This window comes from Clarias gariepinus, chromosome 13 (assembly GCF_024256425.1).
Source record: "Clarias gariepinus isolate MV-2021 ecotype Netherlands chromosome 13, CGAR_prim_01v2, whole genome shotgun sequence".
Classification (NCBI taxonomy): Eukaryota; Metazoa; Chordata; class Actinopteri; order Siluriformes; family Clariidae; genus Clarias; species Clarias gariepinus.
This window is the reverse complement of record NC_071112.1, coordinates 20,076,751-20,132,074: the sequence shown is the minus strand read 5'-3', so window position 1 is coordinate 20,132,074 and position 55,324 is coordinate 20,076,751. Positions and strand designations below refer to the sequence as shown.

At 37.1% G+C, this 55,324-nt stretch overlaps 2 protein-coding genes across 2 annotated transcripts; both read right to left on the bottom strand.

Annotated features, from left to right (window-relative positions):
- Positions 1-8,214: 8,214 nt before the first annotated feature.
- Positions 8,215-12,610, bottom strand: crip1 (cysteine-rich protein 1). The gene is made up of 5 exons (XM_053510509.1): positions 12,437-12,610; positions 9,520-9,614; positions 9,266-9,323; positions 8,756-8,821; positions 8,215-8,597 (listed from the first exon to the last, which is right to left on the bottom strand). The coding sequence occupies exons 1-4, from the start codon at positions 12,474-12,476 to the stop codon at positions 8,781-8,783; spliced, it is 234 nt and encodes a 77-aa protein (XP_053366484.1). The 5' UTR covers positions 12,477-12,610; the 3' UTR covers positions 8,215-8,597; positions 8,756-8,780.
- A 25,455-nt stretch (positions 12,611-38,065) lies between these two features.
- Positions 38,066-54,809, bottom strand: crip2 (cysteine-rich protein 2). The gene is made up of 8 exons (XM_053509936.1): positions 54,674-54,809; positions 45,926-46,020; positions 42,835-42,892; positions 40,822-40,956; positions 40,542-40,610; positions 40,362-40,456; positions 39,565-39,622; positions 38,066-39,261 (listed from the first exon to the last, which is right to left on the bottom strand). The coding sequence occupies exons 1-8, from the start codon at positions 54,714-54,716 to the stop codon at positions 39,194-39,196; spliced, it is 621 nt and encodes a 206-aa protein (XP_053365911.1). The 5' UTR covers positions 54,717-54,809; the 3' UTR covers positions 38,066-39,193.
- Positions 54,810-55,324: the final 515 nt, after the last annotated feature.

Here is a 55,324-nt window from a genome sequence, read left to right as displayed (position 1 = left end):
CAATTTCAGTAAAAGTTGAAAAAAGTTATGTAAGTGTTATGTAAGTGTTATACAAGCCCATTTAAAGTGTTGACAACGCTGCATACTGTACTTGCTACATACTGTGTCTCTTTTTCAGTATATATATATACATATATATATAATATATATATATATATATATATAAAATGGCATTACCTACCCTCAATTAAGGGGTGTATAGCCATATACTATTATATAATACAGTACAGTATGTATTAAGAATTATTCAATATTTTGAATGAACTGTGTTTTTGGTAGCATTTCTTGATTTTACTAATTGCTTTGCCAAAGAAGCAACCAACATGTTATAGCATGTCGGCTATCTGTCTAATAAACTCATGTTCATTTCCTGTTGTTTCCGGTAAAATTGGTGTGCTTTTTCATTTTTACCTGAACGACTTTCACACTTTAAGTCAAAAGTTATATTCTTCAAAATTATTGCTCGTCCTGATGTCATTGACATTCTTGTAGTACCTGCTTCGTTCTAGTAAGTCGTAAACACACATGAGCAGAGTGATATACAGACAGTAACACATTCCAGCTTCAGGGCACAGGGGCAAGGTACAGGATGTAAAAGGGTGCCAACCCATTGTAGGGTAAAGTATATTTATATCAATAAAAGAAAAGTTTTGTCTGTACATTGGTCAGATCTCGCTCTTTCAGTAATATTTTTACATTTCATACATTGGACCAGAAACCAGTCTCAGAAAAAATTTCTGTCTGTCTGTCTGTCTGTCTGTATGTCCTTTAAAAAAGGAATTTAACCATTCAAATATGTTGTATAGACAATGTTGTAACAACAATATTGTGACTGTATATATTTATGAAATGTTTTTTAACCTTCCACGCCAAAGTTGATAATGATCTTTAATTTTTAATATGCCTATTATCACAAGGAACAAACCTAAATACAGTCAAATACAAAATGCTAACAGTGTTCCATAAGTAAATCATCCAACCAACCAACTGGCAAAGTTTCATTAAATCTTGTCCAGCCACTTTTTGCTTGATGCTGTGACAAAATTGGCTGGACAAGATTTAATGAAACTTTGCCAGTCTGGTATTTGCCTCAAATTAACGCCTCCAACGCCTCTTGGATGCCTTAGGTAATAATTAGGGTCGTTCGATTTCCTTGGGTGCAATCCCTAAAGTGGCGTAACTGGCTACATTGTTAAAATCAGGGAGATCAGCAGAGTTTGTGCACCACGCCACATTTAGATATGACATTTGCTTCTTTTGATGAATATAATTTTTGTTTACTGGGTTGAATCTCTTTAGGTATTTACAAGGCCATCACTTTGCACGAATGCATTTTCTTTTCTTCCCACAGTTACCAGAAGCTTTTTTTCTCGATGAACTTTTCTCCCAGTCAAATGTCCTTATGTAAGCCTGTTGCTTATAATTGCTATAAACAGAACTGGGAAGAACTAGTTTAGGAAGGTATACTTGAAAGTATAAATTCTATTTCATCATGTGCATGACTTGCAATAATTTATGGTGGAATATATATTACAATACTCCAAATCAATATTAAGTAGGTCTTCCCTGGGCAGGAATGACATCTGTACTACAGTAGATATTAGCTTTCACCTGCCAACCATTCTTACTGTATATGTTGTTAACTTGCCCTAAGCTTTCTAGTTACTAGTCCCATTTTTAGCCAATGTCCAAGGCCTTGGCTGTACATTGTACATACAGTCTTGTCAATTTTTAGAAGAGTCAATGAGCCTTTGTGATTGTCCTGAGTAAAAGCAGACACTTTGGCTTTTGCTTCTCTGGTAGCTTGCAGAAGAATCCTGTTACAATGAAAAAGTGCTACTCCAACTCATTTGTCTGTTTGACTGAAAAACCTTTTGTTTTTCCTCTCTTTGAAAAAAAAATACATTTCACCCGAGGGTCTCTGAAGCTCAATTGAATAAAAGATGGGACGTTTTACTGTTTTTGTATTTACTTAGTCATTATCTTCTTTTGATGTTCAGAGCATAAAGTCCATTGACATTGTTATTGTCTTGTTCTTTTACTGTTTCTTTCATTGTAAAATGCTTAAATCCCGCCTTCCCTTTTTCCCTTTCTGACATTTTGTTGTTTTTGTGTTGGTTGGTTGGATGGTTTACTTATGGAACACTGTTAGCATTTTGTATTCGACTGTATTCAGGTTTGTTCCTTGTGATAATAGGCATATTAAAAATTAAAGATCAGTATCAACTTTGATGTGGCAGGTTAAAAACATCTCATAAATATATACAGTCACAATATTGTTGCCTAGACAACATATTTGGATGGTTAAATTCCTCTTTTTTAAAGGTTAGATTAAAAAGTTCACATCTAACATCACACTTCTTAGTTTGAGACAGGCAGCTGTGTTTCATTTCACATCTGTTTCTTTATGCGTTTAGCAGGTTTAATGAGCGTTTTTAGTATTTATCACATACTGTATTTGGTACACTTGGTTCAGAAAGTTCTGCCAATATCAGGATCAATGCGTTTAATGCTCAACAGGAAGCAATTACTCTTATTATAAGTCACTTGTGGCCTGGGCATAATCTCAAAGCTTTTCCACAGAGCTTGTGATCTGAAGGCACAACGAGAAATGTTGGGGAGATGTGTAGGATGTTGCCATGGTGTAGAACACACATCCGCGCTGGAGCAGAGAGAGGAACCGTGCTGAAGCACATGCCAGAATAAGCAGTCTGGATTCAGAAAAAGAAAAATGAGTGTCTGGTGAATATATATACTCACAGATGCACACACTCCATTCAGGACTAACCCTGGACAAACAGATAAAAAGTAAAAAAAAAAAGGCACATGGAAACAATGAAAGATCTGAAGAGCTAGTTACAGAAATATTTACTTTGGAAAAGAGTCTGAACAGTGTAACTCAGGTGGCATTCCATAAGGCTATGAATAAAACTTGCAATATTTGTAAACACATTAAATAAATTCCATTTAATTAAATTCCATTTATTTATATAGCACTTTTAACAGCCGTCATAGTCGAAAGAAATTTAGCAGAAATCATTAATCAGGGAAAGGTCAGTTTACTGTTTACAGTGTGGAGCACTTTTCCCCCTTGAAGTGGGCGTGGCTATGGGTGTCACTCCACGGAGCTAATCAACACGATTGTTTACCGTGTATACACAGAAACAACCATAATGCACCTAGAAGCCAACAATTACTGTATGAAGAAAGCTTATGTATCGTCTTTTATCTTCTCAAATTTGAAAGACAAAACTGTCCTTATAATTGTGCTAAGACTGGTGGAATTTCATTTCGAGTGATGCAGTAGATCATAGTCTCTATTCAACTGACCTTGTGGTGGCTGTTGAAGTCTACTTGACCTATTGCTGACTTTTTCTGATTACAGGCATAAAAACACCCTATTGGCCTCCAGCTTATAAAAAAAGAAGAAAAAAACTCATTTATATGACTCCTTATTGCATTGTGGTATTTTACTTTATCATGCAAATCATCTTGATTGAAATTATGCTCCTTACATAAGAAGCAGATAAAGTAGTCACGTGCCAGGCCTCATATCACCTCATGTCTCCTGTTTGCATTTTTAATTTTACAATTATGTTAATATGTAATAATTAAAAATGTGAATAAATAACATACAACAGGAGCTGACCTGGAGAACTGTAAACCAGCTCCAACATAAGCCAAAGCACTGTGGGGCTGTCTAGGAATTTCATCATCCCAGCGTACTTAGAGTTTTTTTAAGGAAGCCTTAATCCAGACACAAGATTTAGAAATTCGGTGACCTTTCAAATGCAAATTGTTTGTCCTTCTTCTCACCTTGCCCTCATTTGCTCCCTGTGGAGCATGTGGAGAGTAGTAGACTGTAAGCCAATCCTCCTAACAAGCGTAATTGTTTCCAGTTCCTCTTCATCATTACCGTGAAGTGAAGGAGAGGGTGGTTTGGAGAGAGGCATAACAGAAATGGGAACCATCCTTGCTCAGTCAATTAAAGAAATAGGGACCAGATTTTACAGTAACTCCCTCCCTTGAAAGATATGAATAGAGCATTGTCCCAGCTGTCCTGTTAAATTAACACTTTTTAAGGATTTTTTGGAAGACGATCGCACATTCTATAGTGCAGCTTATGCCTCAATGTGTACATTACTGACTTCTATAGTTTCTATAGAAAAGGCCAGCAGAACCCACAGACAGATAGTATAAGGTAACAGTGGAATAATACCAATTAATTTATGTGTGGTTGATGTGGATGCACCTCACAATACAGTCCACAGTGATAAAAAAAGCACCTAGAGTTTAAAGTTAAGGGTGTAAATAAATGCTATAAGACTTAATTGAAAACTGGATGCAGTTCAAGTTTGTCTAATATCTACAATGTGTTCTGCATTCATTATTTGCAGGAAAACCACATAGGGCTAAAGGTTTTTGACCCATTTCAAAATTACAGTTGGACTCTTCAGTTTAAACAAACTTGTGTTCATTAAAGTAGTATGTCCAGTACTTTTCTGTCGAACTACACATTCTGCCCTCCGGATGTGTCTGACACAACACCACTTCAGGTTGGGGTTCTTGCCACATGAAGGCCTCTGGCTGCTGCTGAAGATGGCACCATATGGTCTGCTTTGGGATGTGTGTGGTGACTGAGAATGGTTCCACTCAGTGACTATGAAAATGGTCTTGGACTAAGCTGTAGCAGGCAGTTTTCTGTGATTGTTTTTGACTGCAGTCACTCAATAGTTTTAGAACTAAAAGTGGGCTTTATATTATAAATTATTATAAATATAAATATGCACATTCTTGCAGGAAAACAACATCCTTGAAGAATTTCAATCAGGTTTTAGGCCCCATCATAGTACAGAAACTGAATTAGTTAAGATTGCAAGCAACTTGTTTTTAGCTTCGGACCAAGGCTGCATCTCAATACTAGTCTTACTTGATCTTAGTGCTGCATTCGACACTATAGATCATAATATTTTCATAGATCACTTACAAAATCACATAGGTATTCAGCGACAGGCATTAAAATGGTTTAGATCATACCTGTCTGATTGATACTATTTTGTAGATCTAAATGGAAAACCGTCTGGTGTAATGCCAGTGTAATATGGGGTCCCACAAGGGTCAGTTTTAGGACCACTTCTGTTCTCCATATACTGTACATGCGTTCCTTGGGTAACATCATTAGAAGACATGGGATTAGTTTCCATTGTAATGCTGATGATACCCAATTATATATCTAAAAAAAACAAATGAAATACCTAAGTGGTCTAGACTGAGTGTGTCCAGGGCATATTCAGATAAGACAAAGATATTACTTATTGGCCCAAAAACCAGTACACAACAGCCTGCGTTTAGAAGGATGTACTGTTACTACCAGCTCGACAGTAAAAGACCTGGCTGTAATATTAGACAGTAACTTGTCCTTTGAAAATCATATTTCCAATATCACAAAAACAGCCTTTTTCCATCTTAGAAATATTGCCAAACTTAGGAGCATATTATCCGTATCTGATGCAGAAAAGCTAGTTCATGCATTCATGACCTCCAGACTGGACTATTGTAATGCATTACTACTGTAGGTGGTTGTCCTGCATCCTCAATAAACAAGCTTCAGTTAGTCCAAAATGCAGCCGCCAGGGTTCTCACTAGATCCAAAAAATATGATCATATAACCCCAATATTATCATCCCTGCACTGGCTACCTGTTCAGTTTAGAATTAATTACAAAATAGTATTACTTACATACAAGGCTTTAAATGGTTTAGCTCCCACATACCTAACCAGTCTTAAGATCACAAAACTCTGGACTTCTGGTAATTCCCAGAATTTCAAAAGCTACAAAAGGGGGTAGGGCTTTTTCATATTTAGCGCCAAAGCTTTGGAATAGCCTTGTGCTCAGACACAGTTTCCCAGTTTAAAAGCAGACTTAAGACACATCTCTTTAATCTTGCATACGCGTAACTCATCCCATAACTTCATACTTCAGTACATCTATTCTGAATGGCAACTACGCTAATTCTCTCCTTCTGTTCTCTATTTTTCTACCCATCCCGAGGTATCTGGAGATTGTGCCAGCTTCAGTAGACAATGGCCGACCCTGCAAGGTTCCTGAGTCATCCAGAGAAGGACCAGCTCCAGCTGGATTCTGCTTTATAATGGTTGGAGCTACACATGCTGCTCCTGTGCTTCCAGTGACCCAGACCCCATCTGCCCTTTGCACCTACTGATTCATCCCTGTGCTGAACTGGACTTCATGTTAATTTTAAGAACTTTTGTTATATTAAGTTTTCACCTGCATAACACACATGATGTTATATCATTTCTGTCTGTTATCACCCAGATGAGGATGGGTTCCCTGTTAAATCTGGTTCCTCTCAAGGTTTCTTCCTATTGCCATCTCAGGGAGTTTTTCCTTGCCACCGTCGCCGTCACCCTTGGCTTGCTTATCAGAGACATTTCATTCATCATTCATTCATTTATCTCATTATTATCTAGACACATTTTTCTTACACATACACACTTCCAAATATTTTCTTTAAAAAAAAGAAAACATTTATTTTAATGAAGCTGCTTTGAGACAATGACTGTTGTTAAAAGCGCTATATAAATAAAATTGAATTGAATATTAATTTAAACACCCGTCCTGTGATATAATTAAACTTTCAGATTTATAGCACACAGATATTGCACGGATTGATTTATAGTCACACTATCTAATAACAACCAACTGAGGATGGGTTCACTTTTGAGTCTGGTTCCTCTCAAGGTTTCTTCCTATTGTCATCTCAAGGAGTTTTTCATTGCCACAGTCGTCCTTGCTTATCAGGAACACACTGATAGTTGTAAGTTTTTGTTTTTTTTATTGAAAATTTTGCTACATTTATATACATGGTGATGGTGCATTGTTAAAACCGTAATATAAACAAAACTTACCTGAAATTGAATTGCATTGAAGATACTGATAAACCATTAAAATACTCACTATTTATTTTGGGGAAAAGTGACAACCTCTACCCCTCCTTTTTTACTTTATGCAATATGCTTTTGTTTTTTTTTAATGATTGAGCAATATATATATATATATATATATATATATATATATATATTCAAAAATTCCAAAACCTACTATCTAGGGGTAGGATTTTGCTATTGTAACTCTGCTAATTTTAGACTAAATATAAGGCAGACCTGAGGCAATTGAATGGTTGGATAAATAGAAGCATTGCATACAGGGTGCACTGGCCAATTTCACAATGCTATATTAATCTCATAGTTTCAATAATATCTATATAGATTATAAAGTAAGATTTTACCACTAAGTCAGGTTCTCTGGTAAGCATGTCCTTCCTGTATGTTGGCCAAGAGCGTGGAGGAAGATTAAAAAGATCATATTGATCATTGTATTCACATAAAGGACCTCATGTGTATCAACAATATGAAAAAAAATTCAGACATTATTAAGATTGTTAGAGCCAAGACAGATGTCTTTTTATGTCTGTTGCTCTTGATACAGTCTATCAGAATGAGATAAAGAGACTTTGTTTAGAGGGCAAAGGCATGTGAAAGAGACAGGGTGTTGGCAGGGTATGTGTTGGGGCTTGTTTGGGTTTGTTACCATGGCAATGCCCACCCTCTAATGGTAGGAGGAAGCTGGTGCTGTATGTGTGCACGGAGGAAGGCAGCTGAAGACAAATGGGGAGTGGCGTTTAACTCAAAAACTGGTCGAGTCCGGGTCTGACGAGAAGACCGAGACTCACTTTAAGACTGCTTTACTGAGTCTCCAAGTGAGTGTAGGAATGTTCCAGTTGTTGAGCATTTGATATGTAGGCAAAGTAAAGGAATGTTACCATAAAAGGATATTCTAGCAGTAATGTCGCAACATAATTGCATCAAAAGCCAAAATACCATTCAGTCATTTGGTAAAGTTGAGTGATTTATATTTAAGGGAAATGGCTACTAAAATGTAGGACATTATTTCGAAATTAACACTGCTTTCTAAGCTCCTGGGAGCATATGCATTTCAAAAGATTGAAGACCGTAATGTAGTTTGTAGACACTAATTTCCTGGTTTGGTTTCAGGACTTCTAGACATACAGTACCTTCCCTCTGATGTGCAAAATGATCATAATCAAGAAGGTCAAAGGATAAAAAAAAGGAATTTGTGTGTAAACGAACATTTGTAAAATTCTGAATGAGAAGGTGACACACTTCTGCATGTGAATGTTTACAAATCAATGTTTAATTACATAAATGATTTTTGCATAGTTCATCAGACCTATTCCAAACATCATTCAGTGGTTTTATACATCATACGACAATACATTCTCCAAACTAACATCTATTGGGCTTAATTTCTAATGCTGCATTAAGGCTGGTTTTGGACTAAAATGCAATGCCAGTGAAAAAGCTTTTAGTCTAAATTCAGCCTTAATCTAGATTGCAGAAATCAGTCCTTATTGCATATAACACAAAATAGTTACGTCCATATCCAGAGGGCCGTGGTTTGGTCACTTTGTTTTCTTTGGTTGAGTTATATATAGATAAAAAGGCTTGCAGCATTACAGCCTACTCTCCATTGCTGGGTTGTACAGGGAGGAAATCTGTAAATAAAAGCCACAACTATTATAAACACTACATTATCAATGAACATTGACAGGGTGTGTGCTAAACAGAGCAACTGATAAGAACTATAATCTATTGATTTTTTATTTTCTTTGTCTTGAACTACATGGGAATTCAGAACTCTAAACGCTCTCACCTAAAGCCCAAACCCAGGTCTGGATTTAATTGAATGTGTGGCTCTCGGTGCCTCCACGTCCAAACCCTGAAATAGAAAAAAAAAAAAAAAGATGAAAAAACAATGTTGGCAAATGGTTCCGATTAATTAGGAAAGCTTGATGGCTTGCTGCTTATAGTATGGTTTTCTTCTATCTGGAATAAATAACCTCAGTCAGCGTGCATGAAATTCCTACCAATCCTACAAAGGTGTATCACTTTTAAAATGCAGATAAGCATATGGAGTTTAAGAAGTCTATGTAAGAAGCAGTATGTGTCTAGAAAGGATGAATGATGTGTGAAGGCACAAGATTACAGGCATCGTTAAGAGGTTTTGAAATATGTAATATAGTAAAATACACAATAGGGGATGTTGTGGTTGATTTCCTAAACATAGTAACAACATGTAATTAGTGGCTAATTATCCCTGGCCAAGGTACCAAGGGGTTAGGGTTATGTAGGGTTAAAGTTGTGGCAGTAAATATTGATTCACCTTTGGGTCCGAAGAGTGCAGCGTAGCATGGTTTGTTACAGTACGGCTTTCCCTCATGCTGTGAAGGAAAACATAATTTAGTTTATAGCATATAAACAAATATGGAACAAACCCCATTTGTGCAGACTACTTGATGCTACTGTAGCTCCAGACATTGTTTTGACTTCATTGTGACACTAAAATCAACAGCCCACAAAGTCAAAACAGTATCGAGTTACTTTAATGTAATAGTTGGCTGGTGATGTCATTCTTACCTCTGCATGGGAGCCTGCAGACAGGGTTTTATTGCATTTCTCGCACTTCAAACAGGGTCTGTGCCAGTCCTTACCCAAAGAGGACACTCTCTCAGCTAAAACACAGAGACAAGCACTATTGTAATCCAAAATATATTTAACGTTGTTCAAGGTTTGATCAATCATATATTACAGGCAAATCTCTGTCTAAATATTCTGCTGACTATACTTCTGGAATGACTAGCCAAGTCTAATAAAAGCTGTGCCACTCAATAATTAATTTTTTGTCCTTACAATTGTCTCCAAGTTATTGTAAGAAAGATATAAGGTTAATATTTCTGCACATGGATGATCCCTAAGGAATTTGCAGCTTCTCCTTTGCAAAGGCCAATAAACTAGGCTTTATCTGTGGGACAGTGCATAAAAGATGTGAAAACAACTTTATGATAATACCATAAAACAAGACAAGGACAGAAAGTCATGCATCTTGAGAATTATTACTAGTACTGATGTCTGCACATGTTTTCATGTAGGAGTATTTTCAGGAAGTGCCTGCAGTGCTTAAAGGGTCAAATGCCTTCATACCCATAGAGATATTATGATAAAAAAGAAGAAAAAATATGTGTAGGCTTTGTACATCAAGTGCCCAGACAGTATAAAATACATGATGTGCCCATAGTAAAACATTACAAAGGAATGTGTAGCTGCATGAGTTAGTTTCCCAAAAAAAATCATCTTAAGTTTACAATAGCTTAAAGATTAATACTGGAACAAATAAAAGTAAGGCCTTGAGTTCTAGGCAGTGTTTTGAATACCTGAAAAGGCATGGACCTGAAAAAAAAAAAAACCCTCCAAAAAACACCACTCCCTGATGTCCCTGATACTATGTGCCAAGTTTAGACAAAACTGAGTGTTAGTGAGTATGTCTGTGTGAGTTTGTGTGGGTGCGCCTTGTACTTTCGCCATAATGTCTTCATCAGTTTACTGAGTATGATGGACTTTACAGACGATCTGTTCTGTATATCAGAGTCTTGGCTACTCCCAGTGACGCACACCAAGAATCAGGAGAACTCATCCAAAGAGTGGATAAACACATGCACATGCGCACACACACATCCATGGAACAACCTTCTACTGAGAAACAGGAATAAAGGATGACAGGAAATGGAGAAGGAGAAATAATAGCAGTGAAGGGAAATCACTCAGTTTGCTGTTTTTCACCTCGACATTTCTTTTCCTCAAAACACCAAATTATAAAGTGAACACTACTCTGATAGGCTCTCTCACTTTCTCTGTATGAATCTCACTTCTTTTTCAGGGTCTAGTGAAAAACCTTTTTAGAGGAAGTCTAAAAATGTAGAGAGGTTTCACGTGAAAAAAAAAACCTGTGCAATGAGACAACCTTTATTTAGATCCGTTGGAGTAAATGTTCAAATGTAAAATCATTCTTGTACGGTGTGTGTGATCTTGTCACACATTTATGATGAGGAATCTTGCGTGAGAATACAATTCTATGGTGATTACTGATAAATCTCAAGACACTATGGGGATTGTTTGGTTTTCTCCTACACTGCTTCTCCTACACTGCTGCCACTGCTGCGGTAGCTGTGGGCGGAAGACAGGGGGCTTTTGGATTCCATCAATGTAATGACTGAGAATGGTACTGGATTTTAACACAGTGCATGGTACTTCATTCTACTGAATGCAAATAAAGGTAGAAAAGAAGAATCTAGGAGGATGCAACTCGTAGAAAATGCTTACACAGCTGAACAGAAATCAGCAACAGGATATGTGTGACACTATATAGTATTGCGAAAACAGTAAAACTTTGAAACTCATGCTTGTTTACGCACGTACTTCAGTGGAATACCCGACACTCCCAGCTGTTTTTCAGATGTCTTTAGTGTCTTTCTGGCTTTAACCACCAATACGTGTATAATGATATCACTGAAGGTCCTCCTTATCAATTCATTAAGACCTACATAAATAAAATGAGCTATAAAGTTGTATGGCAAGCCAATTAGACGACAAAAAAAGCTAATTTTATTAGGAAAAAAAAAAATAAAGATTGGATGTTGCAACCTTGACAAGAATGATGCAGTTATCGTATGAACCAGGGTTTTTACTTTGGCATAAGGTGGGCAGTTTATTTAAAAGGAAAGCAAAGGAGGAAAAATGTTTGGAGAATCAGTTCATCCTACTGTCAGATCTACAGGTTTTACTTTGTATTGTAGACTCCGTGAGTTTAGTGCTTCAGGCAGAACCTTCCAGTCACCTGGCTTAAACTAAAGCTTAAGGGTGTTGTACATGAAACAACACCTCACATCCTCTCTAATTCCTTTATGATCCAGTCATAATCAACCTGCAGTCTACATTCGCTCTACAGGGATTTAAGTGGCTTTTAGGACTTTTGGTAGGCAAGATGTAATTCTTCTTCTTAGTATTATTATTATTTTTATCCATGTTAAATATAATGTCAGAGATTTTCATCTTCTTCAAATAAAACTTGTCAGGCATACTTTTGGCTAGTTTTATTTAGAAAAACTAAATACTACTATACTACTACTACTACTACTAATAATAATAATAATAATTATTATTATTATAAAAACAACAAACAAAAATATAATAATACCACAAAAATAAATGTGTAACATTCATTCAAATTCATTTAATCCCGCTTAATAAAATTAGCATTAATACAAATAGCAACCTGGAACTCCCTAACAACACACTTCCGGATGTAATATTCACCAAACAGGAAATTAACTTGAAGTATACAGCACATGCCTGATATTCGAGACGTTTCTTTTGACGCGCCCTTTTTTTTTTTTTTACGCAACGCACATGTTAACTTTTAAACATTTCTGCTTAACCTATTCCAGTTTTACGTTTACTTATTATAAAAAGGAGACAAAAACAAAACACGTTTCCTTACCAAAGTACACTTCCTTGGTGCATTTGGGGCATTTAGGCATGTTGGCAGCTGTAGTAAGGTTTCCTGTTGATTAGAATGAAATGAAATGAAATGAAATGAAATAGCTCCTGGCTCAAAAGGTTTGCACAGAAGCAGCGATGAGTAAAACCTCCACCTGCACTGACCTCGCCTTCAGCCCCATCCGCGCTTTTATACACACACAAGGAAGGGGAGGCTCTCTCTCGCTCTCTCTCTTTCTGTGTCTCACTCTGTGTGTGTGTGTTTGAGAAAAATGTTGTGTGAAGTTATGTCAAAATACTTTAAAGTTATTACCCACTGCTTCATCAAAACATTATGGTTAGAAATATTTTCCAGTTTCTGAATTTCCCCAATGTCTAAGCTTTCCTGCCAATATTAAAATAAAATAGCAGATTATGCATTTTTACATTTTGTGCTCTGTGCTGACTGTCCACAGTACATACAGTACACTGATCAGCCATAACATTATGACCAACTGCCTAATATTGAGAAGCTCCCACCCCCCTTGCCAACAATTCTTCAGTAACACCTTTCTTTTGGAACCAGAATTAACCCTTTCTTCTATTTGATCTACAGTACTGTAGGTCTTCTATTGGATCAGACTACACAAGCCAGCCATCACAACCCCATGTGCATCAAGTGAGCCTTGGTCGCCCATGACCCTGTTACTAGATCACTGGTTTTCCTTCCATGGATTACTTTTGATATGTCCTGACCACGGCAGCCTGGGAACATCCCACAGTTTTGAAATTGCTCTGACCCAGTCGTCCAGCTAGCCATTACAATTTGGCCATTCTCACAGTAGCTACATTTTGAATATTTTATTACAATCGTGGCTGGAGGGTATTTTATTACATGTATACATTATGTGACTGTGACCATACCTAACTGTTACCTCTCCTTTTCTGCTCTCCCCTCTCCTGTTCTCTCTTTCCCTCTCTGAATTCCCTCTCTCCCCCCCTCTCTTTTACCCTCTCTTTGTCGAGCTACACATGTCATTCCTCAACTGCCAGTGATCCAGACACCCTCTGCCCTCTGGACCTGTCTGACGTATCCTGGTGCCCCACTTCTGGTTGAAGATATCGTCACATGGATGTCCCGTGTGTCTCTTTGGGAACCGTCTGGGGACAGTTTCACTCTACCATGAAGACGGTTCTGGCCTCGGCTGATGTTGACCGCTGTTTCTTTGAGGACTTGACTTGGCTGCAGTTGCTCGCTAGTTCAGGACTGGAATTTCCCACAAGTCTACCTGAGCCTCCAATAACTACCTGGGCTCCATATTAACATCAATTAACATCAACTGTTATAACTGAACTGCCTTCCACCTAAAAACCAGTATGAATGCAGATCAATTCCTGCTCTCTATTTCACCCAAATGAGGATGGGTTCTCTGTTGAGTCTGGTTCCTCTCAGCTTTTCTTCCTATCGCCATCTCAGGGAGTTTTTCCTTGCCACTGTCGCCCTCGGCTTGCTCATCAGGGACTATCTGACCATTTTGATTCATACACAATCACATTCCATACAAACTTAAATAATTCTTTTGATTGTGTAAAGCTGCTTTGCGACAATGACCATTGTTAAAAGTGCTATACAAATAAAATTTTATTGAATTAAATATAATTTGCTATATATATATATATATATATATCCAATAGAAGCCAATAGAATCTGTTGACCTACTCAATATTAGGCAGGTGGTCAAAATGTTATGGCTGATCCATATACAGTATAAAAGAAAGCGCTTTTATCATGTTCAATATTCTTTGAACATGATAAAAACATTATCATGTAGAAACATTTTGTACCCTTTTGCCCAGACTGACCAAAACAGTTTTAATGACATGTTTATTATACATTATTTTTATTGGTTTAAGTGATCCTTTTTTATCAATACTTTCTGTTCAAAACATTTCCCGTATTCAACTGGTCCAATTTAGTTCTTGCTATACTTATCGTTTCTCTGGTTTGGTCAGATAATTATCTTACCAAACACTGACCAGTGGAATGATGAATTTTGGTTGGAAATTAATCAAATGGAAGTTTAAAAAGAAAAGAAAATGAAAAGAAGAGAAAATTCTGCAATGCTATTATTAACAATCCACATGAATATATTTGCTTTGTTTATAGGATTACGAGAATTAATTGAGCTTCTTTTTACAACAATGGAGTTTGACCTGAGATAGATATGGTCAAACTGACCATCTTATCACCACCAGTTAAACGAAGAAAAATACTGTATATATCAAGCAACTTTTTTCAATTAAAGATGTTCAGATGAGTTAAACACAATCATTATGTATTTGTAGCAAATTTCTATAACAAGACAATTCTATTCATTATTTAAATGTTTTATAAATACATGTTAAAATACATAAGACATACATTTTATAATCCATTCTAACAGCAATAACACCAATAACATGATTTTAAAAAGCCTTGACTACTTTCCAAATTCTTGTGAGCATGAGAATAAGTTCTGTTCGATCTTGTTGTTAGTTTCAACTGCACTCATTGCATCTGCTCTTCACTTTTCCTTTCACTCCTTATTGTGTTTTATTAGAGTCCCAAATAGCTTGTACATTGCTTCTTTGAAAATGCTTTTAACATAAATTTATTCTATTTATTCTTGTGCTCATGCATTGTAAAGTATGTGTAATATATTATTCATGGTGATTTTATAACTTCATGGAAAAAAGAGGCAAAACATATGTCATACTTCCAGTTTGATGCTGATCACACTTCCTCGAGTAATGTCACATAAATGAGGTCATATATCCGGCATTTCCAATGTTTTGACTTTAACTAATCGAGCTAGAGAATAAATGCTGTTAAGTTCACCTGTCCCAATTTACCTGATGCCCTAATATACTGTATATACATTATATACTCATTATTTAACATTACACAATATAGATTATATAGCAAAGAGATCTAATCTGCATAGTGTATTTTAAATTTACTTTACTGTCTTAAGCTTTTACTTTATTTCAGTTCAGGCATACAATTTCTTTACAATTTTTATGTTTGGTAACCCATTTACACTCCCCATCAATTAAAAGCGACCACCACTGACATAATAACAGTTATATAAAGTGATTGACACGGGAGTGGACATGGCACTGGTATGAGTGCAGGGGTACAAGAGTTTCACTGTTGGGTAGAGAAACAGTTCAGACACCAAAATATGTTGTGACAAGACCTCTGTGGTCAGAAATAACCACTAAAGAAAGCTTAGAGAGGATGCTTAATGCATACACTGAGTATATAAGGAGATGAGCTAAAAACCTACAAGGTAGATGTGTCTAAAACGTACTAGATGTAGCCAGTGTTTTAAAATTCTAGCAATGTTTCTGTACTTAGATGTACTCAAACCAATGCCAATACCACATAAACAGAATACTAGATTTCTATCATATCGGTGTCATTCCTGTGCTGAGATAATTTATGTGTTGTAAAAAATATAAAAAATATCCAAATAACGTCTTGTCAGCTAAAATTTATTGGCTATTCCTGTATTGCCTATGAAACAGGCATGTCTACCCATGAAGCCCATGTGAAAAAGCAGTTACTGTAGATCACATATTAAAATGATCACATTAACATAAACCCATGATTTGCATTGTGGCCAAACTCTTGTCAGAGCAAATTAATTTTATAATGATCATCTTGCTTTGATTTCTTCTTTGACAGAAGTGGGTTTATGAATGATCTCATGCAGTCAATAAGATGGTGGATGCTGCAGCTGTTCCCAAGAATGCTAAAGATACACTTTGTACTATTGTATGTCTGGAATATATTTAAATTTTTGAATTTATTGACATTTGTTGCTCATTTTCTGCTCAAAATAAAGAGTTTATAAGTTTGTTTTAACCAGGTCTTGCTCAGTTCCAGCTTAATGTTGGATAACATTTCATTGGCCATTCTACAGCTTTTTTTTTTTAATGAATAGCAAATAAACAAATCATAGATATGATACAAAATTATTTACAAAACACCCTGTAAACAAATTCAATAGCACTATTTTAGTTAATGGAATACTCTTTTGAACATCATGTAGAGGAAACACATTTTAGAATTGACATGACATTTTAAAATGAAAGAAAGAAACTCAATTGGTACTTTGTTGTTGTTCCTCAGGCCTTTATGTGGACTCAATTGAATTTATTTTTGCACTTTAAATTTTTAATTGGATTGAGTTCCAACGGTTCGCTGGCAATGTCAATGTGTTAACATGCCTTGCAGCAAACATTCGTTGCTCTGGGGCAAGATACATTTTCCAAAAATTAAATGTACTGTACACCTGTTGACTGCTGGAGTAATGACTGCCATCTCACCTGGGCCTTTAGCTGGTTTTCAACCACATATTATGTGATTTTTTTGTATTTTCGTATCATAATGATTGTTTGTTTTCTTCGGGCAGTCTTCTTTGTATGTGTCAGTAGACCATGTGTCAGACGGACAAAGTTCAAAAACAACAAAAGTTCCAGCATCATCTACTTGGCTGATCCAGAATTATTACTCATCACTAGATATCAATTTTCATCCAATCATCTACACTCCATGATTGCTTCTTTTCATCCCACTATAATCATGTTTTCCTCTGTTTAGGTGTTAGTGCTGGTTCTTGTTTGGCTTGTGTATCCGTAAATCCCATTTTATTCATCTGATTTCTTACATTTCTGCAAAAAATACTGACACCAGTATTCACCCATAGTTTTTTTTATGTTTTGTTGTGCATTTTTCATTCCAAGGCACATTACCTTGCATTTGCTTAGACGTCATCCTTGGTCCTACACATGTTTTCTTTTTATAACGTTTACATTTTGTTTAAAATTGCAACAAATTCTAGGCATGGCAAACTGGGAACAACCAACATCATCTGCCATAACCCGTGCTGGATTTTCTTCAACTCCAAAAAAAAGTTTGTTTCAACTGACCTCTGTCTCGTTGGGGGCATGTGTCCTTTAAGTGAACCAAGTCAGTTAAGATTTGTAAGCACTCTCTTTCTACTGCAGACTAATTTGCTTTTTTTTTTTTTTAAACTTACGTCAGTATTTGTTTTAGGAATGCAAATTTAAAGGTCCTTGTTGACTCACCTTTAAACCTGGAGCAGAGGTAGTGATGAATAAGATGAGATCTGTGTGAAAAGAGAGAAACTCTAATTGTAGGACTGTGTTCTGACATTTTGAGATGTGTGATGTGTGTGACACGCCACTGGGTTTAAACAAGAGTTAGTAGCTGACCAACATAATACTTAATTAGTGCTAAAGCCATAGTGTACCAATGAGTATTATTATTTCTCTACTTGAAAATTAATTTGAAATTAATTGAAATAATGTAATTTAATTTGTTGAAGGTGTATTTTTATATATAAGTAAATATAAGTCATTTTTATATGTATACATATTTAAGTCAGATTATTTAGAATGATTTTATGTTGATCTCTTAAAATTACTGAATGGGTATGTAGTATCTTGATGTCAAGATCTTAATTTAATAAATAATTAGTACTTTATTAAACCCAAAGGGAAATTGTAATTTTCACATATCCCAGTTAGGAAGCTGGGGTTAGAGCACAGGGTCAGCGTCCCTGGAGCGCCTAGGGTTAAGGGCCTTGCTCAATGGCTTAGCAGTGGGAACTTTGCAATGCTGGGGCTCGACCTCAAGATATTCCAATCAGAAACCCAGTAACCAATAGCCTTAACCATTTGAGCAACCACCGCAGCGAATGTGTATGTACTGAATAATCCGAGGTCTGTGTACCTCTCAATGCAAATAAAAAACCCAGGGTTGTATTTCAAGGCATTATATTCCTGAAAATAAAATATACATTATGCACTAGTACAGGAAGTGCGCTACGGAAATTAATGATCAGATAAAATAACAGCTTTCAACCCAAATACAGTATGTTTTTGTTAAAAAAAACGACAGTATCCAATGTTGTATTTTGGTTATGCAAAAGGGCAAAGACACTCCAATTCTACTTCCTTTTCTCTACAGCTTAGCTTTGAACCTGCATGATTTGCATGTGGTCACTTCGCCTCAGGCTGCTTACCAACAATGGCTGCTCCTCATCAGTACTGACCTGTCCCAGTAAAGATAACAAAGCCCCAGACCAAACCCATGTGTTGTTCAAGTATGCCATGTCAACCACGTGTTTTTCATGCTCAGTAAAGTATGTGTCCAGGCACACACGCAAATATGAATACAAGTTTGCATTATTAAAAGCATACTCCATTCTTCTGATGATTCTAGTGGAAGCATAAACTCATATCTAAAATATGAATGATGTTAAAATATTCATAAACACATAGACAATAATTAGCTTTTTACCCTATGTAGTTGTCTGTCTAATGATTAGTTCATGCTTAAATTAACTAGAAAACACTGATCCACTCCAAGATTGTTACACCTATCACATATCATGTGAGCAGTGGTGAAAGAAGAAAACAGACTCAAATGCCCCATGGCACGTTTAAAACCAGATCTGCCCATAATGCCACCCAAGTCCTGTATGACCTCACTTCTCTGATTATCCTTAAGGCACCCTGCCCCTGCTTCATCACTACTTCAAGGGCGGGTTTTTCTCATTCTCCCTTCTAATTATGTTCCTATGCTCTGTGTGTGTACACTTCCATGATTTATGACCTGAGATATTCACCTTCAAGGATGTTTCCACTGAATTTAATTTCCTTTCACTGATGACAGTATGTCCATGAAACCATATGGTGCTATAATGAGTTTTCCACCTTTCCCATATTCTCATCTTTCTGCTTATTATCATGTGCACAGCCTCACCTTAAACTTCAGCAGAAGTGTCTGACCCCACAACCTGCAGGGCTTTCTCATTCCTGAAGAGGTGCCAACCTACAGCAGAGCTTGTGCGTGTGAAGGGTGCCAGGCAGTGGTGGCTCAGTGATTAAAGCTTTGGGTTACTAATCTGAAAGTTGAGAATTAAAGCCCTAGTATTGAAAAGCTGTCATGCCACTGTTTAGCCTTTGAGCAAGACCTTTGAAATATATTTTAGACTTGTACTGATCACACTTGATCTGATGCCATGGTATGTGCATTTTTTTATTTCCTAGTTAGCTACATTTTACATTTAAATGATTTATGCATTGTGTCCCTGATCCCTATTGGTCTAGAAACAGTGTACTTATAATTTTGACCACTTGAACATTTAAACATATTTTTACCAAATTTTATCCAAACTCTAAATGAGACCCTATTCAGTCTCTGTGTTTTGTGTCTCTCAGTTTCATGTGTGGAAACTGGTAGCTCTTACAGCATTTCATTCAGCTGAACAGTTCGAAACGTTCATTTCCTGCCATTTATCTTTCTTAATGTTTGGCACAGAACGCTTTTGGTTGAATGGATGTTTTCATAAACTGGATCCATGCCGAGGCAGGTTATGGATTATGCTGTTGTAGAATTATGAGAGTACACTACGTGCAAGACTTAACCACTTTTGATCAGACATCATGGCCTCTACACTAAATAGGCATTGTTCAAACTTAAAGCATCACTTCTTTATGGTGAGTGGGGTGTGGAGCTGGGAACAAAACAGGTCTATATTAGGGGAAAACCAGAGTCTGAGTTGGTCTAGAGTGTTTTGTGAATTGGAAAAAAATTGATGTCACAAAATGACAAAGAACAAATGAGTCAGTAAATATATGCATGCATGCAAACACTTGCAAACACACACACGCTCACACATACATTCACACGTGCACAAAAATAAATACATAGATAGGTATAGTTAACGCAACATCATTTCAACCATGGGATATCATGTGAATGTGACTATAATGTAGTTGTTTTGAAATGTATTTTTTTATTACTTAATTAATTAATTAATTAATTAATTCATTCATTCATTCATTCTTCTTCCTTCCATCCACCCTTTTCTTCCAGAAACTTTTATTTTAAATAGCATTAAAATTTAAGTGTTTTAAAGCACAATCCTTGAGTGCAATGGCTGGACTTAAAGACATTTTCATCAATGGGAAATGGCAATGAATGGGGAGGTATTGACCTCTGAGTAAAGCACTGCGACCTTGTTGTTTGAAAAGCAATGGTATGCAGGGTATTTATGTGCATGGTATGTGTTATACAGTACATCACACTAGATGCTTACGCTGTTGTATTAAATGTCACACCTCCTGCAATTATGGAATACCGCACGCTCCTCAAAAGCACATGCTGGCAATTGATATTATGCCACTTATTTAGAATCATACCATTTTGAAATAATATACTGTATAGAGAGCATATACTGTCTTTCCTTTAAAAGCTTTGGAGACCGATGCCTAGTTATTTATGATACGTATATAATACTGTAGTTTTATATACTGTATAGTTTTTGTTATACACTGAGGTTTGGATTCAGGTTTGAGACTAAAAGATGAATCCAAGATGACTGATCAGAACATCACCTTTCATTTCCTGATATTTTAATTTGAAATGTGTTAAACAACTTAGAACACAACCCCTTTGATTGCAGACCACCCAATTTTTATGTGAGCAAAGAATGCTGGAACAGATAGTCCTAAAGTAAAGTAAATAACACTCAGTGTTTGGTTGCAAAGCCCTTGCTTGGATTAACTTCAAGGTGGTGACCCATGAACATGAGTAAACTGTTGCATTCTTCTCTTGTGATGCTTTTCCAGGCTTGTGTTGAAATTTCTTTCAGTTGTTGTTTATTTTGTTTTTTTTTCCCCCTTCGGTCTTAGGAGGTGAAACACATGTTTAATTGGGTTAAGGCCTGATGATTAACTTGGTCAGTTTAAAACATCCAATTTTTTTTCCCCTCTGATGAAATCCTTTGTTATGTTGGTTATTTGTTTTTGGTCATTTGGTAATTACATTGCATGTACAGTATTGTTTCTGTACATGCACTGTTTGTTTGTACTGTTTGTTTCTTTTGAATTCACTCAGCTGCAACGATCATGAGTTACACCTTATATGTAATAAAGATTAGCTGGTTCCAGACGCAGCCATGCAAGCTCAAGACATGATGCAAACTCCACTGTACTTGACTGATAAGCTTGAACCATGAACATTTCCTTTCTTACTCTTACTTTGGCCGTTCCATCATTTTGGTAGGTTATTTGGCCCCTGAACGTTTTGGCTCATCTCTGTTTTTCTTTGTTTATTTCCAACCTGGCCTTTTGATTCTTACTGCAAATGAGTGGTTTACATCTAGTGGTGTGGCCTTTGTATTTCTGCTTTTGAAGTCTTCTTAGAACAGTGGATTGTCTACATTTGCCCCTCCCCTGTGGCAGTTGGTAATGACGTAACTCACTGATATTTTGTTTCTGTCAGCAACTACTGTTGTTTTCCTTAATCTCCCTTTTAATCGCCTGTTTAGTCCACTGTCAATTTCTTTCTCTTTTAGGACGTTTTAGTTTTTATATATTGCCTGTACACAGTGCTTGTGCAGTGATTTATTTTTTTTCCACAGCTTCAAAATGGTTTGATTTTCTCCCATTGACAAATCTCTCGTCTTCATGTTGGTTTATCTGCTTTTTTTCACTAATCATCAAATACTTGCAAGTCTTCACATGCACACTCCTATGGCTCAGAATAAAATGGGACATTCAGCACTGTTAATTGTCAATCTTAGACGTCACACCTAGGCAAACAAATATTATATGTTAGTTAGATGTGCTAACATTTTTGGTAATCAAGAAATGGGTGGGTTGAAACAAAAAGTCCCACGTGTTGGTTAACACATTCAGATATAAACAACAGGAAATCAAAGCTAAAATTCTGAGCTGTCATCTGATATTCATCTTTGATCTTAGACCTAAATGTCTTAAGTGTATACTAAAATATTAAGGAAAAAAGGCCTTGCTGTTCCAGTACCATTTGGGAGAACATGCTAAATCTAACCTGTATGGGGTAATAATGCATATTTAACTTGCAGTGATGAGATATAAGTTATGAACCTTAAAAAATTATTGATGCTCACATCTTTATGTTTCCACTCGTAGGATAAAAAACAAAGTAAGACATCTTTTTTATTGCAACAGTAAAAACAGACTTTCTAGTCATAACGTAGGCATTTGTATCTTCTTTCACTCTTACTAAACATTGTGATGCTCAACTTTTACAAATTACAACATACTGTATGTTACTTAACAACCTGTTAAAATTTCACACTCTAAAGCAAGTCCAAAATGTCGGCTAACCTATTCATTCTCATCTCCCTGAGCATATCTTTGTTGTGCATTAGTGTAGATATTCATATTTTAATTGATTGCTTCATAATTTACTAAAGAGGTCTATTACACTTAATTAGAGGCTGTGTATTTTCATTTTCTGTCCTACATGAAAGTGGTTTGTATATTTTGGTGAATTGTGGGAAGGATTGTGTTTATGTAAATGCTTCATTCAAAGTACTACATCTGGAAGCCTGTGGCTGAAATCTGGCCAACAGCTAGATGTGTTGAAATATAAAGTTTGGGCCTAAATTGGGGTTTTCTCTAAAGAGCATATAAATGTTAACTATTTGTTATAATCTATAAATATATATCACCAGAATCATGTGGAATTGCTTGTATTTGTTTATGTTTTATACTGCCTTGGATATTGTACTGCAAGTGTTACGTTAGGTAAAGAGGCAGTTTAATAAATTCAGAGTATGTCAACCTGAAACAGTGGATGGGTACATCTCTAAATGAAATTTATATACAGTGTGTGTAATCAGTTTAGTTTGTGATCAGATACCAGCATTAAAAAATAACCCTATCTATCTTATCTACAACACTTATTCCATGTAGAGTTACAAGGGAGGCCTGAGTCTACCTAAAGGAATTTACAAGGATACCATAGGTGGGGTGACAACTCATCTCAGAGCACAAGCACACACTCACATACACGGAAACAGCAATAATGTCTTTGGTTTGTAAAAGAAAGGTGTGGACTCCACATACACAGACGGGACGTGAGATTCAAACCACCAGCCCAAAGTTTTATTATTATTTTAAAATATTTATTAGAGTGGCAATGGTGTAATGATTTTTCATCATAAGTAGATTACATGAACATTTTTTATTAAAAAAAAACTGAGTGTGTTCATGGAGGCACAGTGGCATAGTTGATAGCACTGTCACCTTGCACCTCCAGGGTATGGGTTTAATTCCCGTCTCGGGGGCTTTGTTCATGAAGTTTGCATGTTCTCCCTGTGCTTGGTATGCTAAGTGGTGTATCCAAATTGCCTGTAGTGTGTGAATGAGTGTGTGTATGTTGGCAGGACATCCTACACGCAATAGGAATAAATAATAAGTACATTGGTCATCCTTGGCCTCCACAGTCCTTGGGTGGATTATAGAGGATCCTAGATGGATGAATGTACAGTGTGTCTGCTTGGGATATTAATGAGATGACTTTAGAGATTAAGGATTCATAAAATGATTTGTACTCTAAATACACTGGCCTATAATAACCTATAAACATTGATAGTCCTTTTTATATAAAATAAAAGATATAATATTTATTAATCATAAGATATAACAGAGCCTGCATGAGAATTAAGTTTATTATGAAACAGACATAGCTTTTATGGACATGTTTGTACTTTACTGTGCATTACCTTTTAAACGTGAATGTAAATTAAATGAATAAACTGCATTTTTGGTGTCTTTCATAATAAGTGGAAATTAATCTGTAAAATGCAATTACATTCTGCAATTTGTCTTTTAAGGGAAAAACCAGACTTTAAGGCTTTAACTTTACTCCTGGTTTAGACAATAAACAAAAAAGGAAACATATTTCAGTTCAGGAAATGTCTTTTTATTCTGAATCTTTTGGAACTCAAAAGAACTGAAACTGTCAAAATGTCAGCATGTGAAGGGTTTTCCCAGGCTGCACATGTATCTGTGTCCTTTTTGGCATTTGGCTTACTTTCTTCCTAAAAACATAAAATTAGCAAACAGCAGCATGAAAAGCATGTTTCCTGGCAACCAGTGCTTATTTGCTTAGGGTTGTTTCCTGTGCTATGGTAACAAGAAACAAGCAGAATGAAAACAGGAAGTGAAATGTTGTCATGTGTTTTGAACTATGTATTTTGAACTGTTCCTTGTGGGCCTCTGCTGTGAAAGGCAAGGCAGATGTTAGATTAGAGCACTGTTTATTTCTGTACAGAACACTGTATAATGAAGGGGTGCAGTTTGATTGCTTTCCCTTTACGTACATCAGGAGTTCTGACACTTGTTCTGTACTATATAGACATTCATGAAAAAAAAAAGAATTTAGAATGACTAGTGTTTGTTAAATATAACTGATTAATCCAGTGTTGCTGTTATATATATATATATATATATATATATATATATATATATATATATATATATATTTTTTTTTTACCTTTTTTTGATCTGGTATTGATGCTTGCTTGAATCACTTGTTACTTTGCAACTATAAATGTTGGAAATGGTCCAATAAACACAAATGTTGCACCTGGATATCACCTCATACCTCTGGGTTACAATCACAGGATTATCCTGTCATTCAACTCACATATGTCTTTCAGCGAGTATGTAATCACCCGGTAACAATCTTACTGATCACACCCGTAACTAGGGGGAGTAAAGAAAAGAATAATTTAAATCATAAACTCTGTCCAACGGTCTAAGATACAGTGACAGTTATGTCACCTGTAAACCTAGATTAGATATTAATTGAAATAGAATATACTGTAGTTAAAAACCAGCATTCCTAACAACAATTGATGGACATGACATTCAATTTGTGTGCATGTATTTCAGAGCGATGTAAGAGTGATAGAAAGCATTTAAGAGGTAATTAATGTAGAGCAGAGAGTTAAGGTTTTTTTATTTGTTACATACAGTCATACACAGTACGATTTTCAGTGATTATATAACCTTAAAATAAAAAAATTAATAAATTATGGGATAAAATAAGAAAGAGAATATAGAGAAACTTAGCTATAGAAAGGCATAGCTACTGAAAATAGAACAAAAATATGAAAAATATTGAAAAATATAAAATATAAAAACAGAATATACTTAAGCCAGTGAAGAAATTGCTGTTACTTACAGGAACGAAAACAAAGACACATCAATACATTTTCAGTCTGGACTGATTTGCACTGGAGATGGATGGGATAAGGTATAGGAATAGGGTCCATCCATGTGCCATCCGGCACATCAGGCGATGGATACTCCCCACCCTGGAGGTATATCTGTTGTTTCTGTGGGAGTTACTTATGCCATCGAGTTGCCAGCTCGACATATTTTCACTTGGAGATGAAGGATCTTGTTCGCGGGTCCAACAGTGACAGCATGGTAGCACCAGGTTTGGAATGGAATGGAGATGGCCTGAATCAAAATGTCAATGCAGAATTGAATCATATGTATTGGATGTTGTGAAATCAGGTCTATCAAATACATGTTTGACTAATTCAGAATGTTTGCACACTGTATTTCGTTTAATAAATTTTCCTATTTTTCTTTTTTATATCCACATTACAGTACATTGAAAATATCAGAGTTTGGCATCTTCTCCATCACATATACATACATAAACCAACCATAAAAATGAATGTTGACAATGTTGCACTATTTATAATATCTGAATCATAATAAGAATTGTGCTTTTTTTTTAAAGGCTAAAGACAATACAGTATCATTTTATTATTTGTTAGCAGTATATCTACGCTAACAGTTTTTTTTTTTATCGTAGTTGCACAGCTGCATCTTTGCTTGTCCACACCTCTACCAATCCAATGTGTTGATCGAACATGTCGTCTAAAGTTACAGGAACATCAAACAGATAACAAAGTGAAGACAGAGGCTGAGGCAGACATGTGTATTATATAAATTGAATATCAGTGGATCCTCAAGGAACAGTAAGTTTCAACGTTTATAACTCATCAAATGCAACATTGGTACCACTGCCTAAATAAGGCATTTGAATGTCTGTAATGAGAGACGAGTCAAAAGGTGATGGTGCCTTTGATAACAATTAAGGGAGGGGTTACCTGTTTATTTTGGGATTACGACACTAGACAGAGAACCGCAGTGACATCACAGCTGTGACCAAAGAGCAGGTCTTATCAGTGCTGCACCCTTGTTTTCAGTTATGACACAAAATATGCTGTCCTTATGTTAGACTGTAAATATTTACAAGCTAATGTTATTATTTCCTACAATGACCACAAAGCTATGATATAATCATTTGTACCAAATTTGACCATATTTAAATATAAGCAATTCAGCAAAAATATTATACAGTTTTTTTTAGCATAAGCATATTTTCTCATGTATATCTTGAGAAACATAAGTATAAACAGCATAAAAAAAAGTTATCAGGACTGTGGTTCACAACAGAAACATAAAGTGATATAATAAATCCACATATACACTGATCAGCCATAACATTATGACCACCTGCCTAACATTGAGTAGGTTCCTCCTTCTGTTTCACCAAAACAGTAATGACCCATGTGTTCTGACACCTTTCTATTGGAACCTGTAGGATCCTTCCTTGGATCACTTTTGGTATGTCCTGACGACTGCAGCCTGGGAACATCTCCAATTCTGGAGTAGCTCTGACCCAGTTGTCTAACCAAGCTACATTTTCAATATCTCGGTATAATGGCGGTGGATATTTTAGGCAGGAAGTGAACCCTTTTTCCTGACTTTGATGTGCTGGAAGCAGAAAAAAATGGGCAAGTATTTTTTTGGGCAAGACTTTAACTAAGGCCAAATTGTGATTGTTAGAGGACTGGATAGGAGACTTACAAAATTGCAGTTATTATGGGATGTTCCTGGTCTGCATTGGTCAGGACCTATTAAAAGTGATCCAAGGAAGGAGAACCATTGAACTTGGCGACAGGGTCATGGGTGGCCAAGGCTCACTAATGCACTTGGAGAGAAAAGGCTGACCCTTGTAGTCGGATCCAATAGGAGCACTAGTGTAGATCAAATTGATGAAAAGGTTGTGATAGAAAGGTGTCAGAACACACAGTGCATCATCGTTATGGTGGCAAAACTCATTATTAGGCAGGTGGGCAAAATGTTATGGCAGATTGCTGTATATGTGGATCTTTTATGCCAGTTTATGTTCCTGCTGTAAACCATAGCCAGTGAAATTCATGGTAGCTAAACTGTCACGCTGTTTAGTAATTATACTCATGTTCCTCAAGATATACATAAGAAAATGTTTCACCTGATAATTCTTTAAATGATATATTTAAATATATATATTTTTTGATATTTGATGATGAGTTTTAAATGAGGAAAAAGAGCTTTTTCTTTAAAGCTAAGATTTTAGACTAAAGCTTGAATGACATACTGATGTTAGACAGAGACTCCATATACGTGTATGTGTGTGTGTGTGTGTGTGTGTGTGTGTCAGAGAGAGAAAGAGAGAGAACTGATTCAATCACACTGCAGCAGCCATGCCAACTAATGGGTGGTGGAAGATGACATCAGAACTTAATGTGATAGGAGTTTAGGGTAGGGCCCTTCTGCTCTTTGTTCAGTGTGTGAAGTCACTGGTGTCTTGCCTACTGACATACAGCACCCTATTTTCCAGCTCAATTCATGCCAAATTCCCAACCTTAATCTACAGTACCGTTCTGGATATCTTCATGCGCTGTGAGTCAGAGGGGAGTAGGTTTGGCGCTTGATCATAGATCAGGCTTATTCTGATTTATGTAGCCAAGAAGTATAATAACTTTCACAGTGCAGTCAAGCATTGAGTTACCAGCCCGGTCTCTCTCTCTTTTTTTCCCTACTGTACTCAGAGGCTAATGCAACTTTTACTTTGCGTTATTATATTTAGCTGGCTTGCTCTGAAATTGTAATCAGGCTGATCATATGTACAAGTGCTCCTAGAGCATATAAGTACTGCAATCAACTATTCGTCTCGTGTAATTTGCTCCCATGATCTAAACTACCATAGGCACTAATTAGATGAGCACAGAGGCACATCATAATACCCAAGTTCTTTCTGGAGCTGGTCCAACCACAACATGGAAATGATTAGCAAGTTTAGTCAACATGAATGTAAATTTACTGTTATTTTTATTGGTTTGGGAAATGGGGTTTGGTTTTTATGCGCGCTTGCAAAAAAATACTCATCCAACGTGGCTGCAATTGAATGCTGTTAATGTATTTGTCAGTTAAGCCCATCTGTAAAAAGTCCAAGGAAGATTGTATTGGTGTAGTTGAAAGGCTGTATAACTTTGTCGTTATTTTATAATTAAGGTTGAACTGGTGTTTAGTAGAATGGATATGTAACACCTGGGAGCTACAGTTACTGGTCCCTGTTATACTAATTATATATCCCCTATTTACTCTTCTCTCAGTGCCTGGCTTAGGAGTAATAGGCCTGACATAAAGTACACTATTAACAAGTGAAAGAACTTACTGTACTCCAAATAAATGTCCTAGCTTGAACTGGATGCTAACTATTTTAAGTTTTATTTTGACTGCTTGATTGCTTTGAAAATATCTGTGGAAAATGTGCTGCTAGTAAAATGTGTGCGGCAGCAGGAATAAGGGCTGGAGAAGCAATCATTCTCCTCTTATTGGAACTGATCCAGCATTGTGCAGCAGCATCAGTCAGATCCTTCAAAATGTTTGTAAGCTCAGTTTAACATGTTGACCGTTTCAATAGTTTTCATTACATAACAAAATCATTAAACACCTGTATGAATTTTTACATATTGTAAAAGGATGATTGTAAAAATATACAGGGTGATCACAAATCTCTCCATACGTAAGGGACACCTTAATAAACACCTTTTAGCAAACTGTAACTTGATTTTCACAACATCCTCTACATGATTTCTTCCTAAACGCTCACAGACGGAGAGTCGTCTTTCCCACTCATGATGAGCTCACATTAACACATCTGGTGTTATGCATGTAATTGCACCTCGACTTGTGTTCTCAATGCAACAACATCCAATCCAGCCATAAGAATGATTCCAATACATTTCAATGCCTTTTATAGAGTCTACCTGAAATCTCCCCCATGGTTGTGGAACAAGACTAATGAGAAAAGTTGAAATTACTGGAATTGGGTTAAGTACTGTTAAACGCATTATTATAATGTGGAAGGATGGGCCTGAACTGTAAAGTTTGCTGAGCAAATGTGGTCATGATTGTATTAATTAAATGCTTTGTGAAGTTGCATCATTAAAATGGACAGTAGAAATCATAGCCATGTTTAATATTAAAAAATAAGATCATTTCCACATGGAACAGGAACTCACAGAATTGGGATGAAACCATCCGTGGTCATATGAAATCTACTTGTTAGTGAGACCAAAAACAATGAAAAAAGATCATGTGGTCTGATGAGTCTAGATTTACAATATTTTACAGCAATGGATGTGTCAGGGTAAAAAGGGAAGCAGATAAAGCAATGCAACCATCATGCACAGTTCACAACTTTTTGCACTTTGGATGGAAATAAGTGTGACATTCCATAGGGTTGTCAAAACAATTTACACTGAATGCACATCATTATCAAAACTAAAGGCAGTCCAGGGAAGTATTCGGGTGTGCAAATTATTATTTATTTTTGTATATAGGAGGGTGAGTCTAAAATTATCCGCAATCCAGTTATATTAATATCAACACTTTGCGTTCCAGGCTGCCGTCACCCCAGTTACTGCTGTGCAGGTGTGAATGTGTTACATCAGTTCATTTGTAACTGTAATGCAAGTAAAAATGGATGCTCCACTTGTGGTTTGCACAAAATAGAGAAGTGTGCAGTGATTTGTTTATTTGTGCTCTGAGGGTGTACCTGGTGCTGAAATAACTTACAGAAGAGCATAAACAGAAGCGTTTGGGCCTGGGAGTAAACGGCAGAGTATGGAACGGAAACATCTACAACCGCTGACCAAGAAAAAGTTTAAAAGTTAACCATCGGCTGGAAAACTTATCAATTGGTCTTACAGTTTTCTGGGATTCTCAAGGGCCAGTATTGGAACATAATCAGGAAAAAGATTCAACAATCAGACGTGCTCCTTACAGTGAGATGCTTATTGAAGAGCTGAAGCCTAAACTTCGGATTAAACGCGGAGGACTGCACATTTTTGCCCTCGTTGCTGACACAATGCATTTTCCCTATAGTGCTAACGTGTTTGGTCCCCTGACAGCAGCCCTTTGAGGATGAATATTCACTACTAATGTTCGTAGCTCAGCCTAAACCATTTTAAATGAGAGAATACAAAATCTAGTTCGGCAAAGTGCATTGAAAAGCAAGAAGATTGTGTCAAAAAAATGATGTATTTGTCTTGTTTAAATGTTAATTAAAATAAATTCTTTATCCAGAGTGCAGGCAATTTTTCACTTACCCACTATCTAAAGTATGGAAATTTTGAAAGATATTTTGCTCAAAAGCATGAATTTCCCCAACATTTGATGACTTTAGTTACACCCTGTAGTTAGTAATTCATTACATTACTTGTAACTTACACAGACAGCTTGTTTGCTTCAAGGACGCAAGTTGTCATGTAGAATGTTAGATTATTCAGTACATCCATTATATTAGGCCAGGTTAAGTATGTGTTTTTAAAGCTCCCATCATTGACCTTTTATTCAGATCTGAGCATGGCAGCTCCTTTGAGGTCTGCTGCTAATAAACACTGTTGTTCTGCTAAAATTGACCCATAAAAGAAGCATTACTCTGGAAACATCTTGTAAATCTAACGAGGGGATATGGCGGTATGGAACAGTAATTGGAAACACACCTGCATGAATATTTATGTCTGTGTCCTTAAGTCCCCTTGGCATCTGTTACTGAGTTGCAATATATATTTTCGTACATAGGAGGGTGAACACTGTTTCACAGAACACTAGAGTTTATCTCTAATTGTATGTGTTTACCTCTCTTCATATTATAGTTGTGTTTTATTTGCATGAAGAAATGGTTATTTTACCTTAGAAGTGTTTGACTTGCAGTTGTTTGATACGGCCTGAAGATTAAAGCATGAATGTGGTCGTGGGTTTTGGGGATCGAAATGAGAGTAGTGCGGAGTATCTCCCTATACATCATATAAATAGCATATTCATTAGTTTATTAATCATTTATTTATCATTATAATATTAATAAATTAAACACTTATAAATAGTCGTTATTATAATGTATTTCACTCTAAACCTAGATACTTCTCTTATCTGTATTAAAGAGCAAATATTTATGAAGTTATGATGAATGCCAGTGGTTATTCTCTCCACAAGTCTGATTTACAAAATATCAGGGTTTCACAACTTAAGAATTGAATAAATCATTGCTGCCTTGCTATAGTAGGATATTTACTGTATGCATGTTCTCCCTGTACTTGGTGGTTTTTTTTCAGCTACTTTGATTTTCTCCCACAGTGACAAGACATGTGGTGTAGACTGATTGGCATATCCAAAAGGGTGCCTTGTGTCATTAGTTCCCTGGGAGGAAGAATGGACAAACATCATTAACTTTCCCAATTTTGGACTAACAAAGTGTTGGTTTAAACTTGTGGTGTGTTGGACTTCTATAAATTAAACCTGCGGCCAAATATCGGCTATTTTTATTACACAGTATAGTGAATGGTAATTTTGTTTATTTTATGGCTTTTCATTACATGAACCACATTTCTGCTATTTTAAGCCTTGTATTTTTCCTATTCCAAAATAATCAAAGTCAATGTTTCTGTACTGGATATCGTAAGTAGACTTTCTATAAAAAGACTTTTCAAATATAAGGAAAGTTGACATTTTCAGATTGTAAAGTCAAAGCAATCAATCGTGGCATCAAATGGTAAGATTTATAGTCTCTGTTAATGTCACATATTCATCATGTGGTTTTTGATTTTTAGATTTGGGTCGTATACTTTAATCTAGTTTAATTTGTCTTTTTAACAGCTTTATCTGTTGTCTTTATCAGTCTAGAAAACTAATTTTAGTTTTTACATTTGGTTCCTCTACCCTTAAGAGGCAACTCGTTTATGTGAATTTTTCCTCATGAACAGGAAATTAGAGATTTTAAACGCCTGCTGTATGATACAAAATGTCAGCACCCTTAAAATACTCTGGAATGCTGGACGTCTGAGAACGCTCCCGTCTCCATGGTAACCATAGCTCTCAAACACAAACTCCGATTCGCTGTCCAGACAAGAAAAGGGCGGCTAAGGGAAAGGTTTTCCCAAGCGAGAGAGCTATAGCAGAGGGTGGGTAGATGTGGGAAAACTTTCAAACCGCTAAAGAATGCAGCACTGTGGAATGGTAACGGGTCTGCAGCTGCAAGGTAGCTGGGATTTTGTTCACAAATCAATCTGATATCTTTCTTCTTATTTTACTTTATTTTAAATGTTATATCGATAGAGCAAAAAACGATGGAGGGACGAAAGGAATGAAAATGTGCAGTGTGGAAGTTATGTAATAAATCACCATGGTCTCCCTACGTTCTGGTTTTCATGGTTCTGAATTTCATTTAGTGTTGCTCTGGTTCTGCATGCAATAAACATTACGCAACAGTTAGTTTCAACTGAGTAATCTGTTTGGATGAGAAGCATTTCTTGAGTGGTGATACAGAGCATGACGATTCAATTTCAATTCAACTCAATTTGATTTGTATAGAACTTTTAACAATGGTCATTGTTGCAAAGCAGCGTTACATGATTAAAAAGTATGGAAATAAATAAGAACATTAAAGAATATGTGATGGAGGAGTAAAATAACTTGTTGTATAAACTAACAAATTGTAATCTGCTGATAATAACTAGAACAAAGCAATATCACACTTGAAGATGCGCTGTTGTACTAAATATCAGCACGGCTCAGCTAGAGCGCTGCAAATATCACAGCCGTGCTGATATTCAGTACAACAACGCAGCCTCAAGTATGATATTGCTTAATTCTCTCAAGACAGAGTAAGGGAATTTTTTTTGCTGTATTTCTATTTAAGATTGAACAAATATACTGTTTTTTAAATAGGTAAAAAAAAATTAGGTTCATGGAATAATACACAACAATAAAGCAGCATAGTACGCATGATTGCACAGTGTAAAACAAATGCAAAATACGCAGTGAATATGGAGCACAATGAATGCTCACTAGACAGAACAATGATGAATGGAAGACAACAGTGCAAACAATTGTTCCATAGCAGCATGCATATAGCATTGTGTCATAATGCAATTTTTGTGTATGTGTGTGTGTGAACATTCCAGAATGGGTACTGGGATGGATCTTGCTTAGTTCAGGTGTTGAGGATGTTGAGAAGTAGCAGTGTGTCCCCTGTGTTCATCTATTACCTCCATCCACTGTATTTGTCTTTAATGAAATAGTGGACAAACAGAGGCCGGTGTCACTAGATTCGGACTGAATGACTTCTACCGATCTATCATTCTGGGCAACTAAAATATGCCTAGAAAACAAACAAGCTAGATCTACAGCTACATTGTGATATCTTTTAGACAGCCTGCTTCTTGCTCCTAAACCAAAACAACTGTGATCCCAAAGGGATGGAACTAATGAGGAGAATATCTGGTATGCGATGGCAGCTGAGATTAAATGCTGTGATTATGAGGCTGTAAGTAAACACGCAGTCAACATTAAAGTCAGAGACAGAAAAGAAAGGAATGAGCAAGGCGAAGGTTATTTCACATAATGAATTTAGCAGACTTTGTATAGTTAGCAATGTCTAAAAATGTAAGAACAAGCCTTAATAGTGGCTCATCCATTATTACTTCTGTACTGAAATTTGAAAAAATGCAGATGTTTTTTTTTGTTTAGTTTAGTTTTTTTCTCATCTTGTCCTTGCAGTGAGAGGACCGCTCTAACATGGAGCACTGTCCTTAAGTCTGTAACGGCAACTAGAATGATAAAAACAGAAATACAACCAGCTTTACAAAATAATAACAATAAGAGGATTTTTTTTTTTACATTTACAATTTTTCACAGACTTTCTTTTCCAGAGCTACTTAACTTAACCCAGTGCTTTAAAGTCTGTATCATCACTAGGATACTCATCATCAGTACCATCAGTCTAAAACACTATTTATTTATTTATTATTATTTTTTAAGGTTTTAAAAGCAGATGAGTAGGTCTTCTGTTTGGCTTGGCAGAAGCATTAGAGAAGTTGTGTGCCCATTTTTTTTTTATTTTTTTTTTATCTAGGAGTTCAGGAAGTCAAGCCCAGATCTGTGTCTAGCCCAATTTGCTTACTTAAGTCCTGGTCCTGGCATACAATAGGAGTGAGAGAATATTGGTATTTGTGAGAGATGGTGTCTGGAAATTCTGAGCAAAGAAACAGGCACCAGTCGAATGTCTCTCAGGCTGTTGTTACAACTGGGTTAATAAAAGCATAGCCCATATTTTTACAGTCTGTCTGTCTGCGAGGAACATATACAGCCTGCAGATTCACTCCAACAATTGAGAAATATCTAGTTTTAGAGTTTTCTTCCTCCAAATAATCCAACCTCATTTGGCTTTCACAAATGTTTCAATGTTGAGCAGCTGTTCACTTTTGACACTGAAGCAGCCAGAATATTTTGGCTTTGCAGGACCACTCAGGAACACGAAGTCTTATTCATGTTTAGAAAGTTAATTAGCAAAAAATAACGATTATACACTTGACCAAACCAAAACCAATTTAGTATAATTTTTTTTTGGTCTCAAATCTTAGTGGATTCAAAAATTTGTATCTACTCCATCTCTCTCTCTCTCTCTCTCTCTCTCTCAAACCGTGAGACCATCTGCTAGATAATTCTATGATTTCCACCCTGCTGGATGACATACCCATTTTGGAATACGCCTGCACAAACATTACCGTAGCGTGTGACTGAAAATAGCCATACTCAATGATGATACAGTGTTCCGGTGGACACATAAAAAAAAAAAACATTTTATTTGCCTTTTTACAGTTCAACTTCAGAGCTTTTAAATGATGCCCTCAGCTACACAAAGTCATCAATGTCAGACTCTTCTGTGTGAGTGTGTATAAGCACAGCTGCACCCGATCTTCTCCAAGCTAAATCTTACTTTATCTAACCAGGCCCTGTTTCATTTGGACCCTTGTGTGTGTGTGGACAGAACTGCATTTCATCTAAGAACAATACGTCCCTAGTGGATACTGAAAAGTTCTGGAGTCTGTATGCAGCCCACAGCATTACTTCCATGGGTGGAGTTTGATTGGACAGTGTGCAGTAGAGTTACAGACAGACACGCCAGTGTTTTTTAGCTGTAGGATCAGGCCACATCAGGATACATAAATGAAGTCTTTAAACTTTTATGATGTGATTCAATTTTGTCCATTTATTATAGTGTGTGCAAAATTATTATGGGCCAATCAAACTTTAAGCATTCATCAGTGGTGAACTAAATATACGAATTCTGTATTTGGGTAAAATGATTCAGGCAAATTATTACTCAAGTTCAATTCAATTCAATTTTATTTGTATAGCGCTTTTACCAATTGTCATTGTTGCAAGACACAATCAAAAGAGATTATGGAAGTTTGTATGTATCCACATGTAAATGTGTCTGAATCAAAATGATAAGACTGTAAAATGAAGTAAAAGCACAGTAGAAGTTCCCCATTTGCATTCTACTTGAGGAAATGTACAAAAGTATTTACCTTTAAATTGATTTAAGTATCAAAATTACTGAGCTTTTATTAGCCTACTGTAATGTGCGACATTACCACACCATGCACAAATGTAGTGAAATAGAAATTACAGATATTTGTTGTAGGATGTAGTGGAGTAAAAGTAAAAAGTATCCACTAATATAACTTTTAGTCTACAGTAAGTATTATTATTAATATTAATATTATTATTATATGGCACTGGTGGCCCAGTGGTAGTTGTTTCGCCTGCCATGTGAAAGGCCCGGGTTCGACATCCAGCCAATGCCCAAAACCCCAGCCACTGGATGCAGTGCCGGTTCCAAGCCTGGATAAAATAGGAGGGTTGCATTAGGAAGAGCATCCGGCATAAAAACCTTTGCCAAGCTTGTATGTGCAGATCGGAGGGTCCGCTGTGGCAACCATTTGCCTGGAGTAGATGAAGAACAACAACATTATTATCATTATTATTATAAGTGGTAATGGTAGTTACCAATGCCGTACTATAAGATGAGAAATTGAATAACTTTAAATTATTTAAAGTATTTATCTGAGAATTAATGCTAAGAATTATCAATTCAAGTAGAAACAAGCAAATTTACATTACATACTGTGGCTTCCACTATGTGTGGATTATTATTTTACCCTATCCTAGACTGCCTCCTCAATGAAGTTACTGGGTTGAGCGTGCCAACCCATTGTGGAAGCTCTGCCCACACTCCTGGTGATTAAATACTGTATAAATAAGTAAAATATGTAGCATTACCAGTTTTGTACAGATACAGAAACTTTCAGGTTGTTGTAGCTTTTGTCACATTGTCCCAGCATGAGGTCAGAGTGAAACCTGGCTCCTATACTGGGAGCGTGCATGTTGAAAATTAGTGTCACATAACATGTACAGTACAGTGGATTACTATTTATTCATTTGTTATTTCAGTTAGAGCTTGATTTAAAAATATTGCATTGCAAAAGCTTTAACCTTGTGGCAACAAAGTATGTTTATTTAAAAAAGATCCCACTGACAATGCATAACCATATGTCTTACATTCTTGAGTATTAGTATATAGTGGTGAGATCAGCTGGAAATTATTTGTGCACTCTGGATGAGTGATGTCTTTTGTCACTGCCTGTCATGTCTGAGGGCTCATGCAAAGTTATCAGTAACTGTACTGCCAGGTCTGCCTTTGGTCCTCAGCTAATAACTGGGTGTGGTAAAGAAAAGGTCAAACAGATGGCCCTCTATGAACAATGTACTGCTGTTAACAACGCAGCTTATGTAATGAAGCATTTGTTCAATCAAAAGTAGCACATAAAATAAATCATTTATAGATTGCTGGTATAGAAAAAGCTTGGGTTATTGTGTTTTTTTTGTTTTGTTTTTTTACTATAAAATGGTTTTAAAGAAAAGAAAAAAAAGTATCATAGTAGAACATGCACAGCAAATTCCCCAGTGTTGAATTAACACCAAGCAGTGTTTATAAGAGTCCAGTTGGATTCAATTCAGTTTTACTTACATAAACACTTTTAACATGGGTAATTGTCACAAAGCAGCTTTAAAGATTAAAAGATTATGGAGAACCCCCTGGGATGACAATAGGAAAAATGCTTGAGGAATCGAACTGAACAGGGAACCCATCGTTATTTGGTTAAATGAACAGTAGGGACTTTATTCTGTAGGACGTTCAATGACCTTGACGTTCAATTACTGGCCTGAAAAATGGATGCAAAACATCAAGTCCTCATACATCTTCATGAACTGCTTCCCCCGCACCATTCCATTCAACTCAATATTGAACACACCTTTTAGGATTTTAGGACACTTTATTGCAATAAGGGCAATTGGGGGGGGGGGGGGGGGGGTTGTTGACTGGGATTATGGAGCTCAGAACCAAACTGGAGGAACCTGAAACGGTAACATTGTTTTGCATCCAAGTGGAATGGTAATCAAAAGCAAATAAAATTTTACCTTTACCTCATTTTATAAAACATCAAGATCAAACAGAAAACCAGATCAAAGAAACTGCTGTATACAAATTTATTAAGAACACTGATGCAGTAGGACATAAATGGAAAAATCCTACTCAAATCTGAATCTACTAGAAATAAATCATACAATTAATAACAGTCTTAAAGTACTGAAGCGCATTCCATTAGAATGCCTTGTCAATAAAGTTACCTTTATAGCTTCCCATCAGCTAATTCTGACTGGCAATGTCTTTTCAAGAAATTAAATCTTCAACGTTACATACGGACCACATTAATGTAAAACAAATTGATACATTTCACTTGTTGGTAAATGTAAAGCTAAAATTGATAGCTACTATAAGTACTGGTCTTAGCTACTCGAGCATTAGGAACCCTTTACAAACTACACAACACCCTTCACCCTACAAACACACAGTGATAGGCTTGGTTTCTCTCTCTTAAAAAAAAAAAGAAAAGATTCAACCCTTTTATTTTACAGTCTGATAATTTTTTACACATCATTGCTGGGTTAGAGACGATGTGAGGCGTGCCAAATTGTAAATCTGGGTTGGCGAATCTTTTACAGATTTATGAGTCTTATTTATTGTAGACTTAAGAACTGCAATGCGGCACCAGGGCAAAGATTTGTCAGCACAGTATTAAAAATGCAAAACCTACATATATTTAAAAAAGAAACTTTTAGAACTCTTTTTCTTTACCTTTCATTCAGAATTTTTCTACAGTGCTGTATATCATTTTTCTGACATTTTTGTAGCTAGCACCCTTTTGTGGATGAGTGTGGTACAACATAACAATAATAAATGGGTTGGATAATATACATAAGATCTATTTATAAAACCTTTTAAATTGATTACCATACACCGTAACAAATAACGCATAATGTTGAACATGAGAACAGGATGTATAGACTTACAGCATCCATGTGTAACAAGAAGGAAACCAACAGAAACCATAAGTGAAAGATCAAAGCTCAGGAAGGGTTCTGTAACGTGGCATCAGGTTCCCATAGATGTCCATAGTGGCACTGATCTCAGTTGGAGTGGTTGTGGGGAACATGTTGGTGTGGACCTTTTGTGTGTGTGTGCGTCTGTGTGTGTGAGAGAGCCTTTATGTGCTAATGGTGATGTGTGACTGTGTAGTGCAGGGACTTTAAAGACACAAGCTCATGGCTGGGCCTCTGTGTTGACTTCCTTGTCATAAATGTAGCTTCCAACACCACCTGTGTTCACTCCTGAAAGCATCACAATGAAACGATTACATTATATGACAAAGGATCACCCACACACAAAAGAGACAGTGCAATAACACACGGTATAAAATGCACACAGTAACTATATATATATAAAAAACAATGAACAGTCAATACAAAAATAGAACAATTTGTTTAAATTACTTTTTAATGCAAATATGCACATGCTTCCTCTTAGAGTTAAGGGCTAGAGTTGTATTTTTAGAATAGGACCACAGGATGTTTGCATGCTCAAGAGAATAATGAATAGAACAGCTCCACCTAGAGGTTAAAAAGAGACTGTACCTTTTGGTCCAAACAGGACAGCGTAGCATGGTTTATGGCAGTAGGGCTTGCCATCATGCTGAGAAAAAAAAAATAAAACAATCACGATTTGTGTACATTTTGATTATTCACAGTTTAAAATATGAGCAGTATAAGATTGTTGCAGTATGATCGTGTTAATCGACTATTTTAAAAACAGAGTTGTGAAATTAATGGAAAGGTTTATGATCCGTTACTTGAGCATCTTTTTCATGAAACCTTTTACACGGTCACAATTTATTATGCTTAAGGTGGCATGATAAAAAAAAAACTAAATCAAAACACTGTGGCAGTGCTGTTTCTGTGGGTTTGATAGCCACTGTTTATGATAAAGTCACAACAACGTAGCAGCAGCTAATGTAGCATGTTTACAACAGTATTAGATTATCTTGCCAAAGGAGTTTCAGTGAGGCCAATGTCCCCAGTGTGGAGAAATGGGGAAGGGAGGGAGGTGTAAAATCCAGGGAGATGCAGGCGGACGAGTAAAAAAAACAACAACTGCATTTTGGATTTTGAAAAGGACAGCACTGCGTTAATCATCTGTTCATACACCATGAAAACATAATCTTGTCTTCCATACATTAAGAGTTACTACACTTGTGTCTTCTCCATCAACAATAACTTGCATGCCAATTGAAACACATCAAGCAAAATCACGGCATGAATCTTTCAGATCATCCTGTTTCTAAATAACCACACTTCCGTTACAACGGAAATCATAGTGATCACACTATGGGTTTATCCTCAGTCATTTTTTGCAGGGCTAGTTTTTTCCTCACCTCTGCATGACTCCCTGCAGCCAGGGTCTTGCTGCACCTCTCACAGCGCAGACATGGCCGATGCCAGTCTTTCCCTAGAGACGTCACCTTCTCAGCTGCCATGACACAATAAAGCTTTATTAAAATTCTTATCACTTAGTGCTAGGTTACATGTTACCACCTTGAGACTGAGTGACCTACCAAAGTAGACCCTTTTATTACACCTGGGGCACACGTTTGCCTCTCCAGAAAAGGTGGTGACACTTCCAGCTGAAACAAGAAATCAGAGACATCAACAAAGACCCTTTATTTCATCTGTTTTTGTTGCTTTTACTGGATACTGGGTAGGCACGAGCAGTAGAGAGTTAACGAAAGTGCCTCTGACATGCAGCTGTGGGAAAAGCTTGGCTCACTGGCTTTAGCAATTCCCCAGAGTGACTGAGTTTATGTGAATACAGTCTCTAAGCGATTCTTTTAAAACCTTTAGAGGGAGGTCTGCTGGACACCGGGGCGCGCTTCTCTTCAAGTTTGGGTGCACAGTCCACAGTAGACTGGGCTGGCTCTTTGTTGATTGGAGCCTCGTACACATAAGAGCCTGCACCCCCAATGTTTACACCTACAGAAGGGACAAAAATAAAAGCCACCAAATTGAAGCACAGTAAAAGCATAAATGTACACATCATTTAGACTTAAGCCAAGGTCCAGGTTAAGTTTGGAAATCCCTTTTCACATATTTTCCCCCCCTAACTATTTAATATTTAATCCACAGTGTTGCCATTAATAGACATATGAATAAAATAGTTGTAGAAACATCAAACAATTGACCATTGCATGTATGAACCAGCAGAGGGTGCTCTCACTCACATGCAAAACTACAGAGAAGAGTTCATCTTCTGTGAGAAGCACAGGACATGAAACCACACATACTGTAGACCTCTGTCTATACACACTATTTAAAATTTACTCTGCAATCTTTGCATTTAAAGACTGCAAAAAGTGATCAATGGTTTATATTAACACCAATCAGCCATAACTTTCAAGTCATTAACATTAAAACCTCATATGTTTTTGGTTCTCTTTGTGATATCGGGGCAGCTCTGGCCCCTTGCAGCATGAGCCCCACGGACCTCTAGAGGTGAGATGTGGTGTCTGGCACTGTGACGGTGGATTCATTTGTGTGCTGTGGGGTGCGAGGTGGGGCCTTCATGGATCAGGTATTTTTGTCCAGCACATCCCATAGATGATTAATCAGACTGGGGAGTTGGAAGCTGGATCAACAACCGTTGCTTGTGTGCAGCAGGATGTTCTGATACCTTTCTATTGTTGCCAGCGTTTAAATTTTCCAGCGGATTGTTCTACATTGGCTCTTCTGTGGGATTGGGCCAAACGGACCGTGCTGTGGTCCCAGCGGGCATACATGGGCTTTTAGTGTAGGGATGGGAATCACCAGGGGACAATATGCAATATCATAACAATACCAAAGTGCTGATTTGATTTGTATTGCAAATTCTGTTAATAAAAAAAAAATATATCCTTTATATACATTAACATTTTCTTTTTACCACACTAAACAAACTTGGCAAATAATTTGCTTCTACCACACAGAATACTGTGCTGTCTGCCAAAGTAGGAACAGTTTAGAGAAGATTCATAGAGGAACTATGAAAATACTAACACCTCAATTATTTAAAATATTATATAAAAAATATTTAGTGTAGAATCAGGGTGAATTGTCACACAAAAGAATTGCCATTCGTAATCGAATCATTTTGTCCCCCCAATTAAATTGTCACCAGTTTACTGATAAATAATCACTTTTAGACTGTATTGCTTTATCTTGTATACAGAGTGTCGGGAGGCCTGGAGTCTATCCCAGAGAGACTTAAGGCATGAGGAAGGCTACACCCTAGATGCAGTGCCAATCCATTGCAGGGCACATACACCCTCACACAATACGGTCAATTTGGGAATGTCAATTAGCCTAATCTGCATGTCTTTGGACTGTGGGAGGAAACCGGAGATCCCAGAGGAAACCCACCAAGCACAGGGAGAACATGCAAACTCCATGCATACAGAGCCGAGGTGGGAATCAAACCTGGACCGTGGAGCATATAAAAAACATCTTTCAGTGAGCAATAAGCACGAACACTTGTGCTCCGGGTCATTTTTACAATTCAGGGGCACCTTGTGGTAATTTTTAAGAGCCACACTCATTGCTACTGAATGTCTTTATGCGATAACATCTAAAAACACATATTTCATTATGACAAGGTCAATACTAACAGCACAGACTATTAATTAATATGAAGATAAATAAAATATGCAATGATACCACAGCTTAACAACAAGTAGGGTTATTCACTCCATTTGTATTATCACAATCTGTATTAACAATTATCATTAACTACTCTTACTCTATAATCTAGTATTAATGCACTGATTCTTTAAATACTATACAATAGCTTTTGTACATGATCAGGAATTCAGTTCTTACCTTTTGGCCCAAAGAGGGCAGCATAGCAGGGCTTGTGACAAAAGGGTTTCCCATCGTGCTGCAAAAAAAAAAAAAAAAAAAAGGGCAGAAGAATGTGAATGAGGCACAAAATAAAACTTGGCTGCTGTTTACAACCTGCATTGTTCCAATAATATCCCCAGCTATTAAAAATAAAAAGTGGCGTTTAAATCAAACCTGGACATGTGAGAAAAATTTCTCATGAAGGCGTGGAACTGACATTTCCAAAATAATTTAAGCATGATACGATAATGAGAGACTGAGCTGCAGTAAAACATCTGAATGGTGCAAACATTTTACGTCTGTGAATCACCATCCTAACCGAAAGTAGCTCAGAGCGAAGTGCACTCATTCTCATGAACATTCAGTGACTGGAACGTCTGATCCCTGAACCCAACTCCCTGATCCCTTGTCAACCTGCGGATGAGACGCATCTGTCTGTGGGAACTGTACACACAAACACCGCTTTCACATTACAGGAACTTGGAAAAAAATTTATTCTTTCTTGTTGTATGTGCATTAATGTAGCAGGAGATTAAATAGAAAAATCAAGGTAGTTTTTAACACTTATAACAGTTCTCTGTTATTCCACATAATCAAAAGTCCTGGTTTGACTCAAATGACCCTTGTATGATGGTGTCTCCACTTGTGTGCACTTGTGCTTTAATTTGTGGCTAGATTGCTCAGTTTCCCCTTTCTGGATAACTCTGTCAGCAGTAACTAGCACTCTGTTGATTGAGCTATAATAAGCAGATGTGTGCTGAATATGAATAACCTTCACTTCTGTTACTGGGATAATGATGGGATGTGGTGATCATGGAAAGAACTATTGGCCGGCTGTGAGAGGAAGTCAAAAGGAAATTCTGAACAAGGACAGTGGTCATGTCTACAGATGACTGCTGGGGAAAAAAAATGCAAAAATGCCTACAATCCTATCATACCAGACAGTTAAACCACACTTCGTCATGACTGAAAATGGGTGGATTGTTAATCATCAGGGCTACTGAACAGAATAAGTAGTATAAGAATTACTGGTAGAATTGTGCACTGGCTACCTCAGTCCATCACTCGACGAAGGGGGTTACTGCATTTCATTTCGTGTCCGGCTGCGTTCCCAACAGATGTGAGAAATGAATTGGGAGGTCTCAGCCCACTCACTTGCCACAACCAACCAACATACCATTGTTTTTCTCAAACAAACCCACGTTTTCCAAGAGTGCAACCTTACAAGCACATCCAGGGGATGAAGACTTTTAACAGAACTTCTGGATGCATTTTTTTTTATTTCTGAATTTTCCATCTGGAACTATGGTGTGTTTAAGTCAGAATAACATAAGCTTTTGAAAATGCATGAGAAAAGCATCAGTCTTAAACATATCACATATTGTATAGGCATAAACTCACGCTTCTAGAAAAGTAGGGCTTTACTGGGCAACATGCAACATAAGCACAACATTTGAAAATGGTTACTGAATAAGAGTTTTATTTGTGATGTTATACAAAGTATATTTCAGCACAGATAGACTGATAATGCTGTAATGCTCACTTTTTAGGTTAGATTTCCACCACTTGCTGTATTACAGACAGCACCAGAAAAAGCCTCATGTCTGTTGGTAGGAAATAATCTTGATTACTTAAAGAACTTCTGAAAATTAGACTAACTCGCTCTTCACATTCGTTTTGGTTAAGCTACTTTTCCCGGTAGTCAAAACACAAAGATGTGGGCAGCCACACTGGAGCACACACTCATGGTGGGCTTAGATAAGTTCAGGATGTGCCCTGGCATGAATGGAATATATAATAAATACCCTCACTGCGAAATTATTGATGCAGACCAGCAAACAGCTTTAAATGTTAGAGGCTCTGTTTCTACATTAAATGCAAATACCAGACACTTACAGCTTTAATCTTATCGCTGGAAGCATTTTAAAAAAAGCAGATGACCGTTGAGGTTTATAATACATTTTCTGTTATTCATCAAGCTGCCTTTGGGAAGTGAAATAGGAACAAGCTTAGGCTTGGCATCACAGTCATCTTCTCAAATCGCATCTCAAACTTTAAAGTCTGTTACAATGATCGTACAGGAACATGAGCATGTTGTGGATCATTATGGCAGAAACACAGAAGAAAAAAAACAAACACAAAAAGTCACTACTTTTGATCAATCAATCAAACGCTTACATGCGTTAAATATTTCGGTGTAATAATGAGATGTGCTCACATTATGTAATTTCACATTCTACGGTCACCGTTAGAGGTTAGTTTCTAACAGTAAAATGATCGTTCAAGTGTCATGAGAAAGTTAGGGAGGAAAAGGAAAACCCGACAATTACTCAAGCTGCAGTTAACTACAAAGAACAACAAAATGTCATACAATGATTTACTAAATATGGTCTTTAACTCATTTACAATTGATGCTTGAATCATAATTCAGTAGCATCTGACTCAAGCGCAGATCAACAGAAATAACAGGTGACTCTGACCATAAAGGACACTCCAGGAAATGTGATTTGGTCTGAAAACAATTTATAACCTAAATAAAAATGACACTGGGGTGTACACTACATCAAAGTTAAGCAGGAGGTCCATCCCTAGCTCTGATTTCTTTATATGAATTCACGTTTTATTAAGATAAAAACTGTATATTAAAGGAAAGAAAAATGGTGATGAAAAAATATACTGCACATATACTTTCTAAAACCTAAAAGTGGAATTATAAATTGTTACTGTTACAACTGTATACCATGACAACATACAGTACTAAAAATTTTTAATTTAAGGATAACAGCCCCCTTCAACATGCACACAAAAATATTAAGCAATATTACATGAGAGTAAGTGCTGTTATACTAAATATCAGCACGGCTGTGATGCTGCCAAAGGCACAAGGGCGCAGTGGTGTTATACCCGATATCAGCACTCTTCTGATCAAATTGCTTGCTCAGAACTAACTGCTGTATTATATAGGAGGAATTTTATATTCTGGAGTTATAAAGAAAACAAGCAAGTTCTGCTAGCATGGGAAAAAAAAAAAAAACCCCACACACACACAGTACACTCTGGACATACACACCTCAGCATGGCCTCCTGCTGTAAGAGTTTTGCTGCAGCGTTCACACTTCAGGCAAAACTTGTGCCAGTCTTTCCCCAGAGAGGTCACCTTTTCAGCTAGTAAAGAGAGAGGGAGAGAAAGAAAAGGGATTAGAAGGAGACCAGACAAGGGAAAAAAATAAAATAAAATAATTTTGTTTCGTAATATTAATAAATCTTACGAAACCCATCAGCAAGCCAAATTGGTTTTCCTTAATCATAAGGAAGAAGCTCCTTGGTTACATTCCAGTTGCATTATAGTCTATTGAGAAGATAAAGCTTGTAACTGTGGTTTCCTGTCCTTTATCAAATGCCATTTTTGGCACCACAGTCTAGGAAGTACTTCAGATAAGTACACTTAGGGGTTTTGACACCTTCTGTCAAAATTATCTTTCCCAGGTCCTCCATGGAAATATGACGCAACATCATGAGCCAGAAATTGTTGGTGTAGCGCCAGCTTCTGTGCCACACCTATGGTTACATACTGGATTGCAACTTTTAACAATGCTAGCTTTATGGGTTTTTTTTTTCCTTTTTTACAAAATATTAAAAGTATGTTTTGAATCAACACTTAAAAAGTTCCCCCTTCAATGGCTCTTTTCTAATCTACATCCAAGCAAGCAACAATCATAGCTACACACAAAATATGCAGTCCATGTTTATACTGTAAAACACTAGAACTTTTCGAACAATGGAGTTATACTGAATTATTGTCTCAAGCCTCTCGAGCAATAAAAAGCAAAACTTTTGTTCACTACAGTGTGTTCTTGCTCATGACAACTTTATGAATGCTTTCTTTGTTTTCCTGTAATTATCAATTAGTAGACAGGTTTATAGTGCAGGTGAGACTGGCACGGGTTTATTAACCTTCATCCTTTTTTGCCATTGCTTTTAGATGTGTCGTTTTTAATACTGCTACTCTAAGGGAGAACGTCACTGCGATTTCTTTTCCAGTATGTATTGTACACTGCGAGTATTTCTTTTTTTTAATAGCTATCAAAATGTAAAGGCAACTGGACTTAATGTTAATCAGTTACAGCACATTTATTAAATTCTAGTCAGATGAACTTTGATAAATCTACTCCATGTATCTTGGCTTGCATAATAATTCAACATAAAGCATACCCATATTCTATTGGTGTTTAACAGTATTTGTTTTATCCTGTTTTAGGTTGCAGTGCATTCAGAGGATACCAAGGAACATTTCGATGTACGGCACAGATACACCAAGGACGGATGCAAGTCTGTCAGGAAAACCCACTTATAAATTTCCCTTTGAGGTGAAAAGTAGCCAGCCCAGCTGCTGGTATGCTTTTAAGAGAAACCTAAGGAAACCATTAAAGACATTGGAAGTGCCCAAGCAAACAATAACCAGAGGGAAGGATTGAAACTCAGATCCTGTAGCTCTGAAGCAACTGATTTTTTTTTTTTTTTTCAGGAAAAGACTTGAATGTACAACATAAACAACGTTAATCCCCAGTTTATTTAGGGTTTTCTGAAATCAATACTGGTCAAAATTATACAGTGTCAAAAAGCACATCTAATATTCACTTAAATGTCCCCTGGTTAGTTTGTCCCTTCAGCAGATGGTTTAGGTAGCCATCAACAAGCTTCTGGCAAGTGGATATTTCACCAACTGCCAAAATTGGTAGGCTTTAATTAAATTTCTTGGCTTAAAAAAAGCTTAAAGTTAGTCTGCTTTATCTGTTCCACAAACAGATTGGATGCATGTCCTGTTGGAACACTACATTTTGTCCAAGCTAATGATTTGAGGTTAGGTTTTAAGTTGAGGCTTGAGGTTTGCTGAAGAATTCTGAGGTAGTCCTCCTTCTTCATTACTCCATCCACTTGGACTCCAGCCTTTCAGTCCATGGTGATGTAAAATCCGCTTAACTGTAAACACAGACACTGGTCTCCTAGCAGCTACCAGTTCATGCTTGATAGTTTTGCTTTGATAGTTTCTGGGTTGCTCATAAAAACGCAACCCAACAATTCAGGTCTTCGTCCAGACCTTGAAAAAAGGGGCTAGGCTTCCCGATAACTTGGATTTACATACAGTAATTTGAACTGATCTTGGAATCTGCAGTTGTTGAAACATGGCTCCAAACAACATTCCAGACTTGTGCAAATCTATCAACCTCTTTCTCAGATCTGCACTGAGCTCCATAGACTTTCTCATTGTACTGTGTCTTGGTCAATCCAATCAGTGGAGTCAAACTAACCGTTTCCTGTTGCCACTGAGAAGGTACCAGATGTATTCAATCAAGATCACTAACAGGAAGTCGAGAGGCCCTGGGCAAATTAAAAGTCTGAATTAATAATCCAACCCTGTATGCATAATTTACAATCATTCAGCCTTAGTAAAGAACCAGCTCATAGAAAATCCATGAAGGTTCAATACAGGCTTAGCTGTTCTTAATATAGCCAATTTTTCTCATAAATTTATAATCACTCCAGGATTGGTCTGGTTGGGTCAACATAGTTAAGAAAGCACAAGACAAAATCAACTTGGGCAAATCAGACCTTTTGCTCAAAGCTTCTAACATGTTCAATATCACAACTGCTTACATTTAAATGAAAGACTTGGTGCAAAGTCCTGCCAAGATATTCGTCTCTCAGTTTATTTTTCATTTTAAATGAACAACAAAAATCAAAGATTTCAACTGTGGTCTCAGACTTTTGGACCTTACAGTAGGATCCTCAAATCAGGACTTCTGATAAAATTTCTTGTAAATGAAGGCATAACACAAATAGTCATTTACAGAACTTCAGGCATAGTACGATAATGAGACTCTTAGCCGCAGTAAAACATTTGAATGGTACAAATGTTTTAAAGAACTCCATATATCTGAACAACGATCCTGACTGAGGTAGCTCGCAGCCCACTGCTGTCGTTCCTGGGATCATTCAACAAGTGAAATGCCTGTCTGTGGGAACTGTACACACAATCATTCACAAACACCACTTGCACATCACAGGATCTCAGCTGGGGGTTATTGCCCAGTTACAGTTCAGGCTTCTCTCCAAGTGATTTCCACATGCCTGGGACATTAAAGGAGTTCCTGGGGGGCCAGGGATGTGAAGCATGGCAGTCTGTTCTTGGCTCCAGTGTACTTGAGAACACTTTCTACAGTACCTAGACGTTATTCAAGCACTAGTGAAACGTTGGGAGAAGTGCACTATTGTAGAAGGGGATTATATAGAGAAATAAAGGGAGCTTTTACACTCATAACTGTGTTCTGTTATTCTGATAGGCTACCTAAACCAAAGTCCCAGTTTGACTTGAATGCCCTTCATACATCAAGCTGTTTTTCATCATTTACAATAAAAAAAGGAAATTCCCTTGTTGTTGCAGCTGCAGCTTTATTTTTCCATCATGTGCATCAACACTTCTGCTGATCGACTTGAATGCAAAATTGAAGCTGCAGCTGGACAGCCCATTTGTCAACTTCTCATTCTTATGTATCCTAATCTCCAGATTTCCTCTAGACAGTTTCTGGCCCTTCAGGAGTGTCCCAACTGACAAACTGTGACTGCAGCACTAAGATTACTATTTCTAATTATAAATCTGTACACAATGCAGAATGGAGTCGTGCTGGTACAGCCTTCATTCACCAAAGGAAACACCTTCTCTTATCAGACCTGGGCATGACCGACCAAAGAGGGCAAGCCATTTCCTCCTCTCTCCTCTTCCATAGCTTTTCCGCCAGGAGAGGGAGTATTGTTTTAGGCCTGTCTCTTTCACTGCCTCGTGGGAGAGCAGCTCAGGGCAACGGGGATCATGTTCACTATGAAACAAAATGCATCCGAGTACAAAAAAAAAAAAACTGGACTCCATCAAGGGCATATAAAGGACTAGGTAATAATGTGAATACTATATTGCAGATCCTCCATAAGGACAAGGCTTGACCTGTTCTTCTGAGATGCAACGGCTGAAAGTCGGTTCCTAACATCATAAATTATTTCTAATAAAAATGAAAGGATAATCTGTTCACTGAGACATAAAGAGTCAGTGGTGTGCAAGTGCATCAGAGCGAAACACAAGGCAGTGCCAGGCCTAAGAAGACTAGGCAGGAGAAAAAGCATAAAGGCTTAATGAAAAAGCATTGCTGTTAATGAGAAATAAAAAACAAAAAAAGGTTTTCTGAGTGTTTCTCCAAGTAAGTAAGTTTTAGGCCCCCATCCAGTTACCTAAACACATTTAAAACCAAGGGGGGAAAGATTTATTTAGTTACATATCGCCTCACTGACTCCACGAATGATTTTTTAAATTATGGTTTCATTTTATGTATGTTTGCAGTTTCTCTATGTTCCTAAAGGTGGTGCACTCTAAACCATTCACACATTGGCAGGAAGCACAGCATCCTGTGTGACATGAACAAATTATTCGAAAAGTTTGATTGGAATTGTAAAAAATAAAAAATGTAAACCCGAACTGGGATGGTCATAAAATTGCAATTGCAATACAAATCGAATCAGCAGCTAAGTATAGTAATAACATTCTATTGTTCGGTCCCTAGTCAATTCCATCACTAATTGAAACATTGTGTAGCCAATTATTTTAGACTGCACTAGCTATTATTTCAGTTATATACAGCCTGGTGGTCACCACAGGTATTCTTCATGCCAGATATTAATGTTCCCATAGGACTGCATTATGGAGTCAGGTTTCCTGGAATGAAGGACATCAAAGCATAGGACACCAATAAAAAATAAATAAATAAATAAATAAACAGTGTAAGAATATCAATAAGGCAATATCAGGCTGGCAGTCAGAGTGACGGAACACAACATGCACATCTGACTCACTCATCGTCTATAACGCTTTATGCAATATTCAGGGTCGCAGGGACCTGAAGCCTATCCCAGGAGACTTAGAGCACAAGGGTACCAATCCATCGCAGGGCACACACCTTGGACTGTGGGAGAAAACCAACCAAGCACATGCAAACTTCATGCACACAGAGCCAGGAATTGAACCTGTCCGGGAATCAAACTCAGACCCTAGAGGTGCAAGGCAACAGTCCTAACCACTACACCATTGTGCTGCCTGCACATCTGATTGAATATCATAAAACATACATAAATACACATATATACACACAGGCAAACTAATAGAAAAGGATCATTTGCAAACCGCAGAATTCTTGCACTGCATGTTCATTAATAGTATGAACTATTGTTTAAGTGTCCGCTGTAAATGCAAATAGAAATGAAAATCTGAATATGATATTCCATTATCTCATAAAAAGGTAATCTCTTTTAGTGCAAACAGTTTAACAGCTATCCCCATCCTCATTTTCACAGAATTAGCAACCCCTTTAATCGCTTTTACTTTTTCTGTGTGTAGCCTGTGATAATCCACGCAGGGGTATTGTTTAAGAGCTGTATTTAAGTGGGTAATGGGGAGAGGAGAAATCGCAGCGCTCTGGTAATTTACAGAGGCTCTTTCCAGGGCTCACTGATGGGAGCTTTCTTTTTCTGGTAAGCTAATTGCTTTTCTGTGATTTTCAACAGCAAGTCTGCAAACTAACAACTAACAGAGAGACTGAAGTAAAAACAAGTGGGAGGCTGGGAAAAGTACAATTCTTGGTTGCTGAGCAAATGGATAATGTGTAATCACAGGCAAATAAGAGCAGGGCCTCTAACAATATTTGCAAAGCTGAACTCCTAACCAGACCTACTAATCTCAGCTCTGGCTTCTGTACTGAGCGCATGCCAGCTGGGCCCATCCAACATTCCAGTTACAGGGCACTGATTACTACATGATCTGCTCGCCTCAAAGATCAGGATGTGGGACTTAACCTCCCGCGCACAAATACAGAGGAGGACTGACAGTACAGTCACAGCATAAATAACCTCTACAAATCTGGGCCATTCCAGTGCTTCCTTTCACTTCAATCTCTCATTATTAACAGTGCCTTTGCTCTGAAATAACATTCCCCACTTTAAAAGGTGTGTCTCTTCTGATCTACGAATGCTCTTCTGACTAACCACCATGTTAATTTAGAAGAGACATGCTACTTACATCTCCAAACAAATCATAAACTTTTCAGATGAGTGTGAGCTTTAAGTTCCAGTCTGTGTTGGTCTCTGAACTCAGGCGTTACGTAGCAGTATAGCAATGGGTGTGTCAGGAAATCTCTGGTGAGCAGATGTGTCTGGCTTTCTCAGGCTGATGCAAGGGCTCTTCAAACCTGGCTACAGAAGGGCACTGTGGTGCCTGCCAAGGTGGGGTTTCCTTACTGAGGCCAAAGTCACCATAACAGGCCCTTGTGCAAGCATTACTTATGTAAAGTGGTGCCTTATGATTATCACAAAAAACAGAATGGTCAAACCATGACTTCAGTGTGCACGAAACGTCCAAACATTAACCATCTTGAGCGATTTGATACATTTACATGCTCCTCGCTCACTGCATAATAACAGACCACACAATGAACAAGCTCAATGAGCTAAACTTCATATTTGATGTATGATGAATTAGCAATACTTTGAAGTGGTTTTCCGAACATCTAACCTGAATTATTTCAGTCTGTGTTCTTGCATGCAACATTAGTAGAATTCATTATAAAGAACATTAAATGCTTGGCAAAAGTACACCAAGGAAAACCAACACATGCATGCTGTACTCTATAAATGTCTTGAAATAATTACATAAAAAGCACAAATGATGTCCAAAGAAATCTGGCTGAGACTCAAATGGATGCCATCGCTTTATAAAACACTTCATGTAAAGTTGGTAGCATGTTTCCAAGTAATGAGGAAAGTGTGTGATGATTGAGGCTTAGAATAGGCACAACGCCTTCCTTCCTTCATTCTTGCTTGCTTGGTTACCTCAAACATAGAAAAAAAAAAATCAAGCTTAAAATAAATATTTAAATATACTTTAAGAATAACATATTAAACAAGATTTGAAAGTATAATTACAATCCTGCATAATGGAAGCACTGAAGACTGACAGTTAAGTGGCTTTTTGGCCATTAATTTGGAAAGCAGCAGTCTTCCACTAACACTTACAACAGCTGTAGAACAGTTGCAGAATAGTTTTACCAATAAAGGAAGAAGCGGACTAATAAAACGCACCCTTTAAACATTAAAAACGCCTCCTGAAACATAGTGGTTTACCGCTGGCGTTTTTAAACAGCATACATGAGGTGCTGCTCTTTTGAAAATACCATTTGTGACATCAGGTTTTAGGACGCATGGTAAAATCTGCCATCTGTTTTACACCAGCACAGTTCATTTCCATTCCTATCACTGTAAAAAGTTAATAAACGGAAGGTTTTAACAGTGCTTGGAATACATTGCTTTGTGTTTTCCTGATTCCGAAATGTAAAAAAAATAATTGAAAATACTGACTTTCTAATAAGAAATGCAAAAATCTTACTCACAAGTCAGTCTGTAAAATTAAAGAATAATATGCTACTTTGGACGTCTGGTAGTATTTATTCTGTATATAGAGCTTCTCGTGAGGAAACTTGAGTAATTTGGAAGGTAGATATAGAAACAGGATGGCAACTTTTTTCAGAATTTCCTTCATCAGACGTCATCAGAGTAGCTCCAAGACTGGGAGGAGTGGGACACACCCGAGAGACCACAGCTGCCATGATTTCAGCTGGCCGCTAATATTAGCACACTGTTTAATTGATCCGGCCCTGCATCCTTATGACGCAGACAAAACAGTTGGGTCTAGGGGTTTGGAAAATCTAATGTAGTCTGTACCACTTAGAAAAATAAATGACGCTATTGCGTACGGCGCTGTAGCTAATGCTGAAAAATCGGGCCCTGACAAAACAACACGATCAGTTAAAAGCTGGGTTAAGGGTGAAAACAGAAGCAAATGTTCTCTCTTGATGGACACTGCTTATATGAGCCTGAGGGGTGAACGGCTGGAGGGTTGCGATCACTGTTATATAACCCTAATTCCATTCAGCCAATTGATTTTATTACAGGACAGCTTGACAGATAGGATGAACTACAGTTAAGCATGCAGTATGAAGCAGGAGAATAAGTTCAGCATACAGAGGGTGGATCACTTTAGAAATGAAAAGAATCCTATAGGATTTATTATATGGTTTTGCAGTGTCTGGTCAGACTGTGGGGAAGGAAATCAATACCGTACAATACCGTACAATGGCAATGGATAAGTCATTTGGGCATGAAAGACAAGAACGCTCGGGACAAATCGGGACCTGCTCTTTCATTACAGAACAAATTTTTTTTTTGGGTTGGGGTTAAGGATTCAGTGAGAACTTGTAGTAAACTTGCAAGAAACAATCATGGGGAAAATTATCATTGATGTTCTACAGTAAAACAGTTATAATATTAAATACCTCAAATATTAGCTAATCCAGGTTAAAAATAAAAATAAATAAAAATAAGAAGACATTGCAAGACAATTGCATTTAATAAATCAATAATTTGCTAATAAACAAACGTGTGCATTGTAAAGCTTTCGAGCTGTATATTTGGATCATGCACCTCTCATCAGCTAAAGTGCTTTACAATGATTTACGACTAGATCCATGTCTGAATAACAGATTTATAGTCCAGCTCGTGCACCCTGATTGTTCTTAGCTGTAATTCAGATCCTGGATGTGAGACACAAAGCCAGTTGAAGATGAAGCCACCTTGCATTTGGACTCAGCACTGCTCAAATACACATTTCATCTCGATAAACGTGTTAGGAACAATATCTCAATCAGTTAAAAAAAATGAATAAACTTACCAAAATACACTGTCTTTTCGCATTTCGGACACTTTGACGCCATGCTTGCTTGTTGTTTAGGATGTATGGTGCTTTTCTCAATGTTCAGCTTTTCTCAGGCGCGCGCCAGAAGCACTTCACGAGAGCATCCCGCTTTGAGAAACGCTCTATATTTGCATAGCCCCGCCCACTAGGCCTGCTGATTGAACGGCCCGCCTACCCTATCCGCTGCGTTCATTGATCCGGTGTCCTGTCAATCACAGGTTGTAGCCGGGCTGGGATATAGACACAGAGTGTGGATCAGAGGTCTCCCTCTCTCGCTCTCCCTCTCTCTCTCTCCCTCTCTCTCTTTCCTTTCCATCCATGAGCTGGTGCACAACAAAAGCTCCTTTCACTGCTCGTGAATAGAGATTCTTCTGGACATAGCAAACCGTTAGCAGTGTGAAATCTTTGAGAATGACACTGGTGTGTCCCAGTCATGCTTAAAACACTTGCTTGCTTGTTTTTCCCTAGGTCAGGATGTAACACTGGATATTTTAGGATCAAAATTTTCCCCAAGTCAAAAAATAACCATCTTTTTATAACCAGCTTGTTCATTTTTTAAAATGGTTTTTGCCTATGCCTGTGATTTATCACTGATATCAAGAAATGAGTGTGAACCTGTTAATGCTC

What these genes read in the sequence shown, in the direction of transcription:
- crip2 (XM_053509936.1), bottom strand. Translation starts at nt 54,716, where the DNA reads ATGGCGTCAAAGTGTCCGAAATGCGAAAAGACAGTGTATTTTG. An exon ending in CAGCAGACCTCCCTCTAAAG is followed by an intron (nt 40,611 to 40,821) that starts GTTTTAAAAGAA and finishes TTCTTGTTTCAG; the next exon opens with CTGGAAGTGTCACCACCTTT. An exon ending in CTGCAGGGAGTCATGCAGAG is followed by an intron (nt 39,623 to 40,361) that starts GTGAGGAAAAAA and finishes TTTTTTTCTCAG; the next exon opens with CATGATGGCAAGCCCTACTG.
- crip1 (XM_053510509.1), bottom strand. Translation starts at nt 12,476, where the DNA reads ATGCCTAAATGCCCCAAATGCACCAAGGAAGTGTACTTTG. An exon ending in CTGCAGGCTCCCATGCAGAG is followed by an intron (nt 9,324 to 9,519) that starts GTAAGAATGACA and finishes TTTCCTTCACAG; the next exon opens with CATGAGGGAAAGCCGTACTG. An exon ending in TGCACTCTTCGGACCCAAAG is followed by an intron (nt 8,822 to 9,265) that starts GTGAATCAATAT and finishes TTTCTATTTCAG; the next exon opens with GGTTTGGACGTGGAGGCACC.